The following is a 69,486-nucleotide window of genomic DNA, read 5'->3' as shown; positions in this document are numbered from 1 at the left end:
GGGTGTTATGCTGAGCGAAATAAGTCAGGCAGAGAAGGACAAATATCATATGTTTGCACGTATAGGAGGATTAGGAGGAACTTGACGGAAGAACAAGGGGGAGAAGAAGGGCGGAAATGGTGGGGGAAAGGGAGAGAGGCAAACCATGAGAGACTCTTGAATGCTGACAAAAACTGAGGACTGATGGATGTGGGGGGGAGGAGGGATGGGTATGGAGGAGGACACTTATGGGGATGAGCACTGAGTGTTATGTGGAAACTAATTTGACAATAAACTATTTGTAAAAAAAACAAAAACAAAAACAAAAACAAAGAAGGCTCTTTGACTGTCCAGGGCCTATCCTTTCAGAGAGTGTTTTTTGAATGGTATCTCTTGGTCTCTCTTTTTGAGACCTTGGTTATTTTATTTCCCTACTCGTAGTGATATTTGGAACTGTCCACCATGTGTACTTTGGCTTGTTTCTTGAGGTAGCCCTGGAGAAGAAAACAGACAGACAAACACACAGGGAGCAGAGGCACACAAACGCACAGACATATCCAATTAACATGCATACCGAGATGGAAAACGAAAAAGTCAAGAGAAAAGACGGAGGAGGGAAGGCGAATAATAGAAAATAAAAAATACATCAAAAGGTCAAAAAGAAGAAAAGAAAAGGAAAAAAGAAGAAAACTAATGGACAAAGAACGGTTTAAAACATATAACCAGATATCCGAGCTACAATTAAATAGCATGATGTATGCAGTGCTGGTTGAAGAGCATAGAGAAAGAGAGAGAAGACAGGGCGAGGATGAGGCAAAATTGGAAAGAATGAACAGGCAGAAGGGATAAGAAGGTTTTTTCTAAGAGCTAAAGGGTGGAATATGGTTGGACAGGTGAGAGAAGGACGCTGGTGTTATCCAGAGAAACTATATAGTCTAATTACTACTGAGAGAAAGAGATGATAAGGTAGGTTGGTGTAGAATTTACATCTACAGAATGGACTAAATGTGACTGTTTAAGCAACCCAGTGACCAGAGTTAATCAGGTCAGTGTTCCGGAAAAAAAAAAAATGGAGGAGGGCATATCTGTAGGAGTGATGGGCATGGTGCGTTCCAATGTGTCAGGCGGGAGTTCTGCCTGGGTGTTTGTGGGAAGGAGAGTGGAGGCGCTCCAGTCCCTTCTTGAACCAAGCGCTGCACCTCACTTTTTTGGGTGTGTAAACTCCCCGTGCCAGGGGCACAGCCAAAGGGGGTTGCGCTCTTTAACCCAGGCCAGGCCTAGTTTCCAAATCCCAGTCCACGCGCCCCACTGAAATTGCCGTAGACAAAACCTCACAGGTGATCCCCTCGGGGCAATTCCAAGCCTCTTTCCTAGTCCTGGGGATGGAGCCTGATTCGCCGCTCCCTTCTCCCCCAGGTTGGTTTGGCGAGCAAGGATAGGGGTTTGCCTGGGGCCCGCGCTGGGCCCGCTGGAGAGCGGGATACCAGGTCCCTCTGTGTCTCGTTACCCGAAACACGAACTCATTGGCAAATCTCCCAGTTTTAAGCCCTTCACCTTCCCTCTAAGGGTCCAGCCAACCAGGAGCTCAAAGGAGTGGTAGGCGGGCAGCCCCTCCAGGACGAGTTGGCGCGCACGGTCCTTCTGTGCCCCGAGCGGAGGTTTTTCTGTTCCCAAGCGACAGGGACCGTGTATTGAGTAGTCTCGGACTCTCTCTTTCCCCTCTCACTCCCCGCAGAGGGGGATCGCCCCCGTCCCTTTGAGTCTCCGATCCCAGTCCGATTTTATGTTCCCCAGTTAGCACTCACATTAGAAGACTTTCTCAGTGGATTCTGCATCCTTTTTCTCCCAATCTCTTGGGTTCTGTAAGGTTTCCTATGGCTTCAGATCTTTTCCGTGTGAGATATGGGGGTGAGTGCAATGTACGGAGCTCCTCACTTCTCCGCCATCTTGCCCCTGTCCCCGTTAGTGCCTTTAATTTAAAGTCCAGTTTGTCTGATATAAGTATAGCTACTCCAGCTTTCTTTTGACTTCCAGTAGCATGATAGAGATTTCTCCATCCCCTTACTTTCAATCTGAAGGTGTCCTCCAGTCTAAAATGAGTTTCTTGTAGACAGCAAATAGATGGATTTTGTTTCTTTATCCATTCTGCTACCATATGTCTTTTGATTGGGGCATTTAATCCATTTACATTCAGTGTTATTATTTAAATATATGGGTTTAGAGTCATTGTGTCCTTTCTGGGATTTATGCTTGTGGTGGTGACTCTGGTATCTTGCGTTCCTTGCAACATTTCCCTCAGAGAGTCCCTGTCAGGATTTCTTATAGAGCTGGTTTAGTGGTGATGAATTCTTTCAATCTTTGTTTATGTGGGTAGGCTTTTTTTTGTATTTTTACAAATAGTTTATTGTCAAGTTGGTTTCCATATAACACTCAATGCTCAGCCCCACAAGCGCCCCGCTCCATGCCCATCTCCCCCCTCCCCCCCCACATCCATCAGTCCTCAGTTTGTTCTCAGCATTCAAGAGTCTCTCATAGTTTGCCACTCTCCCTTTCCCCTACCATTTCCCCCCTTCTCCCCCATGGTCCTCCGTTAAGTTCCTCCTAATCCTCCTATATGTGCAAACATGATATTTGTCCTTCTCTGCCTGACTTATTTCGCTCAGCATAACACCCTCAAGGTCCATCCATGTTGCTACACATGGCCAGATTTCATTCTTTCTCATTGCCATGTAGTATTCCGTCGTATAGATAAACCACATCTTCTTGATCCATTCATCAGTTGATGGACACTTAGGCTCTTTCCATGTTTTAGCTATTGTGGAGAGTGCTGCTATGAACATTGGGGTACATGTGGGTAGACTTTTATCTCTCCTTCTATTCTGAATGACAGGCTTGCTGGATAGAGGATTCTTGGCTGCAGATTTTTTCTGTTCATCACATTGAAGATTTCCTGCCATTCCTGTCTGGCCTGCCAAGTTTCAGTAGACAGGTCTGTCACCACTCTGATAGATTTCCCTTTGCTCTTTATCCCTAGCTGCTTTCAGTATTCTCTCTTTGTCCTTCTATTTTGCCAGATTCACTATGATATGTTGTGCAGAAAATCGATTCTCGTTACGTCTGAGGGGTGTTCTCTGTGATTCTTGGATTTCAATGTTCATTTCTTTCCCCAGATTGGGGAAGTTCTCTGCTATAATTTGTTCAAGGACTCCTTCAGCACCTTTCCCTCTCTCTTCCTCTTCTGGAATTCCTATGATACAGATATTATTCCATTTGATTGTGTCGCTGAGTTCTAGAAATCTCCTTTCATGTTCCCGTTTCAGTTTATCTCTCTTTTTCTCAGCTTCCTCTTTTTCTATAATACTGTCTTCTAAATACTTATTCTCCTTTCTGCCTCTTCAATCCGTGCATTGGACGCCTCCATTTTATTTTGCATGTCATTTATAGAATTTTTGAAATCATCACAACTATTTTTAAGCTCCATAGTCTTTGTAGCAATAGTTTCTCTGATATCTTTCATGTCTTTTTCAAGGCCAGCAGTTAATTTTATGACTATTGTTCTAAATTCTTGTTCAGTTATGTTGCTTATGTCTGTTTTGAGCAGTTCTTTAACTATCAATTCTTCCTGGAATTTCTTTGCAGTAGAGTTCTTCCATTTAGTCATTTTGGTTAGCTTTCTATCTCTTGTTAGTTTTAAAAGCTTGTTATGCACTCTGAGCCTGCGAGTGCTGCTGTACCAAAGAAGGCTCTTTGACTGTCCAGGGCCTGCCTTTTCAGAAAGTGTTCATTGAATGGTGTCTCTTGGTCTCTTGTTGAGACCTTGATTATTTCATTTTCCTACTCATAGTGGTATTTGAGACTCTCCACCATGTTTACTTTGGCTTGTTTCGTGAGGTAGCCATGGGAAAAAAACAGACAGACAAACACACAGGGGACATAGACACACAAACAGACAAATAAAGCCAATAAACATGCAAACAGAAAGGGAGAAAGAGAAAGAAAAAAAGAAGGGACACATAAAAAAAAGAGGAAGGAGAGAAGATGAATAATAAAAATAAAAAATATATAAAAAAAGAAAAAACAAGAAAAGAAAAAGAAAAAGAAAAAAACCCCAATAGACGAAGGATAGTCTAACGCATAGAACCAGAATTCCCAGCTACAAATAAAAAGCCAGGTGTATGCTGCATTGATGGAAGAGTATATACAAAGAGAGAAATGACAGGGTGGGGAGGAAGCGAAATTGCAGATGAAATGAGCAGGCAGAAAGACTAAGAGGCTTAATTCAGAGAGAGAAAGAGGGGAATATGGTTGGAGAAGAGGTGAAAGAAATGACGATAATTCTACGCAGAGAAACTATATAGTCTGATTACTCCAGAAATAAAGAGATAAAAAGGTAGCAGTGGATGTGTAGAATTTACATCTAGGGAATGGATTAAATGTGACTGTTTAAGCAAGCCAGTGACCAGAATTAATCAGGGTTTGCCACGGCTCCAGTAAAAACAAAAGGGGGGGGGACAGTTCTCTAGCGGGGATGGGCATGATTTGGTCCAGTGCGTCCCGTGGGGGTCCTGCTTTGGTGGTTGTTGGGAGAAAAGTGGCGGAGCCCAGTCCCTTCTCGAGCCAAGCATTGCAATTCACTCTTTTGGGTGTAATCTCCCTGTGCCGGGGGCGTAGCCAAGGTGGGCTGAGCTCTATATCCCAAGCCAGGCCTCGTTTCCAGATCTCAGTCTGTGCACCCCATTGATATTGCCCAAAATATAAACTCGCAGGCGAGTCCCTCAGAGCACTTTCAAGCCTCTTGCCTTCCCCCTGGGGATCGAGCCGGGAAGCCGCTGCTCAAGTCCCCTCCAGGTCGAGCTGGCGAGGGAGGAGCAGTTTCTCCAGGGGTCACCTGGATCAAGTGTCCGCCTAGGGTCAGCTGGACAGCAGGAAGCCGGGTCTCTCTGTGTCCCGTCGCCTGAAATATAAAATCGTGGGCAAGTCCCTCAGAGCAGTATCAAGCCTCTTGCTTCCCCCTGGGGGTCCAGCCGAGCCAAAAACATAACAGCGCTATTCAGGCGCTGCTCACATCCCCTTCAGGTCGAGCTGGCGAGTGAGGAGCAGTTTCTCCCAGGGTCGCCTGGGTCAAGTGCCCGCCTAGGGTCAGCTGGACAGCAGGAAACCGGATCCCTCTGTGTCCCAAGCAGAGGTTTTTCTCTTCTCCAGTGACAGAGACAGTGTCTTGAGCAGTTTCAGCCACTCTTTCTTTTTTTCCCCCCTAGACTCACTGCGGCTCCCCTCAAAGTGGAATTCCCCCCCCTTCCTTCTGTGTCTCCAGTCCTGGCCCGATTTTATCTTCCCCAGTTCGCACTCACGCTATAAGGTTTTCTCAGTGAACTCTGTCTCCTTTTCCTTCCAAATTCCTGGATTCTCTAAGGGTTCCTATGACTTCAGACCTTCTCCGTGTGAGAGATGGGGGTGAGTGAAATGTACGGAGCTCCCTACTTCTCTGCCATCTTGCCTCCTCTCTCGAAAATGAAAAGATTTTATCTGCTAAGTGTACGTATACCTTATACACAATACTGCTGGGAAAAAAAGGAAAGTTATTTGCTTACCTGGGCGATTGAAGATTTCATAATGAAACTTTATTCACTTTTAAGTTTTCTCAAAATGTGGAGAACCATCTAATAAGATTTTCTTTTTTTTTAATTTTTTAAAATGTTTTATTTATTTCTAGGAGAGAGACAGCGTGAGCAGGGGAGGGTCAGAGAGAGAGGGAGTCACAGACTGAAACAGGCTCCAGGCTCTGAGCCGGCAGTCAGCACAGAGCCCGACGCGGGGCTCGAACCCACAAACTGCGAGATCATGACCTAAGCGAAAGTCGGACGCTTAACCGACTAAGCCACCCAGGTGCCCCAAGATTTTCTACTTATTAAAATGGAAGGAGTAGACTGATGGGTGTGGGGGGGAGGGGGGAGATGGACATGGAGGAGGGCACTTGTGGGGATGAGCACTGGGTGTTATATGGAAACCAACTTGACAATAAACTATTTGAAAAAATATATATATATAAACTATTTGTAAATAAATAAATAAATAAGGTAACATCATTAGGGTTTTGGAAGATGACTGTATTAAGAATTTGTGTAAAGACACTGAGTGTTATGTGGAAACTAATTTGACAATAAACTATTTGTAAAAAAAAAAAAAAAAGAATTTGTGTAAAGTACCATAACAGAAATTTTAGAGTATCCTTTCAAATATTAATTATAAGCTAACATTTATTTTTCAATCAAATATATATGTACATGTATGTAAAAAATAAAAAAAAATGGAAGGAGTAAATTTCTGTAAAACCTGTGCTTTAGATGATGGCTATTACTGTTACTGGCCATAGAAACGTGTTAAATTGGGGCGCCTGGGTGGCTTAGTCGGTTAAGCGTCCGACTTTCGCTTAAGTCATGATCTCACGTTCGTGGGTTCGAGCCCCGCGTCGGGCTCTGTGCTGACTGCCAGCTCAGAGCCTGGAGCCTGTTTCAGTCTGTGACTCCCTCTCTCTCTGACCCTCCCCTGCTCACGCTGTCTCTCTCTCTCTCTCCTAGAAATAATAAATTAAAAAAAAATTTTTTTTTAAAAAAAGAAAGGTGTTAAATTATTGGCCTGCTCTAAAATTATTTTCAAAATTTGGGACAAGACAAATGTCCTTTAATTTGTAAATATATTGAGGATAAGAATGGAGAAAAAGGATTACAGTAAAACAGAAATGTACATGCTGTCTCTCTAAAATTGCTTTGATGATCTTTGAAGAGGTCATATGGAGACTAGAAAATAATTAACTTACTGTGCCCAAGATGCCTGATGTTATGTGTAGACTAGAACAAAAACAACATAGCCACAGGAGAGAGAACCCTTTGTGTGGAGAATCAAAAGGGAAAGAGACAGGGGCTGAGATAGTACGCCATCAGGTTAGCACAAGAGGAAAACCTCTCCGGACCAGGGACTGGGGAACAAGAAAAATGGGGAGTGCCAGTTCTTTTTTGCAAACAGCCTTTGGAACTGAAACTCAGAGGCTTTCAAAGTGCGTGACTTTATCTAGAGTGGAGTTATGATGCACACTCCTAGGGAGGAGGGAGTTGGCCCCAGAGTGCATAGCAAGATGTAGTGATCTCGAGGGCTCACTGGGAGAGAAGTCCCCTTCCTGGAGTACTTTGGGAAGAGGGTTTGTTGACACTCCAAGGACAAAAGACCCTGCAGGTGCCAGCCAAAGGCCTTTCATCAGCAGGGTGGAGAGGCTGTATACTGGAGAAGGGGAGTGGATCTGCACCATGCCAGGCCTTTTAAGACTTAGGGGTTTGAGGCACCTGGGTGGCTCAGTCAGTTAAGCTTCTGACTTCGGCTCAGGGCATGATATCACCCTTTGTGAGTTTGAGTCCCATGTCAGGCTCTATGCTGACAGCTCAGAGCCTGAAGCCCACTTCAGATTTTGTGTTTCCCTCTCTCTCTCTTTCTGCCTCTTCCCCACTCACACTCTGTGTATCTCTCTCAAAAATAAATAAATGTTAAAAAATATTTTTAAAAAAGACTTAGGGCTTTGAATCCCAGCTGTGTGCCTAAAAGACACTCACTTTAGACCTAAGGACACCTGCAGATTGAAAGGGAACGGATGAAGAACCATCTATCAATTCTAATGGATGTCAAAAGAAAGCCAGAGTAGCCATACTTATATCAGACAAACTAGATTTTAAAACAAAGACTAACAAGAGATGAAGAAGGGCATTATATCATAATTAAGGAGTCTATCCATCAAGAAGAGCTAACAATTATATATATTTATGCCCCAACATGAAGAACACCCAAATATATAAATCAATTAATCATGAACATAAGCAAACTTATTGATAATAATATTATTGTAGGAAATTTTAATGCTCCACTTATAGCAATGGACAGATCACCTGTGGAGAAAATCAACAAAGAAACAATGGCTCTGAATGACACACTAGACCAGATGGACTTAACACATATATTCACAACATTTCATCTTAAAGTAGCAGAATACGTATTATTCTTGACTGTACACGGAACATTCTACAGAACAGGACACATATTGGGTCACAGATAAGCTCTCAACAGGTACAAAAATATTGAGATCATACCATGCATATTTTCAGTCACAATGCTATGAATCTTGAAATGAACCACAAGACAAAATTTGGAAAGTGCTTAGAAGCATGAAGGTTAAATAACATCCTACTAAACGATGAATGGGTTAAACCAGGAAATTAAAGAAGAAATTTTTTAAAAATACATGGAAGCAAATTAAAATGAAAACACAACAGTCTAAATCCTTTGGTATGCAGCAATGGCAGTCCTAAGAGGAAAATACATTGTAATTCAGGCCTATCTCAAGAAACAAGAAAGGATCCAAATACAAAACCTAACCTCACACTTAAAAAAGCTGGAAGGGTGCACCAAATAAAGCACAAAGCCAGCAGAAGAAAGAAAATAATAAAGATTAGAGCAGAAATAAACAATGAGAAATCCAAACAGACAAACAAAACAGATCAATGAAACTAAGGGGCTGGTTTTTTGAGAGAATACACAAAATTGATAAACCCTTAGCCAGATTTCTCAAAAAGAAGAGAGAACCCAAATGGATAAAATCACAAAGGAAAGAGGAGAGATCACAACTAACACCACAGAAATACAATTGTAAGTGAATAGTATGAAAAATTATATGCCAACAAACGGAACAATCTGGAAGAAACTGTCAAATTCCTAGACACTCACACATTACCAAAATTCAAATGGGAAGAAATAGAAAACTTGAACAGACCCATAAACAGTGAATGAATTGAATTGGTTATCAAAAATCTCCAAGCAAATAAGAGTCCTGGGCCAGATGGCTTCCTATGGAAATTCTACCAGACATTTCAAGAAGAGTTAAAACTATTCTCCTCAAACTGTTCTAAAAAATAGAAATGGACAGAAAGCTTCCAAACTCAGTCTACAAAGCCAACATGACCTTGCATCTAAAACCAAAGACCCCACTAAAAAGGAAAACTGCAGTCCAATATCCCTGATGAAGGTGGATGCAAAAATTCTCAACAAGATACTAGCAAATCAAATCCAACAGTACATTAAAAGAATTATTCACCATGATCAAATGGAATTTACTCCTAGGGCTGGTTCAATATTTGCAAATCAATGAATGTGATATATCACATTAATAAAAGAAAGGATAGGAACTATATGATTATTTCAAGAGATGCAGAAAAAGCGTTTGACAAGATACAGCATCCTTTCATGATAAAAACCCTCAAGAAAGTAGGGATAGAAGGAAGATATCTTATCATCATAAAAGCCATATATGAAATGCCCACAGCTAATATCATCCTCAATGGGGAGAAACTGAGAGCTTTCCCCCTAAGGTCAGGAACACACCTGAGATGTCCACTCCCACCATTGTTGTTCAACATACTACTGGAAGTCCTAGCCTCAGCAAGCAGGTAACAAAAAGAAATAAAAGGCATACAAATCAGCAAGGAAGAAGTAAAACTTTCACTCTTCACAGATGACATGACACTCTACATGGGAAACCTGAAGACTCCACAAAAAAACTGTTAGAGCTGATACATGAATTCAGCAAAGTCGCAAGATATAAAATCAATACACAGAAATAAGTTGCATTTCTATACACCAATAATGAAGCAGCAGAAAAAGATATCACAGAATTGATCCCATTTACAATTGCACCAAAACCCATAAGATACCCAGGAATAAACCTAACCAAAGAGATAAAATATCTGTGTGCTGAAAACTACAGAAAGCTTATGAAAGAAATTGAAGACAATACAAAGAAAAGGAAAAACATTCCATTCTCATGATTGGAAGAACAAATACTGTTAAATGAAGAAAATCCCCAAAGCAATCTACACATTCAGTGCAATCCCTACCAAAATGACACCAGCATTCTCCACAGAGCTAGAAGAAACAATCCCAAAATTTGTATGGAAGCATAAAATACCCTGAATAGCCAAAGCAATGCTGAAGAAAACCAAGCCAGGGGCACCTGGGTGGCTCAGTCAGCTGAGCATCCGACTTCAGGTCAGGTCATGATCTCATGGTTTGTGAGTTTGAACCCCACGTCAGGCTCTGTGCTGACAGCTCAGAGCCTAGATCCTGCTTCAGATTCTGTGTCTCCCCCTCTTTCTGCCCCTCTCATGATCATGCATCACAATTCTGGACTTTAAGGTGTATTACAAAGCTTTAATCATCAAGACAGTATGGTATTGACACAAAAACAGACACCTAGATCAATGGAATAGAATAGAGAACCCAGAAATGGACCCACAAATATATGGCCAACTACTCTTTGAAAAAGCAGGAAAGAGTATCCAATGGAAAAAAGGATAGTCTATTCTGCAAATGGTGCTGGGAGAACTGGACAGCAATACGCAGAAGAATGAAACTGGACCCCTTTTTTACACTATACACAAAAATAAATTCAAAGTGGATGAAAGACGGGGCGCCTGGGTGGCTTAGTCGGTTGAGTGTCTGACTTTCGCTTAGGTCATGATCTCACAGTTCGTGGGTTCGAGCCCCACATCGGGCTCTGTGCTGACTGCCAGCTCAGAGCCTGGAGCCTGTTTCAGTCTGTGACTCCCTCTCTCTCTGACCCTCCCCTGCTCACGCTGTCTCTCTCTCTCTCTCCTAGAAATAATAAATTAAAAAAAAATTTTTTTTTAAAAAAAGAAAGGTGTTAAATTATTGGCCTGCTCTAAAATTATTTTCAAAATTTGGGACAAGACAAATGTCCTTTAATTTGTAAATATATTGAGGATAAGAATGGAGAAAAAGGATTACAGTAAAACAGAAATGTACATGCTGTCTCTCTAAAATTGCTTTGATGATCTTTGAAGAGGTCATATGGAGACTAGAAAATAATTAACTTACTGTGCCCAAGATGCCTGATGTTATGTGTAGACTAGAACAAAAACAACATAGCCACAGGAGAGAGAACCCTTTGTGTGGAGAATCAAAAGGGAAAGAGACAGGGGCTGAGATAGTACGCCATCAGGTTAGCACAAGAGGAAAACCTCTCCGGACCAGGGACTGGGGAACAAGAAAAATGGGGAGTGCCAGTTCTTTTTTGCAAACAGCCTTTGGAACTGAAACTCAGAGGCTTTCAAAGTGCGTGACTTTATCTAGAGTGGAGTTATGATGCACACTCCTAGGGAGGAGGGAGTTGGCCCCAGAGTGCATAGCAAGATGTAGTGATCTCGAGGGCTCACTGGGAGAGAAGTCCCCTTCCTGGAGTACTTTGGGAAGAGGGTTTGTTGACACTCCAAGGACAAAAGACCCTGCAGGTGCCAGCCAAAGGCCTTTCATCAGCAGGGTGGAGAGGCTGTATACTGGAGAAGGGGAGTGGATCTGCACCATGCCAGGCCTTTTAAGACTTAGGGGTTTGAGGCACCTGGGTGGCTCAGTCAGTTAAGCTTCTGACTTCGGCTCAGGGCATGATATCACCCTTTGTGAGTTTGAGTCCCATGTCAGGCTCTATGCTGACAGCTCAGAGCCTGAAGCCCACTTCAGATTTTGTGTTTCCCTCTCTCTCTCTTTCTGCCTCTTCCCCACTCACACTCTGTGTATCTCTCTCAAAAATAAATAAATGTTAAAAAATATTTTTAAAAAAGACTTAGGGCTTTGAATCCCAGCTGTGTGCCTAAAAGACACTCACTTTAGACCTAAGGACACCTGCAGATTGAAAGGGAACGGATGAAGAACCATCTATCAATTCTAATGGATGTCAAAAGAAAGCCAGAGTAGCCATACTTATATCAGACAAACTAGATTTTAAAACAAAGACTAACAAGAGATGAAGAAGGGCATTATATCATAATTAAGGAGTCTATCCATCAAGAAGAGCTAACAATTATATATATTTATGCCCCAACATGAAGAACACCCAAATATATAAATCAATTAATCATGAACATAAGCAAACTTATTGATAATAATATTATTGTAGGAAATTTTAATGCTCCACTTATAGCAATGGACAGATCACCTGTGGAGAAAATCAACAAAGAAACAATGGCTCTGAATGACACACTAGACCAGATGGACTTAACACATATATTCACAACATTTCATCTTAAAGTAGCAGAATACGTATTATTCTTGACTGTACACGGAACATTCTACAGAACAGGACACATATTGGGTCACAGATAAGCTCTCAACAGGTACAAAAATATTGAGATCATACCATGCATATTTTCAGTCACAATGCTATGAATCTTGAAATGAACCACAAGACAAAATTTGGAAAGTGCTTAGAAGCATGAAGGTTAAATAACATCCTACTAAACGATGAATGGGTTAAACCAGGAAATTAAAGAAGAAATTTTTTAAAAATACATGGAAGCAAATTAAAATGAAAACACAACAGTCTAAATCCTTTGGTATGCAGCAATGGCAGTCCTAAGAGGAAAATACATTGTAATTCAGGCCTATCTCAAGAAACAAGAAAGGATCCAAATACAAAACCTAACCTCACACTTAAAAAAGCTGGAAGGGTGCACCAAATAAAGCACAAAGCCAGCAGAAGAAAGAAAATAATAAAGATTAGAGCAGAAATAAACAATGAGAAATCCAAACAGACAAACAAAACAGATCAATGAAACTAAGGGGCTGGTTTTTTGAGAGAATACACAAAATTGATAAACCCTTAGCCAGATTTCTCAAAAAGAAGAGAGAACCCAAATGGATAAAATCACAAAGGAAAGAGGAGAGATCACAACTAACACCACAGAAATACAATTGTAAGTGAATAGTATGAAAAATTATATGCCAACAAACGGAACAATCTGGAAGAAACTGTCAAATTCCTAGACACTCACACATTACCAAAATTCAAATGGGAAGAAATAGAAAACTTGAACAGACCCATAAACAGTGAATGAATTGAATTGGTTATCAAAAATCTCCAAGCAAATAAGAGTCCTGGGCCAGATGGCTTCCTATGGAAATTCTACCAGACATTTCAAGAAGAGTTAAAACTATTCTCCTCAAACTGTTCTAAAAAATAGAAATGGACAGAAAGCTTCCAAACTCAGTCTACAAAGCCAACATGACCTTGCATCTAAAACCAAAGACCCCACTAAAAAGGAAAACTGCAGTCCAATATCCCTGATGAAGGTGGATGCAAAAATTCTCAACAAGATACTAGCAAATCAAATCCAACAGTACATTAAAAGAATTATTCACCATGATCAAATGGAATTTACTCCTAGGGCTGGTTCAATATTTGCAAATCAATGAATGTGATATATCACATTAATAAAAGAAAGGATAGGAACTATATGATTATTTCAAGAGATGCAGAAAAAGCGTTTGACAAGATACAGCATCCTTTCATGATAAAAACCCTCAAGAAAGTAGGGATAGAAGGAAGATATCTTATCATCATAAAAGCCATATATGAAATGCCCACAGCTAATATCATCCTCAATGGGGAGAAACTGAGAGCTTTCCCCCTAAGGTCAGGAACACACCTGAGATGTCCACTCCCACCATTGTTGTTCAACATACTACTGGAAGTCCTAGCCTCAGCAAGCAGGTAACAAAAAGAAATAAAAGGCATACAAATCAGCAAGGAAGAAGTAAAACTTTCACTCTTCACAGATGACATGACACTCTACATGGGAAACCTGAAGACTCCACAAAAAAACTGTTAGAGCTGATACATGAATTCAGCAAAGTCGCAAGATATAAAATCAATACACAGAAATAAGTTGCATTTCTATACACCAATAATGAAGCAGCAGAAAAAGATATCACAGAATTGATCCCATTTACAATTGCACCAAAACCCATAAGATACCCAGGAATAAACCTAACCAAAGAGATAAAATATCTGTGTGCTGAAAACTACAGAAAGCTTATGAAAGAAATTGAAGACAATACAAAGAAAAGGAAAAACATTCCATTCTCATGATTGGAAGAACAAATACTGTTAAATGAAGAAAATCCCCAAAGCAATCTACACATTCAGTGCAATCCCTACCAAAATGACACCAGCATTCTCCACAGAGCTAGAAGAAACAATCCCAAAATTTGTATGGAAGCATAAAATACCCTGAATAGCCAAAGCAATGCTGAAGAAAACCAAGCCAGGGGCACCTGGGTGGCTCAGTCAGCTGAGCATCCGACTTCAGGTCAGGTCATGATCTCATGGTTTGTGAGTTTGAACCCCACGTCAGGCTCTGTGCTGACAGCTCAGAGCCTAGATCCTGCTTCAGATTCTGTGTCTCCCCCTCTTTCTGCCCCTCTCATGATCATGCATCACAATTCTGGACTTTAAGGTGTATTACAAAGCTTTAATCATCAAGACAGTATGGTATTGACACAAAAACAGACACCTAGATCAATGGAATAGAATAGAGAACCCAGAAATGGACCCACAAATATATGGCCAACTACTCTTTGAAAAAGCAGGAAAGAGTATCCAATGGAAAAAAGGATAGTCTATTCTGCAAATGGTGCTGGGAGAACTGGACAGCAATACGCAGAAGAATGAAACTGGACCCCTTTTTTACACTATACACAAAAATAAATTCAAAGTGGATGAAAGACGGGGCGCCTGGGTGGCTTAGTCGGTTGAGTGTCTGACTTTCGCTTAGGTCATGATCTCACAGTTCGTGGGTTCGAGCCCCACATCGGGCTCTGTGCTGACTGCCAGCTCAGAGCCTGGAGCCTTTTTCAGTTTTTGTTTCTCTCTCTCTCTCTGACCCTCCCCTGCTCACGCTGTCTCTCTCCTAGAAAAAAAAAAAAAAAAAAGTGGATGAAAGACATAAATGTGAGACAGGAAACCATTAAAATCCTATAGGAGAAAAGAGGCAGCAACCTTTTTGACCTAGGCTGCAGCAACTTCTTACTTGACATGTCTCTAGAGGCAAGGAAAATAAAAGCAAAAATGAACCATCTCAATTCATCAAGATAAAAAGCTTCTGCACTGCAAAGCAAACATTCAACAAAACCGAAAGTCCATTGATGAAGTGGGAGAAGATATTTGCAAATGACATATCAGATAAAGGGTTAGTATCCAAAATCTACAAAGAACTTACCAAACTCAACACCTGAAAAAAAAAAATCCAGTGAAAAAATGGGCAGAGGACATGAATAAACACTTTTCCAAACAAGACATCCAGAAGTCTAATAGACACATGAAAAGATGCTCAACATCACTTATCATCAGGAGAATACAAATCAAAACCACAATGAGATACCACCTCACACCTGTCAGAATGGCTAAAACTAACAACTCAGGAAACAGTGGATTTTGGCAATGATGTGGAGAAAGAGGATCTCTTTTGCACTGTTGGAGGGAATGCTAACTGGTGCAGCCACACTGGAAAACAGTATGGAAGTTTTTTAAAAAATTCAAAATAGAACTACTCTACCACCCAGTAATAGCATTGACTGCTAAAAATTTATCCAAAGGATACAGGAGTGTGATTTAAAGGGGCACATGCACCCCAATGTTTATAACAGCACTCTCGACAATAGCCAAATTATGGAAAGAGCCCAAATGTCCATCAACTGATGAATGGATAAAGACGATATGGTATGTATATATATGAACTATTACTTGGCAGTCAAAAAGAATAAAATCTTGCCATTTGCAACAATGTGGATGGAACTAGAGTGTATTATGCTAAGCGAAAGAAGTCAGTCAGAGAAAGACAGATATCATGATTTCACTCATATGTGGAATTTGAGAAATTTGAGATGAACATAAGGAAAGGAAGGGAAAATAAAATAAAAACAGAGAGGGAGGCAAACCATAAGAGACTCCTAAATACAGAGAACAAGCTGAGGGTTGTTGCAGGGGAGGTGGGTGGGGGGATGGGCTAAATGAGTGCTAGGCACTGAGGAGGGCATTTTTTGGGATGAGTACTGGTTGTCACACGTAAGAGATGAATCACTGTGTTCTACTCCTAAAGGCAAGACTACACTGTGTTAACTAACTTGAATTTAAAGTAAAGAAAAAGAAAAAAAGAAAAATTAATAAATAAAAACTTGAAGTAAAAAAAAAGGATAAAAGTATAGATGCAAAGTGCCTATCTAACTGACAAATAACTGTTATACCAAGACAAAACCTCCAGTGTTAAGTGAATAGATATTTCTGGAGAGCTTAGAACTAATTCCTACAAATATAAAAACCTGCTTGCTATTCCAAGTAATACTTAGGAATATTACATACTCAAACACTTTTTTTTAAAGGACATTTAGGTTGATGTCACCACACTGGACTGACACCAAGAATCAGTCTAATGTGGACTTGATAAGACCAAAAATTCATTATCAAAGTGAATATTATGTTAGACTGTATTCAGTTTTACCACTACATAAAAGAAAAGAAGGATGTTAATTGCTGCAGGCAGTTCAGAGAAGTATTACTGGAAAAGAAATAGAAAGAGTAAAATTATCTTACTGTAACATGGGGCCAAGAGAAACATTTCATTGTTATTTTTACTAAATATAAGCAATAGAAGATATGTTTAACTTGCCATAATGTATTCACATTCTCCTTTTTAAATTTTTTTTTAATGTTTTTTTTTTAATTTATTTCTAGGAGGGAGAGAGAGAGAGACAGCGTGAGCAGGGGAGGGTCAGAGAGAGAGGGAGTCACAGACTGAAATAGGCTCCAGGCTCTGAGCTGGCAGTCAGCACAGAGCCCGACGCGGGGCTCGAACCCACGAACCGCGAGTTCATGACCTAAGCGAAAGTCGGACGCTTAACCAACTAAGCCACCCAGGCGCCCCTCACATTCTCCTTTTTAAAAAGTCTTACATTTATGTAAACTAAGAATATATAAAGCAACTTATAAAATTTTAATATCCAAGAATTAAAATAAATTACTGTAATGGGACAGAAATATGAAAAATATTGTCATATTTTCTCACAGAAAGTATTTAATTAGTCCTACTATTAATACTAATTGTCACTCTTAACTAGTCCTATTGTCTTGTTTATTTTTTTAATATAAGTTATTGTCAAGTTGGTTTCCATACAACACCCAGTGCTCATCCCAACAAGTACCCTCCTCCATGCCCTATTGTTTAAATGATAGCATGTATATTACAGAAAATATAGAAAAACATAATTTTAAACATCTACTTTTATATTTTTATATCAAATCAATAACACATGATCACAGTTTTTAATTATATATTATAGGTCTTTTCATCTAGTATAGCTGTGTCCTGTGTTGGCGCTCTAAAGGTTCATCACCCCAACTAAATAGTACCATTCAGATGGGGAAACAAAAAATTAAAGAATTGCTATTTGTAAATTACATAGACAAGAAACTGGTAATCAGTGGTGCTTCCTATGAAAGATAAATTAGTGGCTAGAACAAACCAGAAAGGGTTTCTTTTTATTTTTTTTAAATGTACTTTTAAAATTTTGTGCCTTGTGCATGTACTACCTATTCCAAAGCGAGAAAATCATTAGTAGTCTTAAACAGTGGTTGTTCACGATCAGCGGAGAAAGGTGCTTGTGGGACCACAGGATCAGTGTTCCCGCTGGAAACAGTGTGTTAAGGACACGTGATTCTTGCGGATCTGCCTCATATTCAAGATGGCTGACTGGTCGATGACTGATTCAGTGGAGCCGGATGAGGTGAGCTGGTGTCCAAAACTAAAGGGTCTGCTAACCCTCAGAAATCCAGTATGAATGTTTTGTGAAGGAAGCCTTTAGAGGGCTTTAAAGAAAGTATAATTATCTGATTTATGACTGAGAGATCCGTTTGGACCTATTTCCGGGACCTTTGTAGTCTTGGTGAGTACAGCTGTTGGTTTGGACTGTTAGCGTGGTTAGCACTGGATGAGGATGTGGAGACACAGACATGGTCCAACTTTGGGAGGTGGCCCTGATAAGACTTTTTACAGATTGAGTGTGGATTGCGGGGAGGATGTATAACATGGCTGGCTGCTGTTACTGGCCTCGGTAGTTTAGAGTGCCTTTTTGAAGGTTAGAGGACACTAGGACATTGGTGGATTGTGGAAGAATAAGAAAGAGTTCTGTTAGGGACACTTTAAGCCAGAGATGGTTAACTGATGCATGTGTTTTTGAAAGTCACTCATGTTATTCTGCGGAGACTGGGGAGAGGAGAAAATTACTGAATGACAAGCGACAAGGCTGGAGGGGCTCCACAGGGTAGGGAATCTTGCAGGCCCACAAAGGCTTTAGCTTTTCATCAGTATTAAATGAGTGACGATGACAGGGTGTTGATCTTGACGAGAGTTGACCAAAGGCCTGCTGTTGCCAGATTTAACAAATGAAAATACAGAACGCCAAGCTAAACTTAAATGTAAGATCAACCACAAATAATTTTATACATAAGTATAGCCTGTGTAGTGTTTGGGATATACTTTGGATGAAAACGTATTCATGGTTGATCTGAAAATCTAACTGGGTGTTCTTTACACAGGCAATCCTATCACAATGGCACTTGGAGGCAGGACTTGTGTCCAGGTATTACAGGGAGATGGAAGGGCCAGAGTGGGAGCAGGGAAAGTGTGAAGAGGGGTCCCAGCAAAGCCAAGGGTTACCTATTTGGTACATTTTACCGGAGAACAGCTCTAGAATGACAAGCTTCTCGGCTCTTCCAAGCTTTGGCTGAGGGTTCCCCGGGGAAGGCTTACTGGTCTCTGCCAATCCTCCAGGGCCCGCCGGCTCTGCTAGTCCGGCTGCCCTCAGCCTCCACAGAGTTGAGTAGCAGCAGAAAAGCAGCAGCCCGCGGGCCTGGCGTTGAAACCCCGCCTTCCGCACCCCGCAGGGGTGGAGCCTGAGCGAGGAGCCAGCGAGCAGCCCTCTCTCCCCGGATGACGGGTGGCAGGATAACATGGAGTCGAGCAAGATGGCGCCTCTCAAGAACGCTCCGAGAGATGCCTTGGTAAGTGCGAAGGATGAGAGGCGGGGCATGAAGCTCCGTGCGGCCATCGTCTTGGGAGGCAGACCCCGGCGGAGGGCCTGAGGCTGGGTTTGCGTGCCAGCTTCAGCCCAGCCAAAGCAGGCGGGAGTGGGATAAGGGGGGACCCTGGACCCTGGGGCGCTTCTCCCGCAACTCCCGCGGCCCCGCTAGAGGGAGGCTTGCGGCCCGCCGGAGTGCGCAGTCGAGCCACCTTGCTTTGTCTCCTGGGCCTTGGGCCCAGACGCTTTGTGGTCTCGCCCGGTTGGCCAGCTGGGACTCTCACGTCCAGGGTTCTGATGCTAGCTTCCCCCATCACCATACACGAAAATGACAACCAGCTGTAACCACCCCTGCCTTTCCCGCTGGGAAAGGCAACTGGGGCCTCTTTCTTCCCTCTTTGCCCCCGCCCCCATCCCCGCCAAAAAATAAAGTTTTTAGCAGAAGGTATGACCGGTTTGGGTGTGATTCTGACACACACTTGAAAGGAAAAGGATATCAGTACAAGTTTGAAGCCCAGAGAAAGGGAGACCTAGTATCATAAATATAAATACTACCTTCAGTCCAGTCTTGATTTCTAGTACCTAGATTATATATCTGGCGTTTTTATTCGAATCTACAGGTGATGGCACAAATCCTGAAGGATATGGGAATTACGGAGTATGAACCAAGGGTTATAAATCAAATGTTGGAATTTGCTTTCCGTAAGTTAACAAAACACCAAAAATTTGCCTAACTTATGAATCTGAAAAGATTGTTTTATTTCAACTAAATTGCTTTAATAGTTAATAAATACCATAGAATTTGGCCTAAAGCAGTAAAAAGGAGCTCAGGCTAGGGGCCAGGGTATTTAAACTGTGATATCTGTTTAAAATTGATCCTATAGAGGGGAGCCTGGGTGGTACAGTCATTAAGCTTCTGACTCTTGATCAGGTCATGATCTCCTTCCCGGTTTGAGACGGAGCCACGTGTTGGGGCTCTGCTGTGACAGCACAGAGCCTGCTTAGGATTCTCTCTCTCCCTCTCGCTGCCCTAACCTGCTCATGCTCTCTCTCTTTGTCTCTCTCTCTCAAATAAATAAACTTAATTAAAAAGATTGTTAATTATATAGATCAATTAGATATTAGAACTAAAATTCATAAACTTCCTACTAGGAGAACCTTCCATATTAGTAGAACCAAATATTAAGCTGTTTTCATAGGTTTAAGAAAATAATGTTTTGTTCTTAAAGGATATGTGACTACAATTCTGGATGATGCAAAAATTTATTCAAACCATGCTAAGAAACCTAATGTTGATGCAGATGATGTGAGATTGGCAATTCAGTGTCGGGCTGATCAGTCTTTTACTTCTCCTCCTCCGAGAGATGTGAGCAAACTTATCTGAAATTCATTTTACTTAAAATGTTTTAAATTGTAGTTCTAATAAGGATTTTTTTTTTAAAGTTTTTACTGGATATTGCAAGGCAGAAAAATCAAACGCCCTTACCACTGATTAAGCCATATGCAGGACCCAGACTGCCACCTGACAGATACTGCTTAACAGCTCCAAACTATAGGCTGAAGTCCTTAATTAAAAAGGTAAGAATTTTTAGTTAACTTAGCTTTTTAAAAAGATGAGATGTGTTAGAGGATTTGTAAAAAGCACATTCCTGTAGATAGATTAGTAGAATAAAGACTAAAAAAATTGACTAGGATTTTTAAAATTTATAGCCCTGAAAATACCATGTCTGCAATTAACTACTACATTAAAGTACAAAATTTTTTAGAGTTAAAAGGAACTTTAATGTTCTTCTAACCCAACACTTAATTTTCACATCAGGAAACTGAGCCTCAGTTCATCTATGGAGTTAGTAGCAAAGCTGGGACTGATTCCCGGGTCTCATGCCTCTAAATATTTCCACTGTTTATCAGTTTTTTGTGACACCTGATAACAGAGTAAATGATATAGCATCAGGAATTGGACTTACTTTCTGAAATATGACCTAAGGCTCTCCCACTGCTAAGAAAGTTCTCCCCACATTCAGCTAGCTGCCTTTGTTGTCTGAAATTCTACTATAAGAGAGTTTCTTTCTTTTTAAGTTGTGATATTGACGAGTAAAGATTAAAAGTCATAAGGATATTACCTGTCATCCCCAAATAAGACTCTATCTTAAACCTAAATACTATATGGAATTTTCTATGTGTGTTTTATATCTGTGTCTATATACATATGTATTATGTTTATATTATATATATGTTTGTGAAGACTAGTTTCAGTGTTGGATTTAGAACACTGTTGGAACAAAAACAACATTCTTGCCCTGGGTTTACCCATTAATAATTCAAATCAGCAATCCTAATTTCATTCTTGGTAAGTTTAGGGGTCAGATCTAAACAACATTAAAACTCATTTGTAGCAACATGGATGGACCTTGAGGGTGTTATGCTGAGTGAAATAAGGCAGGGAGAGAAGGACAAATATCATATGTTTGCAGGTATAGGAGGATTAGGAGGAACTTAACTGAGGACCATGGGGGAGAAGAAGGGGGGAAATGGTGGGGGAAAGGGAGAGAGGCAAACCATGAGAGACTCTTGAATGCTGAGAAACAAACTGAGGACTGATGGATGTGGGGGTGAGGAGGGAGATGTGCATGGAGGAGGGCACTTGTGGGGATGAGCACTGGGTGTTATATGGAAACCAACTTGACAATAAACTATTTGTAAGAGGAAAAAAAAGAAAAGAAAAAAGAAAAAAAACCTCATTTGTTTTTGAAATTCCCTAGGGACCTAACCAAGGAAGACTAGTTCCACGGTTAAGTGTTGGTGCTGTTAGTAGCAGACCTTCCACTCCTACTATAGGTAAGTGAGAGAGGGAAATGGCTTTTCTGGCTGGTAAAGTTCCTTGGCACCTGATTTTGAACTGTAATCCAGGTGAAAAGCCGAGTCAGAAATTCCCAAATATGTGTTGCCTTTGATACATTTACTTATCGTTTAGTAAAACTATAAACATATATCTTATCAGATTTCAAAATGAAAAAGCCACAAGGAATATCTGATCCCAAACGAGTATAGAATTCGACATTACCCATTGTTGTTGTTGGAATAAACTGGGATACCAAAAACAGGTTAAGCTGTGTTCTTTCTGCCTTCTATACAAATCAAGTTGACAGACACACTCATGGCAGTAGCCTACTTATTTCAGAAATTAAAAAAATTTGAGAGTAAACTGGCAAGAGAATGCAATGCAAAGAAGTTTAAAATGTACAAAAAGCATATCAAAGAAAAACTCATTGTTTTTAATACTAATCTTTTCAGAAGTAGTACTGATTGTCCTGTGTTGTCCCTTCAGGGTGTCTACTGTGTCCTTTGTAACAGGTCTCCATCATTCTTTGAGCATTTCTTGCTTTCTGGCACAAGATGATCTAAGCTCATCTTATATTTTCCCTTACCCTAGTTCTACAACCAGCCATTCCTCCAAAGAGCCCTAGTTCCTTTTAGTGGAGAATGGTATTTAGAAACTCATTAGGTTTCTTTTTAATGTTGTTGCTTCCATAATAAGGGAAACATAAATGGATTTAGAGTTCCTGATATTTTTTTGGTCCTACATTCCTGCTGGATTTCTTTCAGAAACAAAGTATTTTGAGAAATAATCCTCTTTGACCAGTACTGATTTCTTGGCTCTTATGATTTATAACTTGAGTCCTATAGTTGTCATATAGCTCTAATGTAAGCAACATTTGATTTTTGCTGTGTGTAGACAATCTCTTCATATCCTCACTTAAACATTTTGGGTTTTTTTATGTTTTTATTTATTTCTGAGAGAGAGAGAAAGACAGCATGAGCAGGGGAGGTTTAGAGAGAGAGGGAGGTACAGAATATGAAGCAGGCTCCAGGCTCTGAGCTGGCTGTCAGCACAGAGCTGGATGTGGGGCTCAAACCCACGAACTGTGAGATCATGACCTGAGCTGAAGTCGGACGCTTAACCGACTGAGCCACCCAGGCGCCCCTTAAACATTTTAAAACCAACTGGGTAGAGTATTAGTTGTACACTTCCAGTTACCTGCATGTGACATTTGTGAGCAGAAATTCGCATATACAATTTGTGTAACATTTGGGTCATATAGTGTTTACGTGGATTCATATTACTTTAGTGAATATAAAGTTTTTAAAAAAACCTCTAGGGTGTGGTAATTCATTGCACGTGTTGGCAAGTTAACCAATTTTATCAGTTGTGATTTTTAGACATTTATTATACATGATTTAGAGATTTCTTAAAATCTAGAATGAGGGAGCTGGTAAAATCTAGTATTAAAGATAAAAGTTTTGAACTTTAAAAAATTTAATTCTGTAAAGCATTCAAGATCTAAGCATCTGCTCTGTTCAATTTTAAAACTTAAACTCCTTACTTAAATGTTAAATCGTTATGGTAATGGCCAAGAAAACACCTATAGTGAATTTTCTTGACAAAACAGTTTCATTAAGCTTCACCAAATTCTTTGAACTGATCCTTAATACAATAGGAAACTTGCCTAGGAATGAAGATACATTAGAGTAAGTCCTCACCTTCTGGGTTTGGGAGAGAAAGCAATTGAGCCAGATTCCTGGGTAGCTTTGAACTTTCTTCTCCCATTTAGGCTTTCTTTCCCCACTTAGGCTTTCTTCTCCTTTGTTCCTGGAGATGATGATGGTTGTAGTTTTCCCCAGCAACTCTTCCCTGGGCAGACTGCTGGTTCCAGGGGAAAAGGATGTATAGTAAGCCTGCATCCCCAGAGGAAAAACTAGGAACAGACATGTTTCCATAAATGTATTTTGTAAGAGAGCTATGATGTCAGTATATGTCTTTGAGTCTTGGAAAATTCATTCATTAAGAAAAGTTTGTTGAGTGCCTATTAGGAGTAAGGCACAAAGGCCATGTGTTCATAAAGATAAAAAATGTTATCCAAGCTTGTAATTTACTGAACAAGAGAAGATACTAATAAAGGCTCCTGTGACAAGGCAATTTCAGAGGCAGGCATTGACCTCTAAGCAAATCAAGGAAATTTTATAAAATAGGGTGGTATTTGAGTTTTACCTTGGAATAACTGGTAGAATTAAGATTCTGGGTGGTTTGGACTAGGTTATCTCCAAGATCCCTTTCTGCTTAAAAAAGTACCTGGATATAGAATAGGAATTTGACTTTTGTGCCCACCTGGGAACCCTAAGAGGTATATTTGATAGGCTTTTGTTAGATGCATGATTTAGCTTCACAGGCATAGTAGACATCTTCTGCTTCTCAGTAAGTAACAGATTAAAAGTGCCACCTAAAGTAATAGAAAACTTGGGTCTTTATTCTGCTAGTTTATTTGGACACTCAGTTTCATAACCTCATATAGCTAAAGTTCAGTGCCAGGTGCTGTTTGAAGAGCTATACATAAGATTATTTTAATTTTCACAAGAATCTTATGTAAGTGTTCTGTTACCCCCATTTGACAGGTGAGAGAACTAAAGTACTAAAAGATTAAATAACTTGCCCAAGGACACTCATCTAGTAGGTGATAAAGCCTGGATTCAAACTCAAGTAGGTAGGCTCCAGGGCCTACATTCTAATTATACTGTCCTGAAGTTTTAGCATCTAAACCATCAAGTTTGTACTTTGCTTGTTTCTGATGTTTTTTTTTTTTCCTCACCATTCATTAGTTCCCTGTGCTTTGAAGGTAGTTTCTGATAAGCTAAGGAGTGCAGAATATGAACCTGTGTAATGAAGTCACCTAACTAACATGGTCTGTTACAACTACAGCAACACCACAAACAGCATCTGTCCCAAGTAAAGTTGCACCTCCAGTATCAGTGACGAGCCAAAGATTTACGGTGCAGATTCCACCTTCTCAGTCCACACCTGTCAAACCAGGTAACAGGATGGGGAGGGGGCATTGAAAGTGGTTCTTTTAAAATATTTTTTCTGAATCCTAAAATTTGTGAATAATTTGTGATTATAGAATAGTTTGTATTCCTATAGCAAGAATTAAGTTGTTTTGATATGCCAGGAAGGTGGCAGTAATGCTGCAAATAAGTGTTCTTCAGAAGGGTCTATGAGCCCACTAAAATTGTATGAAATTTTACAAATATGTAATGCTTTTTGGGAACGGAGAGTATTCAGCATGATCATCAGATTCTCAAAGAAAATAACTAAAATAAGTTAGGGTCCACAAATCTAAGGCATCTTCAGGGAAAACCACTTAGGGTTAAAACTCAAAAAAAAAAAAAAAAAACAACTGAGTGTACATCAAATAAAAATCGTACTTTTACTCATGTTATGGAAGGATACATATTAAGTTGGAGTAATATATAAGTAGGATTCTGCTATAGCATAATTATTGCATATATCTCAATTGAACATCTTCTGAAACCTAAATGTACATAGTAAACTACTTACATAAAATACTTGCTTATAAGGGGAATGTGATTCCTGACCTTGAACATGTGCCTTTAGTATGTACCATGATGAATCCAGTGTACTGCTTCCCATGGCTAAGTATTAACTAAAATTTTAGGTAGTTAAGTTAAAAAAAAAAAAGACACAGAACTTTAATGTTGTACTAGATACTAGTTTAAATACTTTATTAAAACATTTTATTCAACTCCTAATGCAGTATAAATAACCCTACTTTCTTCTATGATGTAGTTGCAATTAATACTATTAAAATTGTTGTTAGAATTATAATTTAGCTTTGTTGAATAATTTTTACCATGTTTCTGATTTGAGGTAATTCAGTTTGAAGGTGTTTTCTCCTGTTTATAGTTCCTGCAACGACTGCAGTTCAAAATGTTCTGATTAATCCTTCAATAATTGGGCCCAAAAATATTCTTATTACCACCAACATGGTTTCATCACAGAACACAGCCAGTGAATCAAACCCATTGAAGAGAAAACATGAAGAAGATGATGACAATGATACTATGTAAGGAATACAATCAAGATGCATTTCAAACGTGTAGTTGGTTTGGAGCCCAGTATACTGAACTAGAATATTCTTTATCTTCTCAAGTTTTATCTTAGAAAACTTAAATGTAGCTGCAGTATTTTTCACATTAGCTTAAACTGTTAGATTTCTTAAGTAAGCACACCAGTGTTTTTTCATTAGGCTTCCAGTAAAAAAGTATTTGTTCCTTAATAGTTTCATTAATGTTAAATTCTATCATGATGGTTTTCTATTTGGAAGCAGTTTTCTGCCATGTATCACTGACAGCAGCACTTAAGGTTTAGTTTCTACAGCCTGATCAGTAGACTAATCTTTAACAGCGTCATTTCTAATCTACATTTAAGTACTACTTTCTTTTCAAGGTAAAATCGTCACAACTTTGGTTTTCACCAGCGTTTTTTTGACCAAATCTCTAAATTTAGGAATCATTCTTTGGAAAAGATGGATTTAAAGGGATTCTAAATCCATTTTGAGTGTATTTGTTTCTTGGTGTTCTCTAACCTCCCACCTCAACCCCATTTCTAGATCCCATTTTCTGTACCGCCTCTTCCCCATAGGCTTAAGTTTCTCCCAGTGCTCTTAGAAGGCCAAAACTGGAATTTAAAAAGTGTACTTCCTGATACTACAGTTCAGTGTCATTTTCCTATTCTTAAAACCTGCTTTTACATACCTGATATTCTGTGGTTCACTTTAACCCAGAGGTTTACTTTGATGTTTTTCTCTCCATACCAGAACAATTGAGTTTTATCCCTTGCCTTTTATGCTCCTTGAGCTTTACTCTGCTCTTAACAGGTAGTTTTGGGGTCAGTTACAGCTTTGATCTTATATTCCACATTGATAACTCCACCATATTTCACATTTCTAAATTTAACATAGAAGATGCTATAGCTTTAAAATCTACCTTGAGAAGTATATTTACACTGGACGAAGGCAAAAACCACTGAAGAGCAAGTGTTTTCTTCCTTTTTATCACGTGCATGTATGCTATGATCACTACTGCTTGAACCCTTCTATTGGTATAATTCATTTTTCTAGGTTGTTGCTGAGGATATCATATATGAGATGGGATCAAGCCTGAAAATTCTCTAATGGTTTTCCTTCCTCTAGAAGACCAACAACAAAAACAAATCAGTGTAATGTTACTTGCACTTAGGTCGACCAATAGGTTTCCAAGTAATGTTGTAATATTGCTAAACACCTTTCTCTATTTTCCATTTATACACATTTACACATCTTAGTGAAAGATAGCAAAGCTTTCAAAAATATTAAATAGGCTTGTTTTTAAGTTTGACATATTCAACATCGGAATACTTTTGCAGAAATTTTCAAAAATAAATTCTCATATTGTATCATGATTTAGAACTTGTAGCCAAGGATCCTCAAAACTTCAAACACAAGAAAGTTTCATGTTAGGATGGTAATCCAGTAATCCAGTTAACAGAGAAGACATGTCTCATCACAGTCTGAGTGTTTTAGATATTGGGAAAAAGGTGATATCAAACTTATAAAAACAGATCTGATCAACATCATAGGAGAAATGTTCATTATATAGCACAGGATATCATTACTTGGATGTTCTCAGGGAGGCAGCATGTCAAAGGCCTAGGTTCTAGTCCTGGCTCCATCATTTACCAACTATGAGCCTAGTTGGTATTTATTTCACCTCTGAGCCTAGTTCACTAGGCTAGTGTACTGAACTAGGATAATAGCAATTATTATTCCTTTAATAGAATAACACCAACCCTGCCTACCTCACAGGGATGTTGTGAGGGTTTAATTGGTATATGTGAAAGTTCTTTGAAAACTGTAAAATGGTTGTAACTCTAAGGAATTGTTAATGTATTTGTTCTGAGATTATTAATAAAAATTTGAACTTACCATTTCTTTCAGTTTTGATTTAAGGGATTCAAGGAAGATGAACAAGACCTAGTAACTCTGAGGTCCAAGAAGCAATTAAGATTTAATGGGTGACTTCATTATAAATCAGGGAATTTCTTGTGTTTATTTGGAATCAGCATGTGACTCGTAGTGAAGCAAAATAAAAATGAATATGGGCTTAAGTCAATTAAAAACCTATCATGCTGTCTTTGGTAGGAATTTGTACATACAATTGAGGCTGCAGTTGGAGTGTTCATTCACTTGCTAGGTCAGCCAGGGAGTGCAGACTACTTTACCTTGAAGATCTCCCTTCCCAATAATTATGTCCACCCAATACAGCTTCTGGAATGACTTAAGGTAGCTCTTGTCCTCCAGCTTCCAGGTAGAATTTTTTAAGAGTTACTGATGGTAGGGGCACCTGGGTGGCCCCGTCGTTTGAGGGTCTGACGTCAGCTCAGGTCATGATCTCATGGTTTGTGAGTTCGAGTCCCACGCCCGGGCCTGTGCTGACAGCCGAGTCTGGAGACTGCTTTGGATTCTATGTCTCCCTCCCTGCTTCTCCCCAGCTCACATTCTGTCTGTCTCTCTCTCTCTCTCAAAGATAAATATAACATTAAAAAAATTTTTTTAAAGTTGGAGTTACTGATGGTTAAATGTGGTGAGCGCATTTTTGTCCCAAATTCTTCCTTTTACAAATGGGAAACAAGTGTTCTTGATCTGAATGTGAATACAGGAATACAGCCAGTATGTGGGGAAAACAGAAAACATAATGCACACTGGTCCCAAGAAGTCCAGAGTGAAAGTCCATAAGAGTTAGGAAAGACCACACTAATCAGAACAGCATGTTCAAGCAGTGTGTATAGTAGGCTACCGTATATATTTTAATTTATATGTATATACATACATGGGATATGCTTTTTATATACATTAGGTAGCTCTAGACTGAATGAAACCAGTCTGACGGTGGCTATTTATTTTTTTAAATGTTTTATTATTTATTTTTGAGAGAGAGAGAGTATAAGTGGGGGAGAGGCAGAGAGAGGGAGACAAAGAATCTGAAGCAAGCTCCAGGCTCTGAGCTGTCAGCACAGAGCCCAATGTGGGGCTCGAACTCAAACGGTGAGATTGTGACCTGAGCCGAAGTCGGATGCTCAACTGAATAAGCCCCTGACGGTAACTATTTCTAAAGAGGGTAACTGGTAGCTGGGGGACTGAGGTAGAAAGGTGTCTTCTCATTGTATACCCCCTTTTGATTTTTGTATCATGTGCTAGAGGTAAGTTTTGGACATAAAAAATAAAGCAAGGAAAGCGGGAAATACTGAGCTTAAGAGACTGAATTAGTTGATGACACAAAGATTATAATTTCTCTTTACAAGAATTACATCTATCATCTGAGGGTTAAAAATGAATTTGTGACATGTATGCTAAAACTTTACAGTATTTTATCAATAATTCATAATTCTGTATTAAATCAGGAAGCACATCCTTGTACTACTATTCTCGTTTATGTGATCACAAGTTGTTTGTTACATACTACCTTCTCAACTAGGTGGTGAATTCCTTCAGGACATAAATGCTATCTTATATTCCCTCCATTATGTCCTAATAAGCATATAGCTGGAACTCAAATGGCTATTTGTGTTTCCCCATTCATTCTCTGGATTAATGACCCAAATAAATGGGGAATGATCCTGGAAGCAGAGTCTAGTAGAAAGCACTTAAAAGGTACAATCCGGGATTGGTGGATGGATGAATTGACAGTTGTAGGGTCTAAGTGCTAGGTTTACAGATGTTTGTACAATCCTTTTAATTCCTCTGTATATATGAAATAATAAAATGTTGCAGGAAAGGTAATCAGCGAGGGGGAAGTCATCAGTATACTACAGTTCTAGCCCAGCTGTGACATTAGTTTGCCAGATCTATGAATAGCACCTCTGGGCCGCCTCTACAAAAGATTAGCCTAGAATTCCTGCTTTTCACACCAGGGTATAGTGTACCATTAGAGGTATGCAGAAACATGGTGCATTTTAAAATTTACTACAATTATGGGGACAGTATTAATTAAAATGCAAATGAATTTTTAAAAAAATTTAAGCCTTCAAAATTGTTTTGTTTAAAAGCAACCACCAAAATTTTCTTTTGCTGTTCTCTCTAGAGTTAATCGAATAGTCCTAGGCTAGAAGCATCATCTCAGGGAGTAAGGCACAATGAAAAAGCAGCCTTTGGAGTCCAACAAACCTGGACTTCAATCCCTGCTATTACATACTAGCTCTGTGAATCCTGTGCAAGATCTTGTTTCTTTTAAGAAAGGTGAAATACATATCTAGTATGTAAAATGCCATGCAGAGAAATTCTGACTAAACAGTCTTTTGAAATCTCATGTTGACCTATGCTTACACCCAAAACTCCATTAAGATGATGGGAAAGAAAAAGGGAGAGAAAGTTAGAAGGATAATACATGAATCAGAATGTCATTAGAATCACTTCTCTGCCTTTTCACTAAGATCAAGTGCAGAATGACATTAGATTTTAAGCAATGACAATGAAGCAAAACCTTGAAATGTGGGAAATTGATACGTAGGCTGACATTCTACATATAGCCAAACAGGCAAGTATTAGGAATTGAATAAAGACATTATCAGACGTACAAGGTCTCAAAAACTCTGCCTCCCAGGTACTCTTTCTCAGGAAGACGAGAGTTCTGTTTCACAAAAAGGAGAATAAACCAAGAAAAGGGGAAAAGGGATCCAGGAAAAAGGAGGACCAACACAGGAGGTAAAAAGAATCCCCAACAGGGTTACCCCAAAGGGTTTTCTTCTGGAAAACGAAATCCCAGAGCAAAAGCTATAGCAAACCTAGAAGGCAGCCAGGGCAAACCAGAGTGGAAGCAGAGGACTCCAGGAGGGATATCTCTAATAAAAATGAACAGACTTGTCTCACATGTTTGAATACACGGGGTATGAATCAGCGATAGGTACATAGAAAAGTAAATTTTCAAAACTTATTAACTCCAAAGAATATAAAAACGTACATTATATAATCATAGCATATGACATAGCTCAGCTGTGAATATTATTTATAATCACAATGTAGACCACTGATGTAATCTAGGATTATAACAAAACTATAGTGGGTGAATGAAGAAGGGGAAGTATATGTGGAACAGAGGCTATAAAGCTAAATCTTCCCATGCATGACATTAATATATATCCTTTTGTAAAAATCAAGAGCTTAATAATATCAAGTATGTTGCAGAAACATACAGGTAAATACCAGAAAAAAAAGCTGATAGTTGAAAGCAGTCATCTCTGGGGGATGGGAATCACAAATGGGAGGAATGGGCGGAAGCCTATCTTGTTGTCATAAGCCTTGATGTTTTAAAATTATGGTCATGTGTAACAAATAAAAATAAAATTTAAAATAAAGCACCAGAGCACCTGGGTGACTCAGTCAGTTAAGTGACTCCTGATTTCAGCTCAGGCCATGATCCCACTGATATTAAACCCCATGTCAGGCTCTGCACTGGGCATGAAGCCTGCTTAAAATTCTCTCTCTCCCTCTCCCTTTGCCCCTCCCCCACTCATTCACTCTCCTTAAAACACAAACCAAAAAAAAAAAATCAAAAATAAAATAAACCACCTATCACATTATCTGCCATAAAGTAGAGATTCAGTAAAATAAGTACACATTTATAGGGCGCCTGGGTAGCTCGCTCAATTAAGCATCCGACTTTCGCTCAGGTCATGATCTCACAGTTCATGAGTTTGAGACCCGCATCAGGCTCTCTGCTGTCAGCACAGAGCCTGCTTCATATCCTCTGTCCCCATCTCACTCTTCCCCTCCCTAACTCTCTCTCTCTCTCTCAAAAATAAACATTTAGAAAACAGAACACATTTGGAATGCCTGGGTGGCTCAGTCAGTTAGGTGTCAGACTTCAGCTAAGGTCATGATCTCACAGTTTGCAGGTTTGAGGCCCGTGTCGGGCTCTGTGCTGACAACTCAGCCTGGAGCCTGCTTTGGATTCTGTCTCCCTTCCTCTCTGCCCTCCCCCACTCACTCTCTCTCTCACTCTCTCTCAAAAATAAATAAACATTAAAAAAAATGTTAAAGACTTTAAAATAAAAGTACACATTTATCTAATCTCCCCTACCACTCCCACCACTACTGCCCCATTTCTTGCATTCACAATGTAGCTATTTGATCTCTTTCTCAAGATTCAGTTCTCAACCTAACAAAGCATGACAGGAAAAAATAATCCCAGTTTCAATGGATACTTTTATTATTTATTGAATAGATCACCAACTTTGTCTCCCTATCTACCTACAATTAGAACTTCATCTTATTTCCATGCTGAGCAGTGAAAGAATGACAAAGCTAATCAGAATAAGTTACTTCAAAAAGAGAGGCTAAAACAGCTCATTTTCTCTTAACAGGCAAAATATAAATATATGCAATCTAGAATGCACAATGGTTTAGTCACTAAGAAATTCAAATGGGATCTTGAAGAATGTAGGCAAATCCAGGGTGCAGTAAAGAAGAGCTGAGATGCTGTGCAATTGTTTAAGGGTTCCTGGCACTACCATTAGCTTGGTCATTAGCTGAATCTTGACATGGGGGATAATTTTAGCTAATGCCAAGTAGAGATGCAACAAGTGCTAAGTTGACTTAGGGGCTGTGCACAGGAACCAAAAGGCAGGAAAGTACTAAACACTGCTGAGAGCATCCACCCCAGGAAGGATTTTACCTGTTTTTGAGAGAGCACACACACAGACAGCATTACTATAGGACCCACTAAGCCAGATATGCCTTCTATCTTCCCAACATATCCCAATAACATGTCTGCTCTTCCTTAGGATAGATCTATGACCAAGCATTGGTTAACTTTTACATTTTGGGTCCCAGGTCTACTAGAGTGTAACCTCTCTGGAATAAATCTTCCTCTCTGCCCCTCCCCACCCAAAATGGATGCCAGGAGGCTTATTTGAAGTTCCTCCATTTGTAATGCCCAGCTACTAATGAATGCTGACAACACTACCTACTAGCTCCACTCCATTCTACCCACCTCTCACTGTGTGACCCCCAACCTTCCCCCAAACAATCCAAGAAACAGAAGAATCTCACCTTCCAGGAGCTCTAAACTGGCACCACCCCCAGTGCTCACATGGCTGACTTTATCCTCTGTGTTCCATTTGGCACAGCAAGTGGCAGTGTCACCACCACCTGTTGAATGAAAGCCAAGTTAAAAGGAGATAAAAGAAAAAAAATAAAAAGGACTGGCACCAAACTTTTAAGGCAATATACTCTTAAGCCCAAAAGGTAGCTGATAAACCACCAACTCCATCTCATTAAGAGGTTCCTCCATGAATTATACATTCTCTTTCAGCTCTCAAGATTCAACCAACACCAAGAAACCCACTAAAAGTTAATCATTTCCCTTCTACTTCCTTCTGATCAGAATTAAGCCAGATCACACTGGTATAAACTTTGTAGAGGATCCTTTACCTATGATGGTGATGCAGCCCCTGGAAGTGGCTTTCACCACCTCATCCATGAGGGCTTTGGTTCCTTGAGCAAAAGCTTCCCATTCAAATACACCCACAGGTCCATTCCACACAATCTGCTTAGCCCGAGCGACTGCTTCAGCATACTTCTTGGTGCTCTCAGGACCACAATCCAAGCCCTAGGGAGCAGAGGTAAAGAATATGAGCTACCAAGAAGAGCTACTTAGAGGAGCAGATACCTCTACCAAGACCTGAACTCAAGGCTGAACACTAGAGTTTCTTATAGAACCACAAGATACCCTTCAGTCTTTAAAATTATAAACCTGCTCATGCCCTTTATGGAAGGTCAAGTGGAACGAAAAACCTCAGGTTATTGGATTTAAAAAAATATTAAACACACTATTTATGATTGTGAAGAACTAATCAGTAGTTTTAAACCAGGGTCAATTCTGCCCATCCCCAGGGGTCATGTAGCATGTCAAAGACATTTGATTGTCACAACTTGGGAAGGAGGGGGAGGTTCTACTGGCATCTAGCAGGTAGAAGTCAGGGATGCTGCTCAACATCCTGCAATGTGCAAGACAGCTCCCCACAACAAAAACTACCTGAGATGTCAACAGTACCAAGGCTGAGAAACAATGATCTAGATTTAGTGGTTCTCAAACTTTGGCATGCATCGGAATCACCAGGAGGCCTTGTTCTAGCAAAAATTGCTGGGCCCAACTCCCAGAGTTTCTGATACAGTAAATCAAGGGTAGGGCCCTGAAACTTGTATTTTTTTAACAAGTTCCAAAATGTTGCTGATGCTGCTCTTCTTAGAACCACACTTTGAGAAACACTGAAATAAATAATGCCCACATGCTTAACAAAAAGAAAATGAGTAAGCAAACTAGTTTGTCAACGTGATATGATTTTATACAGCTATTAAAATGATAATATGTGGAGGGGCCCCTGGGTGGCTCAGTTGGTTGAGCATCCAATTCTTGATTTTGGCTTAGCAGTCATAATCCCAGGGTTGTGGGATTGAGCCCCAAGTCCAGCTATGGGCTGAGTGTGGAGCCTGCTTGAAATTCTCTTCTCTCCCTCTGTGCCTCTCCCCTGCTCACACACTCTAAAAAAACAATGATGTGAAGAACACTACAACCAACTATTTAGTCTTTAACGTACACATACTTTTTTCCTTCTTTATAATCAGTATACTTCTATCTCAATGTTTTCATATAAGATTTCTTATACAGGTTTCTAGGTACCAACATAATCCAGAACAGCCCAAATCATGACAGTACATAGCATCATCCCCAGCACATAGTCAAGTACTTAATAATAAACCTTAAATAAATGTAGAAACAAAAGATGGTTTTGCCCCCATATTACTGATGAAGACAGCAGCAATCATACCATTGCTTTCCCCCCATTCATTCTCTTGAGGAGGGCCTCACTGCTACATTTGGAGCCCTCTGTGACAGAGATTTCCTATAGAGCTTATTTTAAAATATTTGCTAGTTGGTTGAATGAATGAGTGAGGGAGTGAGTGAATGCATGAATGAATGAATGAATGAATGAAATAAAAATATTTTTGTTCACTCATATTACCAACCACTCAAGTGACTCACCATCCAGCCAGCAGGTATGCCAGAGGCCACAGTGGCTTGCCCAGTCTTGGCATTCTCATCAAACTTTTCAGCAGTGACAAAGTCAACAGGCAAGGTAATTTTCACACCATTCTTCTCAGCTTTGGACATCAGATCTTTGACGATCTTGGCTCCCGCTTCATCAAACAGAGAAGTGCCAATCTATACACAGGAGCCAAGATGAAGATCAGACTCTAAACTAAGAACATAATTACCTCACAAAGCACAGGAATAAGATATAATACAGTATAAAGAAACAATTCCAAGACAAAAGGAAAACAATTTTTCAAAATAAATAAAAATGGGAGTTTTTTAGGGCTCATGTCAGAAGCTGGTATGCTTTTTAAATTTACACAAGCTGCTACTTCTCATGGAGAGCCATTTCACATCCACTTGGTATTGGTTTCCTACCTCCATGTTGTTGAGCACCTTAAGGAAGGTAAAAGCCATTCCACCACCAATAATCATTTCATTCACTTTGTCCAGCATATTATTGATCAGCTGGATCTTGTCTGCAACTTTAGCTCTAGGAGGGAAAGCAAGAACATCACCAAAAGAACAGATGGACTAAGGAAGTAATATTACATAGTGCCTGAGTTTTTATATCAAGGAACAGAAACAGGTCAACTAACTACTCTGGAAAACAGTATGGAGGTTCCTCAAAAAGATAAAAATAGAACTACCCTATAACCCAGCAATAATTGCACTACTAGGTATTTACCCAAAGGATACAAATGTACTAATCTGAAGAGCTACACTCACCCCAATGTTTACAGCAGCATTATCAACAACAGCCAAATTAGGGAAAGAGCCCAAATGTCTATGGAGTGATGAATGGAAAAAGAAGATGCGGTATATACATGCAGTGGGATATTACTCAGCCATCAAAAATAATGAAATCTTGCCATTTGCAATGATGTGGATCGAACTAGAAAGTATCATGCTAAGATAAGAAAAATAAGTAAGTCAGAGAAAGACAAATACCATATAGTTTCACTTGTGTGTGGAATTTAAGAAACAAAACAGATGAACATGGGAAAAGAAAAAAAGAGAAGCAAACCAAAAAACAGACTCTTAAGTATAGAAAAGAAACTAAGCGTTGCTGGAGGGGAGGAAGATGGAGAGAATGGGTTAAATGGGTGATGGGTATTAAGGAGGGCACTTGTGATGAGCTCTAGGTGTTCCATATAAGTGATGAATCACTAAATTCTACAACTGAAACTAGTATTACATTACATGTTAACTAACCAGAATTTAAATAAAAATTTGGAAGAAAAAAGAGTATTGGCTAACTTTCCCCTATGTTTCTTCAACCCAAAAGGCCAATCTATTTGTAAGAAAACCTCTACACCAAAAAGGACTTAGAAGACCTATTATTGAGGCACCTGGGTGGCTCAATCAGTTGAGCGTCTAACAGTTGAGTTTGACTCAGGTCATGATCTCAGTCTTTGGATTCCGAGCCCCACATCAGGCTCTTACACTGAGCCTGGGCAGGAGGCCTGTTTGAGATTCTCTCTCCCTCTGCCACTCCCCCATTCACACTCACTCAAAAAAAAAAAGAAAGAAAAAAAGAAAAAAGTCCTACTATTGTCTAAAGAAACCATGAGACCCAAATAAGTCTATTTTGTCCCTTCTCCCCACAAATACCAGAGGTCAAGACAGCTAATTATACCTGAACAAGACTGCTAACTGTGGGATCCCTTAGCCCACTCAAAATTGTCCCAACCCTAGAGCAGAGATCAGATCATAAAACAAACTATATACTGAGCAAAAACAGATATCCATACTGTTAGATATATGTTCAGTAGCTGGGACATGTATTTCTATTGGACCACTTAACTGAACATATCTATCGAGCACCTCCTCTGTGCCAAGCAGCATTCTAGGTCTTTGAGAAATATGATGGCAAAAACAAAAGACCTCTATACCTTCAGAGTTTCTATTCTAGTATAAGTAAATAAGACAATAAATACAGACATACCTTTCACCTCCCTGTAAGAGAAAAAAAGACCTAAAGAGAAAAAAAGACCTAAACAAAACATTTCTATATATCTAAATTCCACTTAAATAAACAAGAGATCCCCTTGGGCCTGTTTCCCTTTTCATTCGGTATACAAAATGATGCCTACCCTGTGAAAGGCCCTATGCTATGGTTTGTGAAGTGGAGGTTCAAAACAACAGTCATATGGGGTACTGAATGGCAAGGGACTGTTTATCTCACCTGTAAAGATTGGTCACCACACCAAGGGTTAAACATGGATTAACTACTATCCACATACATAGAGCAAGAGCACAAGAGAGAGAAAATAAGTAAGAGGGAGAAAAGGAAAGAGACTCAATCTCTTCTAAAGAATGTAGCATGTATATTCTACAGCTCAAATGCCTTGCTTCTTCAACAAATCAATGGAATGAAAATAAGGAAAAGGGGACTATTAAAGAATAAAAGATGCCTAACAACCAAACTCAAGGCATGGACTTCATTCGGATCCTTATTCAACCAAACCAACTATAAAAAGACATTTCTGAGATGATAAAGAACTTCTGAATACAAATTTGATATTAGATGACAATAAGAGAACTGTTAAATTGTATTAAGTATAACCTAGTGGTTATTGAAAAAGAAATCGCCTGATCAGTTATGAGATACATACAAAAACTATTACGTGAAATTATGTCTAAGATTTGCTTGAAAATGCTGTACTCCTGACAAAAATGTCCGTAATTATTGAAGCAAGATATTAGGTACCTGGGGGCAGATTACACTGTTCTCTCAACTTCTGTACATGTTTGGTGCTGCCACAATAATGTTTTTTAAGTAAAATGTAAAATTTCCCCAAAAACTGTAAATGGTCAAAGACTACACTGGAAGAAAGGTGGCCAAAAAACCCTCCACATCAAGATTCCCAAAAACAGCTATTTCAGGGTCAGCCTAACACTTAATCATAACTATTAGGTGGCACTCATTCCCATATTACTAAGCTACAGAAGGTTGAAGAAAAGCAGCTCAAATCCTAATCTCCAGAGCAGCAGAGTCTGACCTTTATAACTCAGTGTGCAACAGGGGCAATGCCTATAGGACACAGATGACAACCTGTACCCACCTGAATTATTTTTAGGACCCTGAAACTGGGCTCATGAAGCCTAAAGAGCAACTATGCTACCTGAAATTGACACCCAACTCCAGAGTCAGCTTTCATAGGAAAATGCTGAGTGTGTTCAATCCCATGGAAAAAGAAAACATGCTCACAGAAGGGTCAGTGGTATCCAGCCATAAAGAGGGTGCTACCTAGATAACCATGTCAAGTGACAGGAAGTTCATCTTATCCAAGCAGTACAGAGGGGTCCCTGTGCCCCTCTATCACCTAAAATTTATCTTCCTAGCCTCTTAACTTTTGCAATTCTGAAATTTCTACTTTTTTTTTTTAACGTTTTGTTTATTTTTGAGAGAGAGAGAGAGAGACAGCATGAGCAGGGGAGGGGCAGAGAGAGAGGGAGACACAGAATCTGAAACAGGCTCCAGGCTCTGAGCTAGTTGTCAGCACAGAGCCCAACACGGGGCTCGAACCCACGCACCGTGAGATCATGACCTGAGCCGAAGTCAGGCGCTTAACCGACTGAGCCACCCAGGTGCCGCTGAAATTTCTACTTTTAACTAAGCCATTAGAATATCTATGTGGTACCTTTCCCCATAGGAGAAAATATGAAAAGGTATATAATTTCGAGAAGTGAGTTCCAAATGATAGATTAAAAACATGAGATTTTTATGGCTATTCTTGCCAGACTATATGTATGTGAAAGGCTAAAAGGCTTCAAAAATAGTGAGATGAGCACCTATGTTAAATCTTTCCCATTCTTCCTTCTTCTCTCCAAAACCACTTGCTATCTTTCTTGGCCCTGTTTTGTCTCAGGAGGCTGACCTGCATGGACCACATCAAGGAGCTCTCTGGCTACCAGCTGGGTTGTAGCCATTGTAAGTGGGAGGGGAAACATCAGAAGATTGAAGGGAGATGAGAGTATTTATTTCCCTGGCTATCCCAATGTCCCCTGACCAAGGCTACAGTTTTCATGAGATGGCTCTCTCTACACAACTACCCTCTCTGGATTCTGATAACCACACCTGAAGGGATGGTGATGGCTGTTTCTCGCCCCAGATTACTATACTTTCCTTTTGGGGTTTCTCTGAACCCTACCCACACCGTGGTAGATAGTCCCTTTATTAAATTCTCTCAGTTACCCATTTTGTTGTGCTTTCTGATAAAAAAACCTCCCAAGTCATGGCCTACTACCTGGCAAATACACTATTTAAAGTATAATCTCAGAAGGGTTCTTCATACCCGCCAAGGATGGCCAGGAAAGGTCGCTCTGGGCTCTCCAAGGCCTTGGCAAAGTAGTTCAGCTCCTTCTTCATCAAGAAACCTCCAGCCTTCTGTGGCAGATTGACTCCTACCATGGAGCTAGAAAAGAACAGAGACATTTAAACTTTGATCAATCCCTTACCAATTCTCCCAATTCTAGAGGCCATCTCCTTATCACTGAAATACTTTCACAGCTTTCATCCTTAAACTGCAACAAAAACACCTAAGGTTTTTTACTAATAGAGCAGGACCAAAGGGAGCAAGTAAAGAGCAATGACCTTAAGTAGAATTTAAGATAACCGAATTAACAGTCTTCAAGTCAAGGGTTTAACCGTAATAAGAAAATCAGCCAATTGGTGACAACAGAAGAAAATTCTTCAATTGCTTCTTCATGACAGCATATGACCCTGATCTTACAGGGGCACTTGGGTGGCCCAGTCGGTTAAGCATTCGATTTCGGCTCAGGTCATGATCTCACAGTTTGTGGGTTCAAGCCCCACATCAGGCTCTACACTGACAGCTCAGAGCCTAGAGCCTGCTTCAGATTCTGTGTCTCCGTCTCTCTCTGCCTCTCCCTGATTTGTGCTCATTTTCTCAAAAATAAATAAATAAATAAATAACTTTAAAAGACTCTGATCTTACAATTTTAACAAAAGGAGGGCTCTACCTGAGATATCCTAAGAACAACCTCTTCCTAAAGCTTGACAAAAAGCTCCATAATTCTCAACATGTTTCACTTTTATTTCCTCAACAAAATAAGGACCAGTGATATTCAACAAGAACCACAGTCTAGGGGAGCCTCTGTGGCTCATTTAGTTGGGTGTCCGACTTTGGCTCAGATCATGATCTCTCGGTTCATGAGGTAAGCCCCTCTTAGGGTTCTGTGCTGACACCTCAGAGCCTGGAGCCTACTTCAGATTCTGTATCTCCATCTCTCTCTGCCCATCCCCTAGTTGTGCTCCCTCTCTCTCTTTCTCTCAAAAATAAACATTAAAAAGTAAAAAAAAAAAAAAGAACCACAGTCTAATTGGAAGCTCCAATTAGAAATAGAGGCTGAAGGGGTGCCTGGGTAGCTCAGTAAGTTAAGCGTCCGACTTTGGCTCAGATCATGATCTCACAGTTCGTGGGTTCGAGCCCCACATCAGGCTCTGTGCTGACAGCTCAGAGCCTGGAGGCTGCTTCAGATTCTGTATCTCCGTCTCTCTCTGACCCTCCCCTGCTCACACTGTCTCTCTCTCTCTCTCAGAAATAAATATTTTTTAAAAATTAAAAAAAAATAGAGGCTGAAAAGATCATGTTCTATATAATACATCAATATATCATTCTGTATAACACAGAAATCTCCAAAAACAACCCAGAACTTGGGCTATCTGAGTAAAGAGAGGATTACTGTTCTCAGTTCAGCATTGAACAAGACTCTTAGTACCTGTGGGCTCGGTGAGCAGTGCCAAAAGCATCATTGACATAGACATCTCCTAGCTTGGAAAGTGAAGCTCGAAAGGCTTCTATTTTGGCTGGCTCAGCTTTAACCTGCAAGAACACAAAAATACAAAAACAAACACAGAAAATGTTGATTGCTCCAAAGACAACTGTAAAAGCATTTCATACCAAGAGTCCTCTTGAACATTTCTCAAGACCCAGAGTTGGTGGGACAGCAATTTTCACAACTAGCAATAGGATATATTTTTTTCCAAATATTCCAGGTCTTTTGGTCGCTTCTACATTCTGCTCTCCTTCACCTTGCCTCAAATTACAAACGTAAGATTCCTGAACCATGGCTTAACCTCTAGTCACACAAAGCTAACCACATCCCACTGACCTCTCCTCAACTCCTAGGACAAGATTCTGATTATTTTTCCTTAGTTTGACTCATATCCTCATTTTAACATATTCTCCTTGTGAAAGTCAGGATTATACTTGACTCAGGCTTCTAGCTTCCAAGGCCGTTTTACAAAGGGAGAGGCCCTCACAAATATTCTTCATGAGGCTGGGACAGAGAAGGCAGATGGAAACATGGCAGCAGAAAAGGACCTCAGAAATATTATTAAAAGGCTATATTTTATAAAACGTTCCCTAAGAAGTTAGGCAGCTAAGAAAACAAGAAATATGCTTCTACCAAAAAGGGAAGCAAAATGTAGAAGTAAAACATATGGCTTTAAAATGTCACCTCAGTGCCTTGGGTAGCTCAGTCATTAAGCATCTGACTTCAGCTCAGGTCATGATCTCACGACGTGAGTTCAAGTCCCACTTTGGGTGAGTTCTAGCTTTATATCAGGTGAGCCCTGCTTTTCTCTCTCTCCCTCCCTCTCCCTTTCTATACCTCACTCACTTGCACCCTCTCTCTCTTAAAGAAGAAAAATGTCTCATTTTTTAGAGAGACATTTTAAGAGAAAAGGGGATCCAGGGATCCCCCCCAAAAAAGGGACATAAAGCAGGATGGAAGGATGGACAAAGAATCTCCAGAAAGAGAGCAAGAAAAATGCACAGGGGAACATGGCCCTGAAGAATATACAACACAGATGTTCATTTTAGTCACTGCCCAATCCCACCTGTCTATGTTTCAAAGTGAAGGAGGCTGCACAAAGAACAGGGGTTTTCCTCTAATAACCCAAAGAATGCAGGGGCCCTAATGCTAAAATTAAAGACTGTAGAACCCACATAATCTTTTTAGAACGGAATACAACATGGACTGGAAGATTATTCGTGTAGTAATGAAAACCCTGCCCAAATGGCAGGACACCCGGGTTCTAGGCGCAACTCTAACACTAATTCGCTGTGAGAACCTTTGGCAAGTTGATCTCTGTTCCTGAATCTCATCTATTAAAAAGACATGATAAGAACTGTTTAAGGAAAAGGGGGGCAAATTGAACCTCTTCATGAAAAAGGCACTATAGAAATTAACAATAATCAGAACCCATTTCTCATTTTTGACCTCCCAATATCTAGAAGAAAATGTTCCTAAAAGACCAATGTGGACACACCGGAAAAAGGAAAAATTTTATGTCCCTGCTTTGTTGTTATTGTTTTTATCCATCTTGAACTTATTACTGGCTCTTGAAATTTCAAACATCAAAGCAACTGGACACTTGCCACTAATGTGTGTTTAAAAAGCAAAGTTAATTAACAATGTCATAGGCTAGCACAATTAGTTCATCACTCCCTGAATAAGAGGTTTTGCTTCAATTTGCTACCATTTCTAAGTCCTAGAGTCTGTGCAAGTGAGTTTGACTCTAAAAGGGCACCAAATTTGAGGTCATCAATTGACTCCTACTACTGTACCAAGACCATCCCAAAGACAGGATAAGGCCTGAGTTGCTAAGAAAAGAAACTGCTTGAAAGCAGGTACTCCGATGACCTTAAGAAACACCAGAGGGGCGCCTGGTGGCTCAGTCAGTTAAGCGTCAGAATTGGACTCAGGTCATGACCTCACAATTTGTGGGTTCGAGCCCTGCATCAGGTTCTGTGCAGACAGCTCAGAGCCTGAAGCTTGCTTTGGATTCTGTGTCTCCCTCTCTCTCTGCCCCTCCCCTGCTCATGCTCTATCTGTGTCTCTCAAAAAATAAAAATAAAAAAAATAAAACGTTAAAAAATTAGAAAGAAATATCAGAAGTACAACAGGAGATTGAGATATTAGCCTCAGAATCTTGTTCTGAGACAAGACACTAAATACCTTGAGAGTGGCAAAGTTTTAAAGGATGACGACTTCAGCTTTTTTTTTTTTTTTTATGTTTACTTATTTCTAAGAGAGACAGAAAGACAGTGTGAGGAGGGGAGGGTCAGAGAGAGAGGGATATACAGAAACAGGCTCCAGGCTCTGAGCTAGCTGTCAGCACAGAGCCGGATGCGGGGCCTGAACCCACAAACCACATGATCATGACCTGAGCCAAAGTCAGATGCTTAACTGACTGAGCCACCCAGGCGCCACATCTTCACTTCTACCAACAGGCAAATTCTAAATCATTCTCAAAGGCCCAGATTTATCATTTAATATATGAATTCTGGTTGTCAGGTCATAGTAATCTATTTTGTGGATTATCTGCAGTCGTTCTTTTTTATTTTTGTTTTGGGTGGTTTTTTCCTATGGTTGTTTCTGCACAACACTAGAGTTGAATAGCTCCAACAGGACCATATACAGTCATGACTGTATGGCTCACAAAGCCTAAAATATTTATTGTCTGGCCCTTGATAGAGAAAGTTTGATCTAATGGACTATGCTATATATAAAGCCCAGCAACAGTGCCACTGCCTCTAACTTTAGTAAATTGAGTGCCTTTCTCAGACTTAAATTTCTTTATGAAATGATGATAATACCTGTCCTTGCTTATTCTCTTTTAAAGAGAATTCTTAAAAATGCCTTAAATCCAAGGCACTGTCATCATGAACATCATTTACCCAATTACAACCAATTTTCCCAAATACTCCCTTTCCATTTGACTTAGGAAAACACTTTTTCTACACATATAATTCTTTCATAAGAAAATCCCAATTTTATCACATTTAATTTATGGTTTTAAGAGTACTAAGCTCAACCATTAACTTAATTCCTCTTCTAAATTAAGAATATTTATTGTCCTTCTATAACACATTAGGGCCTATTGCTTAAGAAAAACTGTCCAAGGCTTAAAAGAATCTAAAATTGGCTCTGCTGGAGGAACACGTACCTGGTAGAGCATGGACACCCACTCCCTCAACTGCCTGTGAATGTCTGCACTCAGCACTTGGTAATCATAGCCCAAGTAGCATTATCACATAATGTCAGAGAAAAAATCTCTCATGTCATCATAGGCCAAGTGGGTACCAAAGGAATAATTGCAAAAGTATGTCTACTGAATACTCTTATACACAAATGTAGCCAATATTCTATTCCTTGACCTAGTTGGTGGTTACACAGGTATGTTTACTCTGTGGTGCTTCAAGCTATACATTTGTTTATATATATATATATATATAAACACACACCTATATAGGTATGTATATATACATATGTATATGTATATAGGTGTGTGTAATATTTCAATAAAAAGGTGTCTAAGGAAGAGTAAACATGAACTACCTCTATTCTTCACAGTCTTCTACAGACTCAGTCCTCCTGACCACCAGTAATGTCAAAGTCCCAGGTCCTACCTTATTCCCAGAAGCATCTTTTCCCTTCCCTTCTTCCTCCACATGAAAGCGAAGGTTCTCCAGCAAGATGACAGACCCAGCAGCTGGGTCAGCACAAGCTTTCTCCACTTCTGGGCCCACACAGTCCTTTAAGAATAAAACATCCCTGGGGAGAGCACAAGATGGAGACTCTTGAGCACTCTGAAAGAACCAGTAACAACATGATTCACAACATCTCCTGTCAGAGTCCACCAGCTCCAGACCCTGGTACTTACTTGCCCAGCAGAGATTTGAGTTCTACAGCCACTGGCTCCAAAGAGTACTTGTCAGGCATGGGGACACCATCAGGCCGGCCCAGATGGCTCATAAGAACAACTGACTTAGCTCCATTGTCCAAGCAGAATTTGATGCTTGGGATGGCAGCCTTGATTCTGTAACCAAAAAGAGACAGGAGGTAGAGCAAGGTTATTCCTAGGAATTAGTAGGAGCTTTTTTATTTATGGTCTCATAAAATATAAAGTCCCTTTCCTTCTCTTAAATTCCTTCAAATCTGTTGGCAACTCAGTGATGGTCCTCATGTTCAGGGAAAGACATCAATTATGATGCCAACTCTCTATCTAGGATTGTTCAATCTGATGTTTTGCCCCTTTGGCAGAAAAGAGTTAACCCAGCAGGCCTGAGGCTGTTATCTATAGAAAAACTTGCTTGCAAGGTTGGCTCTTGGCCAGTGTCTGGGAACCTGGCTTTCAAAATGGTCCCTTGGTTCTCTGATATGCGCTGTTCACTGCTCCTAGAATGTACAAACTGGGTGATTTATGCTGAACACCTGCTTTCCTCTAAGAGTCTGGAATATTGTTGGTTGCTAGGCAGAGGGCACCCATATGGCCAGCTCCCAATAAAAATCTTGGAGGCTGAATCTCTAATGGGCTTTTCTGGGCAGAAAAAATGCCTACAACTACTGCATTTTCCACTGCTGAAGGGAAAGCCCGTGCATGGATTTCTCAGATTTTATCTGTCTTTTCCCCTTGCTGATCTTGTCATGCATTCTTTTACTGAAATAATAAACCTTATCAGTGAGAACTATATGCTAAGTCTTGTGAGTCCTTTTAGTGAATCACCAAACATGTGGGTGGTCTTAGGGACCCCCAAAACATCCCTCTTATGGGACTGAGGAAGAAATCTAAACTTCCCAAATCTTGGGGCATCTGGGCAGCTCAGTCAGTTAAGTGTCCAACTTCACCTCAGGCCATGATCTTGCAGTTCATGAGTTCAAGCCTCGCATCAGGCTCTGTGCTGACAGCTCAGAGCCTAAAGCCTGCTTTGGAGTCTGTGCTGTGTCTCCCTCTCTCTCTGCTCCTTACCTGCTCACACTCTGTCTCTCTCTCTCTCTCAAAAATAAATAGACATTTTTTAAAAAAATTTTTAAAAACAAAAAAAGTTAAATTCCCAAATTTTAGCACTATTAAAGGAAATTTGAGGAAAAATTTAAAATATGTAGTAACTTTTTTTTTTAATGTTTTATTTATTTCTAGGAGAGAGAGAGAGACAGCGTGAGCAGGGGAGGGTCTGAGAGAGAGGGAGTCACAGACTGAAACAGGCTCCAGGTTCTGAGCTGGCAGTCAGCACAGAGCCCAACGCGGGGCTCGAACCCACAAACCGCGAGATCATGACCTAAGCGAAAGTCGGACGCTTAACCGACTAAGCCACCCAGGCGCCCCTAAAATATGTAGTAACTTTTTTGCACCATTATAGATCCTAAGGCACCTTTTTTTGTAGGAAAAAAAAAATTATGTAGAACATAGTAAATAACATTATCTACATTATAGTTTAACCAAAAAGTTATTAAACTTCCTTTAAACATGTTAAATTTTTGTTAAAGATTTGATACTAGCTTTCCATTTTTGCCAGTCTTTCAAAAGTTAAAATTGATAATGAAGAAAATCAATTAATGTTTCTAAAATATCTTACGCTATTTGACATATATAAAAACTCACTAATACCAAATAAAGAAGAAATCTTCATTAGGTACATAGTTTGCCCCCCCAAAAAACAAATTAATGTTCAGGGCTATCCCTTATTGGCAAATTCTATTATTTCTAATGTTTCAGTTTGTGAACTCCATGGATTTTCTGAAAATGAAAAAATGTACTCAAGACATGTTTATCTGCCTTTTATTCATAGAATAACTTGATAGTCCTGTTTCCTATCTTTTCTGTGTGCTGCAGAAAATGAAAATCAAGAAAGGTCAGAGCTGCCTTATATAAAACAAAGAACTTCCACTATGGTGCATCAGGGATATACTTGGTAGAGTGCCAGACTCTACTCTGGGGCCAATATCTGAAAGTGTTCTGGATCTAGACCTGTACTGTCCAATAGATAGCCATTAGCCACATGTGCCTCTTAAACACTAGAGATGTGAATAGTCCAGATTGAGAAGTGCTGTAAAAATACATGCTGGATCTATAAGACTTACTACCAAAAATGCTTAATGTCCCTTTAATTGATTAAATAAAATATATTATTTAAAATTAAGTTCACCTGTTTCTTTGTACCTTTTTAATGGGACAACTGGAAAACTTTAAATTATATCTGGCTCATATTATATTTCTATTAGACAACACTGCTCTAGATCATTGGAAAATACCTTTCCAGCTCAAATCCTTCATTGGAAATTAAAAATTAATTTAAAAGAGGGGGACGCCTGTGTGGCTCAGTTGGTTAAGTGTCCAACTCTTGATTTCTGCTCAGGTCATGATCTCACAGTTTGTGGGATGGAGCCCAGCATCGGGCTCTGTGCTGTCAGCATGGAGCATTCTTGGGATTCTCTCTTTCCTCTCTCTGCCCCTCCTACATTCACAAGGTCTCGCTCTCCCTCAAAATAAATAAAAGCATTAAGAGCAATACTATCGTGTAAAACTTCTGCTCCTGATTTTGGAGCCAAGATATTTAGAATAACCTAAAATGACTGAAAATATTCTGAAAATACTTCTGAAGTCCTTTCCTTTACATCAAAATTCTCAAAAACTGATTGTATCTAGGCCATCTCGGAAAGTAAATATAAACTTAAAAATTACTAGTATTAAAAAATCCTCTTGCACAGTTCTTCATTTTTCAAGGGAAGCCAAGTAACCTTCAACTTGGATTATTTTTTAAAAATTGCATAACCCCAAATCCTTCAAATTTTCAGAAAATGGGGAGATTAAAAAAAATAACACTTTCTTAAGATGACTTTTCCCAATTTTTACATTCTCATAAGAAAGTAGATCAGTTAGTGGGTTTGTGGAAAGCCAAGAATATATGGCTTAAGTTACCACAGTTCTACAATAAGAAAAGAAAACCATTTCATCCTATTTACCCATGGACACACACATCTTAAACCAAGCTCGAGGTTTAGCAGAGAACTTACCTCTGGTTGTTTGTTATCTGGTTGTTCTTCATAGGAACATTAAAGTCCACTCTAAAAGAGAAAATTTCAGGTTTAGAGCCATGATCGATTTGTTGTTCCCTCAAATATTAGGAGAGGCACTTTTAGTGAGCCAGTTAAATAAAGTGGGAGTTCAAAATCCACCTTAAAGAAGTCTACTCTCAGTGATATCAAGCCTCAAATAAAATTACCTAATGGGTATGTGGTAGAGCAAATCGTGATGTAATTTAGTAACAACTCATACATGAGGAGAAATATTTAATTTAAAATTTTAATAATTGAATTGTCCTAGATAGAGTGTGCAATGAATCTATAATAGAAAATCTTCTCTGTAATACCTGGTTAAAGCAGAAGAACGGTAGCTACCAGTTTTTTGATACTGTAATAGCATCTAGGAATCTATATATTTATATAGATCAGTGTAGGTATTATATCCATGAGATAGGATTCTAATGACAGCGCAAGTGATCTTATCAAGCCAATTCTATATTAACATCAATTTTGGTAGAGATGCATTATATTTATGAGTTTCTAGTAAAATTAAGCAACATAATTCTTTTTCTTTACAGAATATTCACAATCAAATTACTTGTCTTCATAATAAAACTCTTAAATTGCCATGGCTTACTCTAGAAAATACTGGTTTCTAGAAATATAAATCTTATTGAGAATAGTCAACAAAACTTTTTTTGTTTATTAGGTTGTAAAGACAGAAATTAATGTAAAAATAGTTACTCAACTTGTTTTCTGTGAGCTTCTATTGATTTCCAGTCTTTCAGATTTAGCACTAGTAATGCCACACAGATTTTATATTTTAACAAGTTGCAGAAATATAGCAAGAGTAGAGGTGCTAAAATTCAGTAGATACAAAGGTTATTCAAGTCTAGAAAGCTGAAGAATAAAAATCATGACTGGTGTGTCATTTTAATAGAACACTTGAAATTCATTTAATGCATTCATTTATTTATTCAATATACTCAGCAAATACTTATCAAACAACTTCCATCTGATTTGCTGTATTGCACAAAACAGATAAGGTCATTGCCTGGAAAAAGACTGAATTCCTGGTTCTAAGAGGTCATGGAGCATAGGGGAATGACAACAGTCCATTCCACAGAGGGAATGACAATTCTGTGAGGATGAGTAATTTAAAAAGATGAGTAATTGAAAATGCAGCACAGTTTGTATTAGAAAAGCCTGGAAGGATAATTGGCAGCAAATAAATATAGTATGGTATATAGATAAATGATTATTTCTTTTATTTGTGTTGACTGAAGAATCCAAGAGTAAACTGTGCATGAAATAAACTATCAAAAAAAACAAAAACAAAAAAAATCCACCTTAAAAATAATCAGTGCTTGGCGCGCCTGGGTGGCTCAGTCGGTAACTTTCAGTTGGTAACCGACTTGGTCTCAGGTCATAATCTCACGGTTCGTGGGTTCAAGCCCCGCGTTGGGCTCTATGCTGAGAGCTCAGAGCCTGGAGCTTGCTTCGGATTCTGTGTTTCCCTGTCTCTCTGCCCCTACCCTGCCCTCTCTCTCTCTCAAAAATAAATAAACATTAAAAACATTTTTAAAGGGGCACCTGGGTGGCTCAGTCAGTTAAGCATCAGACTTTGGCTCAGGTCATGATCTCACGGTTCGTGAGTTCAAGCCCCGTGTCGGGCTCTGTGCTGACAGCTCAGAGTCTGGAGCCTGCTTCAGATCCTGTGCCTCCCTCTCTCTCTCTGGCCCTCCCCTGCTCATGCTCTGTCTCTGTCTCTCAAAAATAAACATTAAAACATTTTTAAAAATCAGTGCTATTAGAAGTCAAGACAGTAGTTAGCCATGGGGAGGAAGGTGGGAGTAGCGCCTGCAATAGGACACTAGAGGGGGCTTCTAGGATTACAGTGTTATTTCTTGACCGGGAACACATTCAACAAATGTGTTCCTTTTGTGATAAGCCTTTGAGCTTATGATTTGTGTCCTTTTAGGTATGTATCTCATACTATAAAAGAGGAATTTTTAAAATAAAAATCAAACCTAACTGAAATCATAGGAACTAGCCCTGAATACCTGGGAAGCTAAAACCAGTTCCATCTAAAAAGATTTTTATGTGGACCTAGCATGATAGTAGCTAATAATACATGACAGCTGGATGGGTAAGGAGTAATTAAGGAATACATCTTGATTCTGATTCCTTTGATTTTATTTCTGGGTCCTAGTGAAGCTGACTAACATCACTCAAAAGAAAAAAATAACTGGAAAAATAAAACATCAATTGAATATCATTCTTTTTGGAGAAAGCATGAGGCCTTGTGATCAGAAAAAACCCAGTGTCAAAGACCAAGTTCATAGGATTCTTCAAGAAAACACACAATAAAAATAAGATTTCAAAAAACCTTATAGGAGAGGGTGGAACATGTGACCCTGCCTATCTGACAAACAGGCAACTGGAAGAGAAGTGATGAAGATGGTGCAAGCAAATAATTTCTTGCCTTTCTCACCCAACAGATTACTGCTTTACCATTCATTTTTAAAGAACCAACAATTCCTCCCCCCTTCTTCTGAACTCTTTGGAACGTGAGCCTAATTCAATCTGAATGAAAACAACTATGTGGGATAGCCGGTTGTAAGGTCTAAGTGTTGCCAGCAAAATCCTCTTTAAATTTCTTTCTTTCTCATGTGGAGAATAGGGATAATAGTATCTACCTCACAGTTACTGTGAGAATTAAATGAGTTAGTGACTTGTAAAGGGCTTAGAAGACTACCTGGTACACGGTAAGTGCCATACAAATGGCAGCTATTATGTATGTTAATACTTCTCCAACCATTAGAAAAACAGCAAGCAGGTCACACACTGCAGGGAAGGTATGACCTAGTGGAAAAGACTGCTGCCATGCTTGAGGCCTGACAGACAATTACAAATTCCTAGCCCTATTAAGAAGGCCACCAATTTCCTATATCCTCTAGGACAGTACTCCAATCTACCTCGTTGAAGAGCAGCCTTTGTAAAGGTGGGCTGAAGGAATAATTCTATGTTCAAACATTTTTTATTAAAAGTTTTCAAAAATAAAAGCAGTATGTCTCTGGGGCACCTGGATGGCTCAGTTGGTTGACTGTCCGACTTCGGCTCAGGTCATGATCTCACAGTTCGTAGGATCAAGGCCCACGTCGGGCTCTGTGCTGACAGCTAGCGGAGCCTGGAGCCTGCTTTGGATTCTGTGTCTCCCTCTCTCTCTGACCCTCCCCTGCTCACTCTGTCTCTCTCTCTCTCTCAAAAATTAAAAAAAACAAACATTAAAATAAAGAATTAAAAAAAAAAAGCAGTATGCCTCTGCTTAGAAATACAGAAACTCTACTCAGTTTCAGGCTACTTGATTCTGATTCCAAGCATCTTCTCTAAATATCCTGAACAAGGCCCCTGCCAGCCTTAAAGTACATTCCAAAGAGGACAGAGTATCCCATTACCTGTGTCATTTTCCTTCTTGCAGCCGCCCAGAAAGGCCTACAGTCAAAAGCGCTAATGGCAACAGGCTGAGCCCTAAGCCAACCTTTGAAGATGCTCCTTATTCCCTCCCTTACAAGGAGGAAATTCTTTGGGAAGAAAAACTCAAGAATCTGTGTCATCTATCCAAGCTGCCATGGCACAGCTTACTGATGAGAACTGGACTTCTCCCTTCTCCTCGCCTGTAGGTTACCTCTCTCCATCATCTCCCAGACTCTCAACAACAGCTAAAAAGCTTCTTTCTGAGGACTCTACCACAGAAACTACTCTTGCCTACACATTTCACTTCTGTTCTCTGTAAAATCAGTACCCCTTCCATTTCCAGTTCCCTGAAACACTCCTGAACTTAGCCTCAGACATGGAGTCAGATATCACTATCCACCAATCAGAATGGCTGAAATAAAAAACAGTAACACCAAATAAATGCTGGTGAGGATACAGAAAAACTAATCACTCATATACTGCTGAAGGGAATGTAAAATAGTGTGCCTGCTTTGGAAACCATACTGGGAACTCCTCAAAAGGTTAAGCATATGACCCAGTGATTCCACTCCTAGGTGTTTACCCAAGAGAAATGACAGCGTATGTCCACATCAAGCCTTGTGCATGAATACTCAATGTTCAAGGCAGCTTTATTTGTAATAGCCCCAAACTGAAAACAAGCCAGATGTCCTTTAATTGGTGAATGGCTAAACAAACTGTGCAACATCCATACCCTAAAATAATACTCATCAATATAAAGAATGAACTACTCATACATGCAACAACTTGGATACATCTTGAGGGGATTAAGGTGAGTGGGGAAAAAAAAAGCCAATACCAAAAGGTTATATACTGTATGATTCCACTTATGTAACATTTTTGAAATGACAAAATTTTAGGGACAGGGAACAGATTAGTTACCAACTGTTGGAATGGAGGGAGTGGGGGCATGGTGCATGACTCTGAAGGGGTAGAATGAGGGAGGCCTTGGTGATGATCAAACAAAACAGTTTTGTAACTTGACTGTGATGGGAGTTACACAAATCTACATGTGTGATAACACAGCACAGAACTATACACTTTATTCCAATGTCAACCTCCTACTGGCGATATTGTACCACAATTTTGTAAGATGTATCCACTGGGGAAAACTGGGTGAACAAAGATTTCTCTGTACTATTTTTGCAACCTCCTGTGAATCTGTAAGTATTTAAAAATAAAATGTTAAAGATATTTATTTAGAGTAAGAATATCAAGTCTCTGGCACCTGAAATTTCAGGGCTCCAGGCACATTAAAACCATGCTCACTCTTGCTTCATTGGAAATACCCACCCTGACTGGAAAATTGGGGTATATGAGCATCTTAAAGACTTTCTCTCTGCTCAGTTTTTCCTCTCCATTTCTTTTTCCACTACATCAAAGCTGTTGCTTAACAAGTTATAACAGGTTTGAGAAACACAGCAAAGTTTAAAACAAAACAGGGATAGAGGAAGCAGGTAAAAGGGAAGTGCTTCACAAGGCAGCAAAAGAGTAAGACTGGCAATCTTTGACGGAAAAAGGAAATGACATTGCAAAAAGCAGCAGGAAGTTTACTCAAAAGGCTGGCTGTAGTCAACTGTAGTCCTAAAAAAAACTACCCAGTCAGAGTTTCTGCCTATCTTTAGTTCCTTCAGCAAATCAGTCAGTACCCCTGGGCAACTCAAAGCAGAAGCCAGAAGACTCAGCAAACATCAGTTTTCTTTTGTAGGACAAAGAGAGGAGGTAAGTGAAGCCACTACTCAGGAGGCCTCATTTCTGAGTCACTGCCAGCAACCACTACATAAAGGCATTGAAACAAAAAAGAAATTTCAGCTGACAAGGCATAGTTGGCCTAGGCTCTTCCAAAAAGTAGTCCTACCAAATGTGACACTGTTCACAAGAGATACATTAATATTCAGGAACAAAGTAACTTCCTGCTCTCAGGCCAAATAGAATTTATCCAGAAATACAGGGGGGGAAATATGGATTGCAACCTTCAGCACACAGTCTTTTTTAACCTGTCCTTGTTTACAGTGTTGAGTATTTAGAGGATTTGGTCGGCATCCAAAGAGACCCAAATTCTAGTCCTAGCTCTGCCACTAATTTGGTAGTTCAGTGACCCTGAACAGGTAATTTTCCATCAGCAAAACAGGACTAGCCAATCGGTTCAGGGTTAATCTGTGTTGAATGAAACTTTGAGCCCTCGGACAGCAAGTTATTTCATGTTGGGTCCAGAGGGAGAAAACATTAGCACCTCTTAAAGTCCCACTCTCTGCCAGCCCAGTTAATTCCTCAAACCAGTTTCCCTGAGAGAAAATAAAGCCCAAGACTGCAATTACAGGAAGGTGACCAGTGAGCATGATGCCCCATCCCTGGTCTTCCAGCTGGTGTATGTATCTCAAGAAAGGTCAGCTTGAGCCCAGTAAAGACGGGAGGCAATAATTAAAACCTAAGATCTGGCTGCACGCCAATGTCCACCTGGCAGATTGTTAGAGAATCTATCCCCTTTCCTTAAGATCATCAGAGGGGTAGAATGGGCCCATTTTTAATACCAGGATGGCTTTGATTCCTACTCTGTCCAGAATGCAAATGCCTAGATCATTTAGGAAAATGTGGACGCCAGATTTTTCTTATGGCCCTAAGATAATTGGATTTTTCTATTTCCACGACAAGACAGAGAAGGCCATTTGCAAACTAATAGCGGCCATAATGAAACTAGAGAAAAAGGGAGAGCTGTGTCAACTTTTACAGTACCCAGAGTTCTGAAATTCATAGTGCCCTCCTATATTTAAGCCTAGGGTAAAGGAAGATTCCCTACTGCCTTATGTGTCGGTTAATATCCAAAAGATGCCCTCAGTTGAACCAGCCCAAATTGGGAAAGGGGCTGGATCACATCATTCACATGCCTGCCCATCAATCAACCATTTCCCAAAAAGGACAAGACTGCACAATGCTATCAAAGCAAGCCCTGTGACCCGGAAAACACACCACCCTTGGATCCTATCAAGGTATATCAACAATCAAGTCTAGCAGTTACATACCTAACTGTCCTCCTGCACTTTGCTCCTGGCATGCAAATATACCGCAGGTTACAAAAAGGTTAAATATAAAAGTTCCATGCTCCATACTACTAATTTGGGCATACAAGAGAGAAGCCATGTTAGTAAGTAACCAGGGATCCACATGTGCAGATTAAAAGACTCCGAAGTGCCTGGGTAGTCATCATCACTTCTAATATCCTGTTTCTCTAGCCGCCTGTGAGGTGAGGTTCGAAAAAAAGAATGAGCAACCACACCCTGCTCTACCATCACCCAGCGTGTGTCACAATTCCGATGTAAACCCCAAGCGTGGCCTGTAGTTCAACGGTGTCATGTAGAGACCTGTTACATAAGCTCTTGAGGGCCTCCTTCTGTGCACCCCACCCCACCCTCCCATCTCCAATGCTTTAGGGGGTTCAACTCCTGAACATCTAAATCAACATCTTCAGGGAAATTTTTCCTTTTGTGCAGGCACCTTTGGATTGTGGGCCTTTTCTCATTTATCTGGGGTGGTTTAGGGCGGTGGGGGAAGGGAAACTAACCAAATGACCTTTCAAGGTCCCCTTCTTGGGGCCTAGGGATTTCCGGGCTAAGCATTAGGTGCCACCTCGCCGGCTGGGAACTGGAGGCGAAGGAACTTCGTCTCAGGAATAGGAAAGAGGGCAAAATGGGTCCCGGAATGAGTCCTTCCTTGGCGAATCCACCTTCAAAGGGCAAAAACGGCTCCCTTTCTAGGCCGGGGCAAGAGATTAGAAACCGTGAAACTGGGGCAAAGCCTCAGCCACAATGGTGGGCAGCCTCACTCCGCAGGGCTAGAACCCATGGTGCCGAGCCAAGGACTAAAGCAACTTTGGGTAGGCAAGGAAGCAAGTTGGCTGTGGCCAGAGAGGTTGCGGCAGAGCCCTGGAGGGAGCACCAGCAGATGTGCAGAATTACCTCATGATCACCCGCTTCCCCTTCACGTTCAGCTTGTCCAGAGTCAGCTTGTTGGAAAGTGACATCTTGGTAATTCAACGGCAGCAAGGCTGAAGGCTTAAAAAGCGGAGAAGAAAGCGACCGACTTGCACTCGAGTCGCGTGAGGAATGCAGAGAGTGACTTGGGCCACACCGTTCCGCCTACCAGCCCTCCCCTTCCCCTCCCGCGCGCCGCGCACAGCAGCCACTATTGGCCGCGGCCAGTAGGCGCTGACGCTCTGCCATTGCTCTGAGGCGCTGTCCGTCTGCGAGGACACTGGTGGGACGTGCGGTTTTCATTTGTCACGTCCAGCACGCAGCAAGCCGCTGGAGACTTTTGTGATTTGAGGGCGGGAGCTGGAGGTGGCGCCGCGCGGTCCGCAGCAATGCGGAAAGGGTACTGGGTGGTGGGTGCCTCCAAAGGACTTGGAAACAGAGAGAGGCCCAAGGTCTCCGGCCGACAGCGGCACCGCCCTGCAAACTCCGGACAACCAGTCGAAAAGCGCCGTCCCCCACCCCACAGAATTCTTGGCAGCCCTACCAGGATAGATGCAAACGGCATTTCCTTTTGGAAAACTAATCTGGCTGCCCAAAACGGAACCCAAACTAGTTTGGCTGCCTAAAACGGAATTCTAGGTAAGGCTGCTGATTGGTCTTAATAATTAAGATCTCTCAGAATCCGAGAATGGCCTAGGTCCCTCGAGCTTCCCCTTTTTTATAATAAAAACTACGTCTTTGTTCTGATTTTGACACAATTAATGCTAATAGGAAACAAATAGCATTTTTCATATGTTAACTAGTAATGGTCACAAAACTCAGAAGTAGGCATTGCCTTCCTCGTTTTACAGATGAAGTAAACGATGCAGAAAGAGGTTTCGTAATTTTCTTAGGGTTTCGGATCTTGCAAGTGGTGGATTCAAACCTAGGCAGTCCAGATGTAGAATCCATACATCTAACAGTAGGGAAAGGGATAACATTAGGCTGGGAGAAATAAAGGACCTTCAGGGAGGTAAGAAGCAGCACAGGTCGGAGGCTGAAGAAGCGGCAGCAGAGAATGGGAAAAAAGAGGATAAGATAAAATGTATTCGGAACCTGCCTGGGCTAGGTGCCATGCTTGGAGTCCCACAAATTTTATGATAAGGTCCGGATAAAAAGGCAGGGACAAAAATCTTCAGTGGCTACCCATTGGGGATCCCTCTCAGTCTGGAGAGCTTTATACTTTCCTTCGGTAAACCTTATCGCTTTGCTCACTGTTGTTGCGGAGATTCATTCTCCAAATCCCTGAGACAAGGACCAGCGTCTCTCCCATCCCGCTGTAACATGATACTGTAATACACCATTGCTAGGAAATAGGTACTTCAAGTACAACATGCTTGCCGAGTTGGCTGGGTTTGTAAACAGAAGGAGTTAGGGGTCCTGGGGGAAAGAAAGAACAGATGTAGTGACGCCTACAGGCTGGGCCAGAGGACCCAGAGGGAGTCCTGCAGGACCGGCCCTGAGAATCCTTAGCTTTGGGCGGATGGAAATCAAACGCCCGCCAGCCCAGCCGGAAGTGAGAGCAGAGTTTATTGAAGATAAACAGGTGATACCGTTGAGGCTTCTGGGAGACTTGGAAAGGAAAGGAACATGACTCTTGTCTTTGTTCTTTTTCCGTTTCTGGGGGGGTTTATGGAAGGTGTTGTCCGATGTACGTGTCCCCCTCAGACATCCAGGAACAAAAACCGGTTAGAACAAAGATGAGGTTCCAGGTGTTATTCCTTGGAGCCAAAGGGCCTTAGTATCTAGATAACTAGTGCTAGTGGTTTGCACTATGTATATGCTTCTTCCTTTCATTCTCACCTGGTCCTTCATCAGATGTTATATATTCGAGAGGAATCATTAATTTCTTGTCCCTTACAAGGTGTACAAACATGATTTGCATTACAAGGTTTGTGTAAACTGGGGTGGGGTTGCAAAAAGAGATGCAGGAAAAGGAGCAAAATCAGATTTTTATGGAGTCCTTAAGTTTTCCTGTCTCAATAGCTTTCTTAACATAAGAAAAATCATTTTAGGCCCCTATCCATCTTTTATGTGAAAGAACATAAAAACAAACAAGCCAGGCCAGGAGAAAACCTAATCGTATCCAGCACAATAAATCACTGGTGAATCTCCCAGTGATGATTCAAAAGTAAAGATTGACCTGACATACATTGTTTTTATTTATTTTTCAATGTTTATTTATTTATTTTTTTTCTGTAGCTCACAGGAATTTTATTTTTATACATTCATTTTTGACAAATAAAAATTGTTTATATGTAAGATAGACAATGTGATATTTTTTTTTACAAATAGTTTATTGTCAAATTAGTTTCCACATAACACTCAGTGCTCATCCCCCCCCTCCCCCCCACATCCATCAGTCCTCAGTTTTTGTCAGCATTCAAGAGTCTCTCATGGTTTGCCTCTCTCCCTTTCCCCCACCATTTCCGCCCTTCTTCTCCCCCTTGTTCCTCCGTCAAGTTCCTCCTAATCCTCCTATACGTGCAAACATATGATATTTGTCCTTCTCTGCCTGACTTATTTCGCTCAGCATAACACCCTCAAGGTCCATCCATGTTGCTACACATGGCCAGATTTCATTGTTTCTCATTGCCATGTAGTATTCCATGGTATAGATAAACCACATCTTCTTGATCCATTCATCTGTTGATGGACACTTAGGCTCTTTCCATGTTTTAGCTATTGTGGAGAGTGCTGCTATGAACATTGGGGTACATGTGCTCCTATGCCTCAGCATTTCTGTATCCCTTGGGTAAATTCCTAGCAGTGCTATTGCTGGGTCATAAGGGAGTTCTATTGTTAGTTTCCTGAGGAACCTCCACACTGTTTTCCAGAGGGGCTGTACCAGTTTACATTCCCACCAACAGTGTAGGAGGGTGCCCGTTTCTCCACATCCTCGCCAGCATCTAGAGTTCTCTGATTTGCTCATTTTAGCCACTCTGACTGGCGTGAGGTGGTATCTCAGTGTGGTTTTGATTTGTATTTCCCTGATGAGGAGGGATGCTGAGCATCGTTTCATGTGTCTGTTGGCCATCTGGATGTCCTCTTTGGAGAAGTGTCTGTTCATGTCTTCTGCCCATTTCTTCACTGGGTTGTTTGTTTTTCGGGCGTGTAGTTTGGTGAGTTCCTTATAGATTCTGGATATTAACCCTTTATCTGATATGTCATTTGCAACTATCTTTTCCCATTCCGTTGGTTGCCTATTAATTTTCTGGGTTGTTTCCTTGGCTGTGCAGAAGCTTTTAATCTTGATGAGGTCCCAACAGTTTATTTTTGCTCTTGATTCCCTTGCTTTTGGGGATGTGTCAAGTAAGAAGTTGCTGCGGTGGAGGTCAAGGAGGTTGTTTCCTGCTTTCTCCTCTAGGGTGTTGATAGTTTCCTGTCTCACGTTCAGGTCCTTTATCCATTTTGAGTTGATTTTTGTGCATGGTGTGAGAAAATGATCTAGTTTCATTCTTCTGCATGTTGCTGTCCAGTTCTCCCAACACCATCTGTTAAAAAGGCTGTCTTTTTTCCATTGGATATTCTTTCCTGCTTTGTCAAAGATCAGTTGGCTGTATACTTTTGGGTCCACTTCTGAGTTCTCAATTCTGTTCCATTGGTCTATGTGTCTGTTTTTGTGCCAATACCATACTGTCTTGAGGATGACAGCTTTGTAGTAGAGGCTGAAGTCTGGGATGGTGATACCTCCCGTTTTGGTTTTATTTTTCAGTATTACTTTGGCTATTCGGGGTCTTTTGTGGTTCCATACAAATTTTTGGATAGTTTGTTCTAGTTTTGAGAAGTATGCTGGTGCAATTTTGATTGGAATTGCATTGAATGTGTAGAGTGCTTTAGGTAGTAATGACATCTTAACTATATTTATTCTTCCTATCCATGAGCATGGAATGTTTTTCCATTTCTTTGTGTCTTCTTCAATTTCCTTCATAAGTTTTCTATAGTTTTCATCATACAGATCTCTTGTATCCTTGGTTAGGTTTATTCCGAGGTATTTTATGGTTTTTTGTGCAATTGTGAATGGGATCAGTTTCTTGATTTCTCTTTCTGTTGCTTCATTATTGGTGTATAAAAATGCAACCGATTTCTGTACGTTGATTTTGTACCCTGCAACTTGGCTGAATTCTTGGATCAGTTCTAGTAGGCTTCTGGTGGAGTCTGTCGGGTTTTCTATGTAGAGTATCATGTCATCTGCGAAGAGTGAAAGTTTGACTTCCTCTTTGCCAATTCTGATGCCTTTGATTTCCTTTTGTTGTCTGATGGCTGATGCTAGGACTTCCAGCACTATGTTAAACAACAGTGGTGAGAGTGGACATCCCTGTCGTGTTCCTGATCTCAGGGGGAAAGCTCTCAGTTTTTCCCCGTTGAGGATGATGTTAGCTGAAGGCTTCTCATAGATGGCTTTGATGATGTTTAAGTAGGTTCCTTCTATCCCAACTTTCTCGAGAGTCTTTATTAAGAAGGGATGCTGTATTTTGTCAAATGCTTTTTCTGCATCTATTGACAGGATCATATGGTTTTTATCTTTTCTTTTATTGATATGATGGATCACATTGATTGATTTGCGAATGTTGAACCAGCCCTGTAACCCAGGAATGAATCCCACTTGATCTTGGTGGATGATTCTTTTGATATGCTGCTGGATTCGATTTGCAAGGATCTTGTTGAGAATTTTTGCATCCGTATTCATCAAGGATATTGGCCTATAGTTCTCTTTTTTTGCTGGATCTCTGTCTGGCTTGGGAATCAGAGTGATGCTGGCTTCATAAAATGAGTCCGGGAGTTTTCCTTCGACTTCTATTTTTTGGAATAGCTTGAGAAGAATTGGGATTAATTCTGTTTTAAATGTCTGGTAGAATTCCCCAGGGAAACCATCAGGTCCAGGGCTCTTATTTGTTGGGAGATTTTTGATCACTGATTCGATTTCTTCACTCGTTATGGGTCTGTTCAGGTTTTCTATTTCTTCCCGTGTGAATTTTGGTAGTGAGTGTGTGTTTAGGAATTTGTCCATTTCTTCTAAGTTGTCCAATTTGTTGGCATATAATTTTTCATAGTATTCCCTGATAATTGCTTGTATTTCTGAGGGGTTGGTTGTAATAAGTCCATTTTCATTCATAATTTTGTCTATTTGGGTGCTCTCTCTTTTCTTTTTGATAAGCCTGGCTAGAGGTTTGTCAATTTTGTTTACTTTTTCAAAAAACCAACTCTTGGTTTCATTGATCTGTTCAATTGTTTCTTTGGTCTCTATGTTGTTTATTTCTGCTCTAATTTTTACTATTTCTCTTCTTCTACTGGGTTTAGGGCGTTCTTGTTGCTCTGCCTCTAGCTCCTTTAGGTGAGCTGTTAGATTTTGGACTTGTGCTTTTTCTAATCTCTTGAAATAGGCCTGGAGAGCAATGTACTTTCCTCTTAGGACTGCCTTGGCCGCATCCCATAGATTTTGAATTGTTGTGTTTTCATTTTCATTTGTTTCCATATATTTTTTAATTTCCTCTCTAATTGCCTGATTGGCCCATTCATTCTTTAGAAGGGTGTTCTTTAACCTCCATGTTTTTGGCGGTTTTCCAGACTTCTTCCTGTAATTGATTTCAAGTTTCAAAGCATTGTGATCTGACAGTGTGCATGGTATGATCTCTATTCTTTTATATTTATTGAGGGCTGCTTTATGTCCCAGTATGTGATCTATCTTGGAGAATGTGCCATGCGCACTTGAGAAGAAAGTAAATTCCCTGGCCTCAGGATGTAAAGTTCTAAATATATCCGTCAGATCCATCTGGTCCAATGTGTCTTTCAAGTCCATTATTTCTTTAGTGATTTTCTGTCTGGTTGACCTATCCATTGCTGTAAGCGGAGTATTAAAGTCCCCTGCTATTAGCACATTCTTATCTATAAGCTTGTTTCTGTTTGTGATTAATTGTTTTAGATATTTAGGTGCTCCCATATTCGGTGCGTAGACATTTATGATTGTTAGTTCTTCCTGATGGATGGACCCTGTAATTATTATGTAGTGCCCTTCTTCATCTCTTGTGATTGTCTTTAATTTAAAGTCCAGTTTGTCTGATATAAGTATCGCTACTCCGGCTTTCTTTTGATTTCCTGTAGCATGATATATATTTCTCCATCCCCTTACTTTTAATCTGAAGGTATCTTCCCGTCTAAAATGAGTTTCTTGTAGACAGCATATTGATGGATTTTGTTTTTTAATCCATTCTGCTACCCTATGTCTTTTGATTGGAGCATTCAGCCCATTTACATTCAGTGTTATTATTGAAATATGTGGGTTTAGAGTCTTTGTATCTTTTGTAGGGTTCATGTTTGTGGTGGTGTCTCTGGTATCTTTGTTCCTTGCAACCTTTCCTTCAGAGCATCCCCCTCAGGATTTCTTGTAGGGCTGGCTTCGTGGTGACAAATTCTTTCAATTTCTGTTTATTTGGAAAGGTTTTTATCTCTCCTTCTATTTTGAATGACAGGCTTGCTGGATAGAGGATTCTTGGCTGCATATTTTTACTGTTCATCACATTGAAGATTTCCTGCCATTCCTTTCTAGCCTGCCAAGTTTCAGTAGATAGGTCTGTCACCACTCTGATAGGTTTCCCTTTGTATGTTAGGGCCCTTTTCTCCCTAGCTGCTTTCAAAATTCTCTCTTTGTCCTTGTATTTGGCCATTTTCACTATGATATGTCGTGCAGAAGATCGATTCAGGTTACGTCTGAGGGGAGTCCTCTGAGCCTCTTGTACTTCCACATTTACTTCCTTCCCCAGGTCGGGGAAGTTCTCTGCTATAATTTGTTCCAGGACTCCTTCAGCACCTTTCCCTCTCTCTTCCTCTTCTGGGATTCCTATGATACGGATATTGTTGCGTTTGACCGTATCGCTGAGCTCTCGAATTCTTCTTTCCTGTTCCTGGATCAGTTTGTCTCTTTTTTTGTCAGCTTCTTGTTTTTCTATAATGGTGTCTTCTAAATCACTTATTCTCCTTTCTGCCTCTTCAATCCGTGCATTGGAGGCCTCTAATTTATTATGGATCTCATTTATCGCATTTTTTAATTCTTCATGCCTATTTTTATTTTCCATTCTGTCTGTAGCCATAGTTTCTTTGATGTCCCCTATGTTTTTTTCAAGCCCAGCTATTAATTTTACCATTATTATTCTAAAATCTTGTTCAGTGATGCTGCTGATATCTGTTTTGAGCAGTTCATTAGCTGTCATTTCTTCTTGGAGTTTCTTTGGAGGAGAGGTCTTTCGTTTCGTCATTTTAGTTAGCTTTCCGGCTCTTGTTGGTTTTAAAGACCTATTATTCTCTCTGTTTCTATGAGCACTGCTATATCCAAGAAGGCTCTTTGACTTTCCAGGGCCTACCCTTTCAGAGAGTGTTTTTTGAATGGTATCCCCTGGTCTCTCTTGTTGGGACCTTGGTTATTTTATTTTCCTATTCGTAGTGATATTTGGGACTCTCCACCTTGTGCACTCTAGCTTGTTTCTTGAGGTAGCCCTGGAAAAGAAAACAGACAGACAAACACACAGGGAGCAGGAGCACACAAACGCACAGGCTAATTCAACTAACATGCAAAGCGAGAGGGAAAACGAAAAAGTTAAGAGAAAAGATGGAGGAGGGAGGGCGAATAATAGGGAGTATAAAATACATAAAAGGGTCAAAAAGGGGAAAGGAAAAGGAAAAAAGAAGAAAACCGATGGACAAAGAACGGTTTAAAGCATATAACCAGATTTCCCAGCTACAGTTAAATAGCCGTGTGTATGCAGTGCTGGTTGAGGAGCATAGAGAAAGAGAGAGAAAGCAGGGCGGGATGAGGCACAATTGGAAATAGAATGAACAGGCAGAAGGGATAAGAAGCTTTTTTCAAAGAGGTAAAGTGTAGAATATGGTTGGATAGGTGAGAGAAGGGTGTTGGAATTATCCAGAGAAACTATATAGTCTAATTACTCCTGAGAGAAAGAGCTGAAAATGTCAGTAGGTGTAGAATTTACATTTACACAATGGACTCGTGATTGTTTAAGCAAGCTGGCGACCAGAGTTAATCAGGCCAGTGTTCTGGGGAAAAAAGAGAGAAAAGAGAAAGTAGAAGAAAAAAAGAAAGAGTAAAAAAGGGAAAAAAAGAAAGAAAAAAAAGGAAAAAAAAAGAAAAAGAAAAAAGGGAGGACGGCACCTCTCAGGCAGGGATGGGCGTGGCGTGATCCAATGCCTCAGGCGGGAGCTCTGCCTTGGCAGTTGTGGGGAGGAGAGTGACGGTGCTCCAGTCCCTTCTTGAAGCAAGCGCTGCTCCTCGCTTTTTTGGGCGTGTAAACTCCCCGTACCGGGCGCACAGCCGAAGTTGTTGCACTCTTCAACCCAGGCCAGTTCCAATCTCCAAATCCCCATCCGTGCGCCCCGCTGAAATTGCCTTAGACACAGCTTCTCAGGCAACCCCCTCGGGCAATTCCAGGCCCCCTGTGGAGCTCTGGGGGTGGAGTCAGAATGGCTGCTTCTTTCTCTGGGTCAGGCTGGTGCGCTTGGGCGGGGGCTTGCCCGCAGGGTGTTCTGAGCCCGAGCCCGGTTAGAAGGCTCTCTCAGTGGATTCTGCGTCTTTTTTCTCCCAATCTCTCAGGTTTTGTAAGGTTTCCAATGGCTTCAGATCTTTTCTGTGTGATGTACGGGCGCGAGTGCAAGTACGGAGCTCCTTACTTCTCCTCCATCTTGCCCTCTCTCCTCCAATGTTTATTTATTTTTGAGAGACAGAGCGTGAGCAGGGGAGGGGCAGAGAGAGAGGGAGACACAGAATCCGAAGCAGGCTCCAGGCTCTGAGCTGTCAGTACAGAGCCCCATGCCGGGCTAGAACCCACCATGAGATCATGACCTGAACGAACGTGGGACGCTTCACAAACGGAGCCACCCAGGTGCCCCTACCTGACATACATTCTTGACTTATCTTTGCATGATCTAAATCCTTTTGAGCAGTCAGATACTGACCAAGAAAGGCAGAGAATTGATGATAGTGACCCTTGCTGACCCTAATAACTTTGACCTGGACTCTGTCACTTTGACATGACTTTTTCTCCCAAATTCCTTGCTGAATTCCCCACTGCACAAGCCCCTTCATGAATATGTGTGAACCCTTAGCTTAAAACTTTCCCAGTTTTGTTGTTAAGGAGACGCTGCTTTGGGAAATATCCCCAGTGTTCCCCTTTACTTGTTGCAAGTGAAACTATTGTTTTTCCTATTTTTGGCTTGGTTGTGTCTTTTGGCTTGACACCCTCCAAGAGACAAACCCAGTTTCAGGTCATAGAATGAAGTGATCTGAGTCAGAAACATAAGTTTTCCACATATGGTACTCAAGGTCAAGGTAAAATGAAGTGTCACCAGCTAGACCTCAAGACCTGACCTTTACTGTCCACCTGCCTGTACTTACGGGCCTTTGTCCCATATGTTTCCTTAAGCTCTTCTTGCCAGCTTATCTCTTAACTCTGGCAAATGGAAAGTGAAATCGTACCTCCAGCAATAGCGACTGCCCTGACAAGAGCTCCAGCTGGCCCAGAACACCCAGACAAGCTTGAGCTTCACCCCTCTGACTCACATCTGCACAGATGGGCCATGGAGTAACCCCTAGAATGACTGACAACTACCTTTACCTCATTATAATACTAAAATCTCCATCCAAGAAGGAGCATAAGCCTCATTTACATAACATACAATGTGTGTATACGCATGTTTCTTTAAGACACATAGGCAACATTGTGCCCACCTCTGCATATGATGACAAGGCTTCCCTATCTAAATATTCATCCTAACCCTAAGTAGGTAACCCTAAATAAACTCACCCTTTCTTGGAGAGTCATGTTTTGGAAGTTATTCCCGTGATCTTATTTACTGCAAATAGTTTTCTTTGTGCAACAACTCAACCTGGTGCAGTTTCTGACTCACCAAGGAGGAACTCACATTGGTTTGGTTACAGTAGGAAATAATAACTTATAATGTATTGGTACCAAGACACAAATTTAAAGTCATAAGATAAACATAATATTACTTTTTTTCAATCCCATCGATGTGTATTTGGGAAACCTCCATGGAATTTCTTCCAAATGAGTCTACATTTGAGACCCATTTGGGCCTTCTGGCCTCCCCATGATCAGCTCTGTGTACATTTAGCAGTTACTTCATCCCCCCTAGGTTATTGTGGTAGTAAGAAGCAATTCCTTCTGGATAAGGTAGAATAACAACCAAGGGTGTCAGCAAGGAAAGCAAAACAAGCATACAACCTGACAGCCTGAACTTAACAACACTTCCCAATTAATCAGTACTTACTGTATTCAAGACATTGTGCTAAAGACTGAAAATATATGACTCATTACTCCTCACAACAGCTTCGTGAAGTAGGTACTATCATCTCTATTTTACAGATGAGAACATTGAAATTTGTAAAGATTGTAACCAAATGAACATGAGTTCACTCCTTCGTGAATCACAGATGGAAACTACACCAGGTGGAGTTGTTGCACAAAGTAAATTTTATTTGTAAATGAGGCTTTTGCTCCATCTTGGGTGGAGATTTTAGTATAATAATGAGGTAAAGGTGACTGTCAGTCACCTCATGGTCCTTCTGAGCAGGCATGAGTTGGGGGTTAAGATTGTAATGGTCTGGTTGGTAGGGGCTGGCCAGAACTCAATGTCCAATCAGTAGCTATTGCTTGAAGGTAGTTTTGGTTTTCATTACAGAATGCTATGCCCTTTGGGTCTTTTGCCTGAGTTATAAGATAAGCTAGAAAGAAGAACTTAAGGAAAAATGTGAGGCAAAGTTTGATGGGTACAAGCAGGTAAACAGTAAAGGTCAGGTCTTGGGGTCTAGCCAGTGACAAGATCAGGAAGCTTTACCCACTATAGATCTGAAACACTATCAGAGATGCAAAGATTCTAAGGTGGAAAGGAGTCTGAGAAAACAAAAGTCCAGTGTTGCTGGAAAAAAGATCTAAAATTATACTGATGTGGCAAGTAAGCAGGGACCAGATCCTTTGGGCCTTATAACCATAATAAACATGCCATTTTCATCCTAAGAGTAATGAGAATCCATTTGTTAAAGTCACTGTTGCTAACCCAAAGCCATTCCCTAGCCACCATCTTCCTTGCTAACAGAAACCTAATTTGATTGATTATTGGGCCCAAGACAAGTACTCAAGGAAGGTAGGTTTATCTCACAGCCCCTGGGAACAAATCATGATTCACCTAAACTAAGCATTGTAATCCCATTTCCCTTTGTCATGAACTGGTCTGAGAATGGGCATTTAGGCAAATGATATATAAGAAGTCAACTGACACTTTCTGGGAAGGGCTTTGCTTTCTGATGAAAGAGAAAGCAGCTAGAGGAGCAAGGCTGTGTTTTTTGGTTTTTGTTTTTGTTTTTGTTTCTGTTGGTTTGGGTCCCCCCCCCCCAAGTCCCAACTTGTTGCTTGGGATGCTGTCCTATGAGAACATTATGTTTACAATTCATGGTCGTTTTAAAATATATTCACAAATTATTTGATACTTTTCCTTTCAAAAGGCATAGCCTGATTCCCTCTCCCTGAATGTGGGCTATACTTACTGATTCACTTCTGATGAACATGAAGGAAGACTTCAACTACCTTCATTTTGACCTCAGTCTGTGCTTTATAATTGATTATATCCTTCCTTCTAGTTTTTCTCTCAATTCAGCCAAAAGCCTATGGGCAAAGCATCCCCTGTTGGGAACTGAAAATACCCCCTCAAGCAATAAGGACTGTCCTGAGTCAGCAAGACCCCATGTAATTGACCTAACATTTACTGCCCACCAGCACCTACCTACTAACCTTGTCCCACATTTTCCTTGTATAAACCAAGGAGAATTTTCAGCACTTTGAAGACAAGTCTTTGAGACATTAGTCCACTATCTTCCCAGTGTTGGTTTTACTGAAGTAAATTCCTTTCTTGTTTCACCACTACTTATTTCTCTACCTTTGAATTTTGTCAGTGGTGAGTGGCTGAACCTCATATATTTTAGGACCCCCAGAGCCAGGTGCTGTTGTACTCCTGCACCCTGGTTATAAACAGATGTGATAGAATGACTATATGTGACTTCCAAGACTAGGTCTTAAAAGGCATTGTGGATTTTTCCTTACAGTCTCTTAGATCGTTCACTCTGGGGAAACCAGCTGTCATGTCATGAGAACATTCAAACAACCTGATGGAGAAGCCACATAGTTATGAACTGAGGCCTCTTCTCAATAGCCAGCAAGGAACTAAGGCTTCCTTCCAGTAGCCATGTGAATGAGCCATCTTAAAAATGGATCCTGCAGGCCCACTCAAGCCTTCAGATGCCTGCAGCTCTGGCCAACATCCTTACTTCAATCTCATGAAAGACCTTGAACCAGGACTACCCGGCTTAGCTATTTTCAATTTCCTGACACACCAAAATTTTAAGATAATGTTTGTTGCTTTAAGGTACTAAATTCTGAGGTATTTTGTTACTCAGGGTCCTTGATGACATCAATGGCCTATTGAATTAACCAACAGTGGCACTGCCCTAATGGGACAGAGAAACTGAAGGGACCCCATTAAAAAATCTGGTTTTTTTCTTTGCTCTTTTTTCTGCTTTTATTCTTTTTCATTTCTTTTTTATTGTTGAGAGAGAGAGAGAGAGAGAGAACATGCAAGCAGGGGAGACAGGGTCAGAGGGAGAAAAAGAGAGAATCCCAAGCAGGCTCCATGCTCAACACAGAGTCTGATGTAGGTCTCAATCCCAAGACCCTGGGATTAGGGCCCAAGCCAAAATCAAAAGTCAGACACAACTGACTAAGGCTCCCAGGCACCCCTCTTGCTTTTAGTCTTGGTAGAACCTGTACCCCTGCCTCATACATGCCTGGATGTATGTCCTCCTTGTAAAGGTCAAGGAGTTAATGATTTCTTTGGAGTCTTTCAGCACAATGGATAACCTGTAAGGAGTGACCAGGTGAGGTCCTCATGAACATTCTCCAAGACCACTGACTCCAAACACCTTGACACCAGAACTCCAGGATATAAGTGATTTATGGAGGACCCCAGAGCACATATTCTTGTTCAGCCAGTTCCTGGATACCTTAAAGGACACTTACACCAGACGATCATCCCCACTAAAAACCCCAGACCCCAAACAAAGATAAGACTGATGCTTCATTACTTTCCAAGTCTCCCAGATGCTTTGTCTGTATCTGCTCTATCTTGAATAAACTCTGCTCTCACTTCTTGGTGGTTCACTTTTGATTTCTATCCTTCATTTCTATCCTGAGCAAAGCCAATGACCCTCTTGGCTGGTCCTGTGGGAACATTTCATTGAGTATACAGTTGCTCGCAGCTGAAAATATCTTTCTACACTATTAAAGGGCTTTAAACAAGAGGGATATGATCAAGTTTAGATTTTTATTTTATTTTTTTAAATTTATTTTAAGAGAGACAGCACTTGCACAAGCGAGAAGGAAAGGGCAGAGAGAGAGAGAGAGAGAGATGGAGGATCCCAAGCAGATTCGCAATGACAGTGCAAAGCCCAATGCAGGGCCTGAACTAGCAAACTGTGAGATCATGACTTGAGCCAAAACCAAAAGCCAGACGCTTAACCAACTGAGCCACCTAGATGCCCCCAAATTTAAATTTTTAAAATTCATTCTTGGGAGACTTTCACTTCTGCTACTGGGGTAATCTTGGACAAGCTCACTGGAACTAATCCTCCCATTGGGAAATAGTAGAAAAGCTGGAAAAATTTCAAAAGCATCCATTCAGGTATTAGAGAACTACCAAGGTAAGAAGCTTAATGAAGAATTATGAAGCCAAAATTCAAGAGGAAAATGAAACCTGAGAACTATAGGCCAATATCCTTGATGAATACGGATGCAAAAATTCTCAACAAGATCCTTGCAAATCGAATCCAGCAGCATATCAAAAGAATCATCCACCAAGATCAAGTGGGATTCGGGGCGCCTGGGTGGCTTAGTCGGTTAAGCGTCCGACTTTCGACTTTCGCTTAGGTCATGATCTCGCGGTTCGTGGGTTCGAGCCCCGCATCGGGCTCTGTGCTGACTGCCAGCTCAGAGCCTGGAGCCTGTTTCAGTCTGTGACTCCCTCTCTCTCTGACTCTCCCCTGCTCACGCTACCTCTCTCTCTCTCTCTCTCTCTCTCTCTCTCTCTCTCCTAGAAATAAAAAATTAAAAAAAAAAAAAAAAGATAAAGT

At 40.4% G+C, this 69,486-nt stretch overlaps 2 protein-coding genes across 2 annotated transcripts; one reads left to right on the top strand and one right to left on the bottom strand.

Annotated features, from left to right (window-relative positions):
• Positions 1-18,859: 18,859 nt before the first annotated feature.
• Positions 18,860-27,754, top strand: TAF9B (TATA-box binding protein associated factor 9b). Its single transcript, XM_039222373.1, has 7 exons — positions 18,860-18,922; positions 19,560-19,641; positions 20,169-20,305; positions 20,383-20,517; positions 21,702-21,777; positions 24,695-24,805; positions 25,697-27,754. Exons 1-7 carry the CDS (start codon positions 18,872-18,874, stop codon positions 25,858-25,860), a joined length of 756 nt encoding a protein of 251 aa, XP_039078304.1. The 5' UTR covers positions 18,860-18,871; the 3' UTR covers positions 25,861-27,754.
• Positions 27,755-32,010: 4,256 nt separating this feature from the next.
• Positions 32,011-55,396, bottom strand: PGK1 (phosphoglycerate kinase 1). Its single transcript, XM_039222371.1, has 11 exons — positions 55,230-55,396; positions 47,752-47,802; positions 44,621-44,776; positions 44,367-44,511; positions 40,669-40,772; positions 39,222-39,341; positions 35,299-35,413; positions 34,870-35,049; positions 33,258-33,435; positions 32,877-32,975; positions 32,011-32,499 (listed from the first exon to the last, which is right to left on the bottom strand). Exons 1-11 carry the CDS (start codon positions 55,292-55,294, stop codon positions 32,459-32,461), a joined length of 1,254 nt encoding a protein of 417 aa, XP_039078302.1. The 5' UTR covers positions 55,295-55,396; the 3' UTR covers positions 32,011-32,458.
• Between the last annotated feature and the right edge of the window lie 14,090 nt (positions 55,397-69,486).

This window comes from Hyaena hyaena, unplaced genomic scaffold (assembly GCF_003009895.1).
Source record: "Hyaena hyaena isolate Hyena2069 unplaced genomic scaffold, ASM300989v1 scaffold_1157, whole genome shotgun sequence".
In the NCBI taxonomy this organism is placed as follows: Eukaryota; Metazoa; Chordata; class Mammalia; order Carnivora; family Hyaenidae; genus Hyaena; species Hyaena hyaena.
Note: the sequence above shows the minus strand (reverse complement) of the source record. Positions and strands in the feature narration are given on the sequence as shown.

Coding starts and splice junctions, on each gene's coding strand:
- TAF9B (XM_039222373.1), top strand. CDS start 18,872: ATGGAGTCGAGCAAGATGGCGCCTCTCAAGAACGCTCCGAGAGATGCC. Junction 18,923..19,559: donor ACGCTCCGAGAGATGCCTTG/GTAAGTGCGAAG, acceptor TCGAATCTACAG/GTGATGGCACAAATCCTGAA. Junction 20,306..20,382: donor CTTCTCCTCCTCCGAGAGAT/GTGAGCAAACTT, acceptor TTTTTTTTAAAG/TTTTTACTGGATATTGCAAG.
- PGK1 (XM_039222371.1), bottom strand. CDS start 55,294: ATGTCACTTTCCAACAAGCTGACTCTGGACAAGCTGAACGTGAAGGGG. Junction 39,342..40,668: donor ACTGCTCACCGAGCCCACAG/GTACTAAGAGTC, acceptor GTTCTTTTCTAG/CTCCATGGTAGGAGTCAATC. Junction 33,436..34,869: donor GCATACCTGCTGGCTGGATG/GTGAGTCACTTG, acceptor TCTGCTCCCTAG/GGCTTGGATTGTGGTCCTGA.